This window comes from Sebastes umbrosus, chromosome 13 (genome assembly GCF_015220745.1).
Source record: "Sebastes umbrosus isolate fSebUmb1 chromosome 13, fSebUmb1.pri, whole genome shotgun sequence".
Taxonomy (NCBI): Eukaryota; Metazoa; Chordata; class Actinopteri; order Perciformes; family Sebastidae; genus Sebastes; species Sebastes umbrosus.
Window position 1 is genome coordinate 23,753,164 of NC_051281.1, and position 72,089 is coordinate 23,825,252.

At 40.8% G+C, this 72,089-nt stretch overlaps 2 protein-coding genes across 3 annotated transcripts; both read right to left on the reverse strand.

Moving 5' to 3' along the window:
- Positions 1 to 3,898: 3,898 nt before the first annotated feature.
- ccnyl1 (cyclin Y-like 1) lies at positions 3,899 to 21,267 on the reverse strand. Its single transcript, XM_037789990.1, has 10 exons — positions 20,475 to 21,267; positions 17,582 to 17,656; positions 15,999 to 16,042; positions 15,375 to 15,475; positions 13,361 to 13,396; positions 13,199 to 13,250; positions 10,480 to 10,599; positions 9,203 to 9,369; positions 5,815 to 5,977; positions 3,899 to 5,600 (listed from the first exon to the last, which is right to left on the reverse strand). The coding sequence occupies exons 1-10, from the start codon at positions 20,635 to 20,637 to the stop codon at positions 5,484 to 5,486; spliced, it is 1,038 nt and encodes a 345-aa protein (XP_037645918.1). The 5' UTR covers positions 20,638 to 21,267; the 3' UTR covers positions 3,899 to 5,483.
- Positions 21,268 to 22,823: 1,556 nt separating this feature from the next.
- On the reverse strand, positions 22,824 to 34,482 carry creb1b (cAMP responsive element binding protein 1b). 2 transcript variants are annotated; one of them, XM_037790448.1, is made up of 8 exons: positions 34,308 to 34,482; positions 30,335 to 30,441; positions 29,993 to 30,139; positions 29,784 to 29,884; positions 29,112 to 29,269; positions 28,266 to 28,448; positions 27,407 to 27,560; positions 22,824 to 27,171 (listed from the first exon to the last, which is right to left on the reverse strand). In XM_037790448.1, exons 2-8 carry the CDS (start codon positions 30,431 to 30,433, stop codon positions 27,027 to 27,029), a joined length of 987 nt encoding a protein of 328 aa, XP_037646376.1. In that variant the 5' UTR covers positions 30,434 to 30,441; positions 34,308 to 34,482; the 3' UTR covers positions 22,824 to 27,026. The 2 variants fall into 2 exon arrangements, with proteins under 2 accessions (XP_037646376.1, XP_037646377.1); XM_037790449.1 differs by lacking the exons at positions 30,335 to 30,441; positions 34,308 to 34,482 and adding an exon at positions 29,398 to 29,454 and having other exon boundaries at positions 29,993 to 30,031.
- Positions 34,483 to 72,089: the final 37,607 nt, after the last annotated feature.

Below are 72,089 nucleotides of genomic sequence, written 5' to 3' on the forward strand. Positions count from 1 at the left end.
TCTTTGGGAATAAAAACGATCAAAGACTACTTATTAATAGAACAGATAGGCACGCCTGTTTTTGGCAAATCTTGCTAATTAAATACTTTCCAAATCATGGTACAAATCACATTGATGCAAAAATCATTTAAAAATCAAACACTGTCACACAGCTCTGCAGCAGCACTAGAACTTCAAAGAGTTTCTGAATGCAGTATTGGATTGATTAAAACAACTGTTCATCTCTAACTTATAATATTAATACATTAGCTGTATAATAATGAAGTTACACATAGACAAGCTTTACAAAAAACAGCTGCTTTTGTAGGGTTTTAAACAGTGATTGAAACTTATTTGACATTGAAGAAATCTTAACCTCTTTCTTCTGTAATGTCATTAAAAACTAAGGGAGTACTAAACCATTAATTGGCTCAGGACACAAACATGTCACATACATAGTCGGATGACGGACGCTACAAACTCAAAGTGAATGTGTCTGCTCCATACGGAGTCCCGGCTCAGAGTAGCAGGTGTCATATTTCACACACATGGGACGAGACGATGGTGGAGGATTTGGCATCGAAGCAAAAAGCAAAAGCGCCTATTTGGCAATATTTCAGATTTAAACCCAATGCTAATAAGGAACTATAACGTTAATGAGGTAATCGCCGCGAGGAGGATGGAGGATGGAGCATTCACAGCTGGCGTACACGGCGGAGCAGCGCCGGGTGGAAACCTGTGGCCCCGCAGCAAAAGCTCTAATGGAGAGGCCAGACACATAGCCACCCGACGTTAAAGATCAAAATAAGCGTGCTACACATATTGACCGTCATCTTTTCTTGTAAAATATCCTGTGTAAACGGTAACACCAGTGACAAAGCCAAAAGTCCACGCCAAAGGGAGTTACTCTCCCCCACAGAAACACTGCTCCTGAACTGCCTGAAACACCTCGCTTGAAGTCCCGCCTTTTCTTCCGTAACGTGATGATGTCAGAAAGTAACACATTTGCAAAATACCTGCCTAGCGGCTAGTTTGCCACACCCTCAAACAAAGCTAGTTCGAGCGGAGCTGAAAAGTTAGGTTCAGTTGACCGATCACAGCAGAGTGGGCCAGCTGACCAATCAGAGCAGACCGGGCTTTTCGGGAGGGTAGCTAAAACAGAGTGTTTCAGACGGAGGGTGAGAAGAGGTGCTGCAGCACAGCTGCATGTATGCTATATGTTTTTTGTTTTTTTTAACACTAAAGCATGTAAACATGTTCTAGTAGAAACCCAAAATACAAGTATGCACCAAAAAATAAGCATAATAGGTCATCTTTAACAGAACTGGCACCACAGTGTTTAAATGCTGTTTATATGGTAGTCAGAAGATGTCTGACTAAGTTATCTGAAGGTCTAAATACCAAAAACATTATCAGTTAGTGACCAACAGTGTGTGGGACTTTGGTTTTTTCACATTCTGATTGGTGACAAGTTTGTATCGTAAAAGCAAAATTGTAAAATAATAAAATAGAAGATAGCATAATGATAGCTAAAAAGGGTAATACTTACAACTCATCCAGGACATTGTTGAGCTGAGGTGGTAAGTCACGTTGATCCTGACGCATCACGTATTGTCATCACTTTAGTTGGACAAGATGAAGGCCTTTACGATATATAATAATAATATAATGGCATTATCTGTGTGACATATCATACAAGGCCATTAACCTTTTTCCCGACAGGTAAATGTTATATTTCATAAAAGTACAATCACTTTTTTATGATGTTTCAGTGCACTGATGACTGGTTGTACTGGTTGAATCAGCTTTGTGCTATGACAGCACAGCTAGTCGAACAAACAACACCACCACATATTGATCACCTTGTAAAGGTTACAGAAAAGACATACAAACACAATTTGCAATTACCACAACATATCTTTGTTACATGATTAGTGTTTATTTAAAATACTCCATCTGCAAATGTTTTTTTCAATTAAAAACAAGACAAATTTCACAGCTAAGTAGCCTACATAGTAAGCAAAAAGGAGGGGAGTATCCATCTGTCCCCCTCAATATCTATGTAATTTGTTCGAAAGCTCTGGTCGGGGGCCTGGGACACGCACAGGGTTTGGTAATCTGTTGACGGGCTCTTTGAGGCGGTTTCAGGATGGCAAGATTTGAGGGGCACAATACTGAAGGTGGACAGTGTGGACCCAACCTATGTTTCTTTCTTGCTATATGGAGCCACTCAGCAGCAATACTGATCCATAATCTGTATAATCACCCCTTTTTAACCAGCTGAAGTGTATCTGGAAAGTGAAACTGACCCCAGATTGGCACTCTTGATTCCCAGACACACTACAACAGCTGACTAAAGGTTTTTGCGCACTCCTGTGGACTATTTATAGTTTAATACTTGCTGTGTGCTCCATCCAAATTGAAATGTGTAGATCATTTAATGAAATAAGAGTCCAGCACCACTGGAATTAACAGTAAACACGTTTTCTTTTACACTCTCGAAAGTGGTAATAAAGCTAGGGTTGGTATTCTTGCGAGAGTACGCTAGATTAAAAACAATTACCCAACCGAAAAACCTAGCCGAGTGTTGCCAACTCTTTTCCAATGAAAGAAGCTAGCAGCACTAGCTCCAAAAGTCCCTAAATCTAGAGAGAAAGTCGCCAAGTCGGCAACAATGACAGTCCGTCCCTTCAGGCTTCCCTCCAAAGTCACTCCCCCAAATTTATCATTATGAGCGTAAACATGGCTATTGTTGGTGCTCACAGCTGTTAAGCTAGCAGCTTGTGGAAGACTGCAGGTGACGCGGCATGAGTGCACGAGCAGAGACTGCGTAGACAAGTAGGTAGCCCGTCCAATCATGTCATTCCAGATGACAAGATTGGACTGGCTTATTACAGTCCTGCGACAGCCACAGATACCACATATTTTTCTTTTTTTGTCAGAGCATTTTGATTTATGGATTGCTGTCAGGGTGTAAAGAGAATTTCGACAAATATAACAAAAAATGGGTTTGAAGATTACCAACTCAAGCTTTAACTCTAATTTACAAGGAACAGTTTATGTATTCGATCTGATGCCTATTAAAAGATACGTCTAATTCCATATTTTCTTATTGTCAATAAATCCTATGAAAAGACCAAAACCAACAATGAACTGATCTGACTAACAAGTATTTTGTGTATTCAAAGCCTGATATATCTCATTCCTCTGTGATAGAGTTAGAGCACCGTTATTGTCCAAAAACTATTAAAAAACATTAAAGTGGCAGTAGGCAACAATATTTTGGCATAATTTGGCAAAAATTCCATAATAACCTTTCAGTATATTGTAATTCAAGTGATCTGAGAGAAAACTACACCTCTGCACCTCCTCATGGCTCTGTTTACAGGCTTTAGAAAATCTTGCCTGTGACGGCAGACTTTGACCAATCACAGGGCATTTCAGAGAGAGCGTTCCTATTGGCTGTTCCACAAAAGGAGATGCGCGTTCACGTCTGGTCTCTGCAGATAGTGAAAGCCTCGGTCAATGGCGGAACAACCTACTGGAAAGCTTGCTATTCCAGCATTGGCAGCAACTGCCTACACCTCAAAACAACCCAAAAAAAGAAAGACAGACTTTCAAAAAGACAGTCCAAACTGTTGATGTCGTTAGAAGGTAATGTGTAGCTCGCTGCGGTAGCCTCCTCAGATGTAGCGAGCACGTATGAAGCGCGTGCATATGCCCGTTCTCGTGTGGGAGGAGGGGCTTCGGACAGAGAGGGGAGAGCGGAGAGAGGAGAGAGAGGAGAGAGCAGCTCGAGGGGATGCAGGATTTTGCGTTTTCCGGATTTCTACGCACTGCAGCTTTAATGAGCCATATTGTTGCACTGGGTGACGTGTTCCTTCGTTACTATGAACACACACTGTTGTAGTAGTAGTTGTAGTAGTGTACTGTACACCGCCCTGCTGCTGTAAATACTCAATAGCCGGGATGCAAACGCAGGTATGATGAAAAAGAGGGAGCTACCCGAAGTAAAAAAAACAAAACATTATTGTATATTTTAAGAATTAGGCTTCTAGTGCGTTTTAGCCCACAAAGTGTGTAAATAGCTATCGATATTGAATTTATTCCTGACTGATCAGAATGTTTGTAACTAAGAATCATTAGACCTTATTTATTATTTACTTCTTGACACCTTCACTGTAAGGTTTATCAAGGGATGCCACAATGATGGTTAATATATTGTTTTACTAGAAACATAAATTCACTCTTATTCAACTAAACTAAACACGGTTACTTTAAGGGGGAACATGTTTTATCCAGCCTATATATTGGTTTTAAATTAAATTATTTATAAAATAAACCTATGCCAAAAATAACAAGACTTGATTCAAATCATGTGAAGCTACGGAATCAACTCAACTTCTAAAAGTGTAATGTAAATAAAGATAATTAATTAATTCAGCCCAAAAACATCTGTTTGCCGTGTATGGAAAATGCAGCCCATTCAGTGGACTTTTTAAAGCTTACTGCGGCAAATGTCACGTTGCTGCCACCGGTGTTTTCTGAGGTAGCTCCGCTTTCTACTCTGCAGGGACATCAGCTGAGCGCGCTCACACACACAGTCAGAGAGCATGTGGTGGCAGGACTGATACAGACAAACAGGCATGTGTCTCTATCATCATAATGCTCGCATTGTTTTGAAGCGGAGGCTGGTGGTCGTAAAGTGTCCGGTGATCTCGACACTGGTGTGTTCACAGACAAACTTCCTGGCATCTGCTACTGTCAGCCACGGTGCAGCAACATTAGAGTTAACAACCACGTAACCACTGACGACTGACACTGACAGTTGAGTAGAATGTTTTTGCTCAATGCCGTTCACGAAGCATGACACTAGAATCCCTAGATCCCTGCACTAGAAGCGCCAAATATGTATTAATCCACTGCTAAAAATAGTCCAATAAATGCACTATTTCCTCCTCTGAGTAACATTTGATGAAAATTACAATGGCAGCTGTTTTAGGAAATTACTGAACGCAGACGGGGTAGGGAAGTCAGAAAGTGCAGAGAGACTGACAGAGAAACGCATTGTTGTTTTGGTCTTCTCATAGATTTTGGAGACAACAACTAAAGTATAGAATAACACCAGGCTGCATGGAATAATTCAAATATTTTGGGGAAAAAAATTACATTTTCATGACAATACAAAGACTACCCCTCAAAGATAACTGCAGTAGCGCAATTCCTACTTAACACTTGCCGGGAAATAAGTACGAAATAAATAAGGGATTTGTAAAAACAATAGTTGTGTGGTGACTTTTTAGGTTAACACGTCAATTGCAAGTGTACTTTGACAATCACGCAGCTCTACAGCCGTAATGCAAATTACTGTTTGGGCATACAGTAGCATTTGAAGCCTGAATCCTGCCTGATGTGGCTGTGTTGAACCCGTGAGGTGGCCACCTTTGTCCGGGGCTGGCTGTGGGTTAGCTGGGCTTTGGGATTTCAGAGGGCAGCAGTCTGGCCTATGACAGCACAGCGTTGGAGCGTCGTATACCTATCAGGTTGTCAGCGCTGAAGGATCGTCTCATCGCTGGTCGACTAAGGTCCTTATACCTGTCTTCACATAGTCTTGAAATGGCCTGGACGGAAAAAACACACTTACTGAAAGGTTCTCATAGAAAAAGTAAATAGATCATTGCATTTTAATCAGGTGTTTGAATTTTGCATAGTCAATAAATCCTCCTGTGCAGTGGGCTTTCTGCAGAGCACAGGGGTAAATATTACAGGTGCATCCTAATGAGAGAAACTGGAAGACCAGAAATGACTGATTGACGTCTGAGGAGGGCAGCTCACCTCGAGTTTCTGGGCGCGTTGGTTGTTGAGAGGCTCTAGGGGGAAGCCGAGGTTGTTGTCATCAGCCAGCTGCCGCAGATCAAAGTAGTACTTGGCATAGACACTGGCTGGCACGTTGATATTAAACTGGAGAAGTTCCAGGAAGTGGCGCTCCATCTCATTCCTGAAGGGTGGGAAGAGACCTGAGGGTTATTCCAGACAGCCAAAACTTCCTATAAGAACTAGCTGACAGCTCTCGTCTACAGATGTCACGATTAGTGCTGCACGGTATACCGATATTGAAAAAGCACACTCCAAAGCACACTCCAAATTTCAAATATCAGGAAATCATTTCTAACATCCTACGTCAATTGAACCACATCTAACCTGCATTTCTGAGCTTCTGCTACATAGTGTAATTCAAATGGACAGCAGGTGGATTAAATGTCGTAAATTATATTTTACAGTTTTCTTATTGAAAACCCTTAGTTATGACAAGTTATTCTTGAGTTATTGCCGTTGACTGTGATCCTGTTCCGCTCACAACTTTGATAAAAAAGGCACATGAAGACCTGTGTATGAATTTTGATCAGCCACTTCGGATACTGAGGGTAAACGGTTGACAGCTATTCAACAGAAGGAAAGATATTTCTATCCTTCGTCCGTGATTACAGGTGATGTGATTTTACTCAAGAAATGGTGACACTGTAAAAATCAGCGGCAGGAACTTGTATATCAGTTATTTGTGCATTGACTTATGGATATGGAATCAAATCTCTTCCACAGAGATCTCCCACACACACACACTTGCAGGCAATCAGACATGTAGCTCTGATAACCCACGTTGAGTATCCCAGCTCATCTTTTTCCAGACTACAACTTCCATCATCCTTTCGCCTCCTCATCATCATCACAGCCATGAGAAAAGCTAAGGGAGGTGGTCACCAAGGAGACAGCATCTAGGATGCTTTGTTGGTCAGCAAAGGTGGTGAGAGTGAGCGCGAGTGTGTGTGTGATGTCTGGTCTCCCGGGGCAACTAATGGAGTGGGCGAGAGCCAGGGCCATTATGTAGAAGCAGTGAGAGCACTTGAGACCCTCCCCTGCATTTCTCTCCGTCTGTCTCTGTGTTTCTCTCTCTACCCTTCTTCCCATCCCTCCATCCAGACCAGAACCAGGCTCACAAAGACACTTCAATGACAGCAATGAAAACAGAGCAGAGAGAGTGTGGGTCAGACATATATGAGAGGAAAGAGAGAGAGTCAGAGAGGGATGGGGGCTCACGGACATGCAGGCGGTGCACGCACCTTTTGAAATCACAAAAAACAAGGAGGCACTTTCAACCTCTTTTACACACACATACACACACAGGAAAAGCAAGCAATTGTAGGAAATAAAGCCAGGGTGCTCCAAGTGCAGCCCCTGGCCTCTTCACCGGCTTATAGCCCGAACGACAGCAGAGATGCTCCAGCCTCCATCCACCCCAGCACTTCTCTTCTTCTGTCTGCTTTAAGTGCATCTTTGTTATATTTCTTTTATCAGGTAGGAAAGCAGTATGTATTGCCAGAACAAAAAAACATGTATTTGTTAAAAATCTCCATTTTCTTAAAAATGTGGGGCTCAGAAAACGCAAAGAGCCATCAAATTTAGGGATGAATTTAAAATTTCAGCCTCAACTCAAGATATATTTTTATTCTGTATTAGTTAAATAACTTGACAACTATTAATCGAGCCTGACAAACACAAAGTTACACCATTACTAGGGGTGTCATGACTCTCCAAATCCACATTTCGATTTGATTTAAGCCTATTTTTTTTCCAGCACTGACGGCTATGCCATTGTTCGACTATTGAGTCTTGATTCGTAAAGATCAACAAATCATTGGTTTTATGCCCCGACAACGGTCATTGACATTTTCAAATTCTTGTAATTCATGGAAAAACAATAACTTATTGCACCAGCCAATTAGGAACAAACTGTTAAAGCTGCAGTCGTTAACTTTGAGCAAATATGATAAAGGTTATTTCTGTAAAACAGTCACTATATCCTGACAGTAGTGCATGAGACAGATAATCTGTGGAACTAGAATGACTGCCTTGTGGTTGAATGCCTCCGCCAACCAGTCAAGTTGCAGTTTACATCCATGTCTGTCCAAAATGTCATCACTTCATCATTTTATCCTGTTAGACATTTTTGTTAAATTGTCATATTTAATATGTGAATTCTTGAGTTATGGACAAAAATGTGTTTTGCAAGGTCACAGTGACCCACCAAATTGTAATCAGTTCATCCTTGAGTCCAAGAGGATGTTTTTGCCAGATGTAGTACAATTCCCTCCAGGCGTTCCTGAGATATGGCGTTCACAAGAATGAAACCAGGTGGAGTTTGTACCAAATTTGAAGAAACTCTCTCATGGTGCTCCTGAGATATTGCTTCTTCAGATATCATTTCTGTAACTTTCTGAAAGCGACGATTCAGCATTCACACTAATTTCACCCTGTGATCAGCCAGCTATGCAGAAGTGAGAAAGGAGCCGGGGTTTTCTTCCCCTCTTTCTTGACACAACTATTTCACTTTTCATGTAAACAACTGGGACTGTCCCGAAATACCATTTTTTTTGGTCAAGCTTTGTGGCGCGGCGCTGACATGTTCTTCTGTGTGTCTGTCTCCGTCTCCTTGACAGTGCCGCTGTTACACTACTTTACACACACGCACTTCTACACACTACAAACAGCGATATCCGTCTGAGAATAACTGATATTAATTAATGTTGAGTCTGAATAAAGAATAATGTGGGATTATTCCTTATTTCATGGGCTATTTTGGGTTTTATACTTTATCATTACATACTTATATTTAAAAGAAAAGAAAAGAAAAAAACATTTAAATAGTGATTTGGAGGTCAATTATCACGGCAATGGTCGAAGCTTCGAAGCATTCGGGTCAGCCCTATAAACAACCGAGCACAACACTATGAATGTCTTTTACGAGAGACGGTCTGTGCGCTATTATCCCCATATCCCCCCTCTATCAAAGCTGGCTTTTCACCCCGCCATCGCTGCTCAGAACTACTTAAAACACATTCAATTTCCAGCATTGTTGGACAACACCTCGCAAAAAAATAGTTGTGATAGAGAACGTGGTACACATGTTCCCATAACATAAGTTATCCCCCTTTGTGTTTTTGTAATGAGTATAACATTCAATCCAAAGTGTCGTGCTACAATCCAAACTCGAATCTAAAATAAATAAATAAAAAGATTTAACATCGATTTTCAGAACAGGGCTTCTAACATGACAAATATTTTCTACTGATGCCTCCCCTCAAAGTCATTGACTGAAACCGATTCTGATTCCATCTCCATGTTCCTCATTTTCAGTGTTTTGTTCGTATAAAAAAAACAAACTCACATGTCCTCCACAGTGATGTCTTTAAGGATCTGGCAGTAGTCGACGTTCCACACAGCCTGGTCATCCCACACTTTGGAAGCCAACAAGATGGCTCCCAGGACGATGCGCTTCCAGTTGGCGGGGCAGATATCCAGCTCAGCGTAGGTCAGCAGGCGCTCCAAGTACACCTTGAGTAAAAAGGAGAAACATTTTAATTGGAGAACTGACATGGTTTTTTAAGAGTTGAATCCTTAATAATTTCCATATTAGTTTCCTATATGCTAGCAGGGAGAACAGCCAGTTGAACGCTGGGTTATGGCAAACGTATTATGTGCCAGCAAATTTCCCTATGCCTGTGTTTAGTGGCAATACACATGTACATGTTGTATCTAGTAAAACTGTGTTTTTATTCTTGTAATAGTAACAGCTTTGAGGATGATGGTATAGTTGTATTTTTCTTTCATACATTAATCACTGGAAACAGCAAAAGCCAGAGAAAATCAAACACACTACTTGCTACTAACTGCAAAGAATTTTGGAACATTTTGCTAATATTAATTGGGGCCAACATTTGTTTTACATTAGCTCCTCAGTTTGTAGAATTGCCAATCATGCTAAACTCAAAACAGCAAAGAAACTGTGACGGAAATTAATTTTGTTTTACATTGCTCGTTCATCGTCACATTCAAAAACAAATCTGCTCAGTCTTTCACATCATACATAATATGAGGCTTTATAATCATCTCTGATGTAGAGACTGTGTTGTGTGGTCATAACACAGACACTCATCTGTCATTTGTGTTATTTGGGACAAATCAGTTTGTAGGAGTTTACTGCCCTCTGGCGGCCAGTTTATAGTAATACCATAGTATTTAACTACATGAACCAAAAACTACTTATTTTTCTGTGTTCTACAACTCTAACTTAAACTTTATCAAATGTAGTAGTGTGTAATAATATTTAACAGATTACAGATAGAAGCAGCTTAACAAACAGCCTTGGACTGATACAGGATTCCAAAGGTACCTAATAGCAAAAATATTTCATAGACTGGAGTGTCTCAGTTCATTAAGGCTGTCTAGTTTGTACTAAAACTCTTAAAGATTAAGAAGAATTAAATTTGGATAATTTGTACGCCAAAATGTGCACGTGTTTCAAAACATTTGCACTCAACTAAACCTCTATTAAACTCTAGACTGAGTGCCAGGGCTCCAACAATAATATAATTATTCTTACAATGTATTGGTGTAAGCAAGATTAGGTGTGTAGACCAGAGCATCATAAAGAGACAGACTTACTAGAGTGACAATGGCACATTCTGCAGTGAGCTGTGCAGAGCTGAAGAGCGTTCTGACGAAGCGGTAGATCAGTTTGTGTTCTAGGTCCGCACGGGAGTAGTCATCTGGCACTGGCTCTCTCTGTATGGGACAAACAGTTCACACACACGTCTTAGGGAAGTAAGTCCGATTTAAGGTTATAGGTTCCTCTGGACTGATTTGCCTCTGGATTCTTGAAAAAATAACATAAGGAAATGGACCACAAACAACAAGTCAAAGAAACTAGAATTACCGCCTTGCAGCTGTATGCCTCCGTCAACCAGTCAAGTTGCAGTTTACACCAATGTCCACCCAAAATGTCATAATTTAAGCCTATTAAATATTTGTGTGAAATTGTCATAATTAATTCTTATGTTCTGGCAAAAAAAAACGTGTTTTGTGAGGTCACAGTGACCTTTGACCACCAAAATCTAATCAATTCATCCTTGGTTCCAAGTGGACGTTTTTTGCCAAATTTGAAAAAAATCTCTCCAGGCTTTTCTGAGATATCGCATTCACAAGAATAGTACGGACGTATGTATATACAGACGGACGGACAACCCGGAAACATAATGCCTCCGGCCATGGCTGTCGCCGGCGTAGAGGCATAAATAAGTGATGTGAGAAAGAGACCGTTTGGTTCTGGTTTTAAAATCCATTAACAATGTCTAAAAAGTGGAATAAGTTCACGTGTTAGCCGTAATTGCTATTCTGCGTTTACTTTCAGTCGCAAGAGGTTCGTGCAGCTTGCTCCGAGTTTCACCGAATCTCTACAACGGAGGTGGCGAGTGCAATGTTAACACTACCCATAGAGTCACATTAGCCCACACATAGCAGAATTTTGCTTTAATACAGGCCACAATCACGCTTGCTGAAAAGCAGACATTTAGTAGTAATGTTTGTTTCATCTGCGTGTAACTTTTAAAAAGCCATTTGTGATTGTTGTGACGTCAACATTGATATCGATTTTGACCCAAAGTCCTCCAAGTCCTCCCTCTATTTGATGTGATCTTCAGCTTGGAGTGGCCCTCCAAAAAACTGAGCTGTGAGGGTCAGCGGAAAAACAACTTCATTGTGGAATGAGACATCACTCATGGCTCATTATCACGAGTCTACAATTGAATGAAGACCATTTATAAAGAGCGCAAGAGAGGATTTTTTTTTTAACCAGTGAATCACATTCATTTTAATGATGCATAACCAGTGTTGGGCAAGCTACTTGGAAAGTGTTGTGTGCTAAGCTACCAGATACTCTACAATAAATGAAGCTTCCCCCCAAGAGAAATGTAGCAGGATAAGCTAAAGCAACATGGCAAAAGTAGTTTAACTACATCAAAGCTATTTTTCTTTCATATCTTCCATTTACAGTCAGTGAACCAAATTTATTCCAAGTCAATGCTATTAACATAAAAAGAAATAATATAATACAAATATATAATATAAATTATACAATAATATAATTAGAGATGCTCCAATCATGTTTTTGCCACCAATTGTATACAAGCCTCCAGACTAACTTTTTTCACCACCAGTTGTACCGAAAAATAATTTCAATAATCCCGAAGTCAGTGTAAACCCTCAAAAATTCTAAATGTTGTCCTTTTACTTTTGTTATTGTCATCTTTAGTGGTTATTTGCATAAAACCACACAATTCAAATGATTAGGAAAAAATATATTGTATTTTTACTTAAATATTTTCTTTGAATAAAAAAAAAAGTCTTGGCATTAGTAGTTTTAATTCTATGTAGTCCTATTATAAGCTGCTTAGAGTTAGTGTTAAGAAGTTAAACAGGTCATAATTCTCTCTCTATTGTCTATTTTATATTGCTGTGAAAGCATCTCAACAACTGCATTTATTAAAGTTTCTCGCTAAAAACACATTTTAATTTGAACACATCATGATAACGTTATGAAAGTTATGAAAGCATCACAATGTCCTCCGTTAACAGCTGTTAGCTCCGTTATTTAACAAAGCAGGACTATGCTGCCCACCAGCATGTTTTCTTTAGTTTTACTAGTAACCACATGCGCAGCTCCTGGCCGGTGAACGAGGTGGGGGACAGGACTGTTTGAGAAAATGTAGCTTGTGTGCACGCTACCTCACAACTCGATCGATAAAAGAGCTAAGATACTGAAAAGCTATTTGAATGAGAAAGCAGCGACGCTACCACCACACGACTGAGAAATGTAGTTAAACTAGTAACGCCGCTACTGCCCAACACTGTGCATACCCGACCACTACTGTATGTGTTTGTTTTTGAACTGTTCGCATGGTGTTATGGATAACCCTCAATGCCAGGTCAGTGCAGAAAACTGTCAATTTGAAGGAAGTAAGGGGAATACAGCTGTCACTACACAAAGCAAAGTTTTGTATTCTGACATCGCTATGTTTCACATGGACGTGCAATCAGACGGAAAATACATTTCAGACAATGGTTAACTAGCTTGGCGTATGCTATATGGTCATGGTTTTCCCCAGTTGTTTGGTTCAGATGCAACATGCAAGTAAATGCTAATAAAATGCAGCAAAATCTTAAAATGCTCAGACCGACTGACTGGTTAGATAGATGTACAAAATAATAGACATATGACTGGATGAATCAAAAGTATTGGCTTGAAGCAATGACTTTTTGCTCATCTGTCTTGCTGATTGGAGCCAGGTGATGAGACTCTCTGACTAGCAAACAGAGACATACTCACTGATAAGGGGTGCAACTTCTCATCAAAGATGTCCAGTGACCTGCCTGAGTCCCTGAGGAACATATAATACATCCGTCAACACACTTCACACACTTACCAGTTTTAGCAACATGATGTGCCACAAATTACATGATTGAGATCAAATAAAAAATGTACAGCTACCTGTTTTTGATGTGGTAGTATATTGCTAATGTGACACTGGAGAAAGAGAGAAAAAAACAGAAAAGACAAATAGTGTTGAGTATTTTTTGCCTTTAAAGTCCCCATCATGAAATGAAAAATACATTTTCCCAGTTTTAATCCTGTGTCCCTGTGTTAGGTGTTCATTTATCTCTTGTTATATGCCAAAAATATGTCCAAAAATCGGCATCAGAGTATTTCTACATTAAAATCTGATCAATCTTTTCACTCAAAAGGTGTCAAACATATGGCCCAGGGGCCAGAACCGGCCCACTGGATGACTTTGCAAAGTGTAAAAATTGCAGAGAAGTAATTTTTCACTAAAACACTACTATTCCTATTTTGGGGTCGCACTGTCCTAATAAGAGTAGCAGGCCCTATGCTGAATACGCTAGTGTAGATCCCACATGCTTAAGTACAGACGAGGCTACATGACAACAACACTGTCAAGCTGCTGTTCATGCAGGATCCGCCGGTGGGAAACGTCTTTCTCAAAAAGGAGAAAAGTGGACACAGAGTTTCGGGTTTTACAAGAAAAATGGACTAGTTCCTATTTCTTCACAGAGGTAAATGGGAAGCCAGTGTGCTTGGCGTGTTCACGGCACCTTTCAGTGCTCAAGGAATATAAGATTCGGCGCCAATGTCAGACTCATCGTGGCAGAAAATACAAGAACTTGCCAGGAAAACTGAGAACAGAGAAGATAAATTAATTGTTGGAAGGTTTGAGGAAACAGCAGTCGTCAGTTTTTAGTCGTAGCTCAGAGATCAGCATGACCTCTCAGGTTGTTCATCATCTCTTTTGTAAATGGATTTTTCATTAATTGTGAACGCTTTCAGAATGTACTTGTACTTCCTTACACTAACAGGAAGGGGAAATTTGGAGGTGTTGTTATTTATAGGTTACAATGCAATGGTTTTACTGGTACGGCCCACTGGACAGCAAATTGGACTGTACATGGACCATGAACTAAAATGAGTTTGACACCCCTGCTGTAAACGGTTTCAAATGTTTGATGACTCATCCTGCACTCATATAAACCGCAGTTCACCGTTTGTGGGTTTTAGTAGCTAACAGAGCAATATGTAGAGATAGGAAGAGATGTGTGTTTGGATATTTGTTGGCAAAAATCGCTGTTTTCATTTCGAAGACAATGTGGCTGAGGTCTAATTCCTTCAAGGGAAACTGCATATTTTCAACCAACTCGGTATCAGTGCAGCGCGGCAGTACATGCAGATGAACGTCCGCCGGATGACACAAAACGAACAGCGGACTTTTGCTGGCGGGGTAGCGGGGGGGCTCCGGGCTACTGCCCGTGCTACTGCCCGTGCTACTGCCCGTGCTACTGCCCGTGCTACTGCCCGTGCTACTGCCCGTGCTACTGCCCGTGCTGCAGTATCACCGAGCCGGTTGACACTCTGCACTCTCTTTCATATCTCCCTCGTAGTCTGCCTGATCTAACAACAGGCGAGGGAGGTGTGTATGCGTGGAGCCGACAGTCCTCTGCTCTGTAGCTCCGTATCGAGCTAAACTCTAAGCCCGCCCACTTTTAGTGGTCCACTAAAATGCGAAGGATTTGATTTAAATCCCTCCTGTAACTGTGCATCATTCAAATATTCCGTTTACAGAAGATAAAGACGCTCCAACTTCCGTTTCACAGGGACTTTAATAAAAATAATCTCAATGGGAGAACAACGTGCTGTGTGTGTGTGTCAGACTTTATGGTGTGACAAAACATCTGCACACATTCAGCAAGGAGGCGTCATTTAAACACTGTGGGATAATCCTGTGTTTTTCGAAATTCACTGAAATAATGTCCTTACAAACGACTGTCCTAAATTAGGCGTAAGAGCATCTGTTTTAGTCACGCATCCGTTAAGTATTACTCTAGGATTACCATGCTGTGATGCAACAGGATTTTCTCATGTGAAATCAGCGACTTTTGGATAACACAGCCTCGTCTGTTTGTGTTTCTCTGTGTGTGGGAAATTCTCTCACCATTTGATTGTGCTTTTGAGGTTTGGCTGGCTGACGGTGTTGTCGTCTATGAAGATCGTGGAACAGGAGCTGTATTTCTTTGACAGTGGACCAGGAGATACCTTGAGACATTGAAATCACACAATCAACAACTCTAACTTATCACAGGACAGAAATTAGTCTTAGTGGCTGCATTTCTTTAGACTGGTTCCACACTTCTGAGTAGTTGCCAAAGTCTCTAATAGGTCTGTTGTTGTGCTCATTAACAGCCGTTTCCCCAGTCTGAGCCAATCAGAGTTTTGTAAGTAGGATTAAAAATCATGGAAGTCATCCTTTCTGTGCCAGAGCAAGGAAAAAAGTAGGGATGCACCGATAAAACTGGCTCTAATGTTGTTTTACAGGCTTTTCCACAATAACAACAATTTAATTCTAGATTGACATATTGAATTTGGTACAACAGTTGGTGAATATAAAAGAAATTAATTCAAACACAAAATATCTACTATCAGAAGCATAAACTAATTCATAAACTAACTGCCTTTAAAAACTTCAACTGGCCAATCTACGGCGTAAACTCCAAAACATTATAGCTTTGCACATATTCAGCAATCAGATTTATGATCAGCATTTAGATTGGAAACTTACATGACTGATATGATTTATGTGGTTGCTTTTCCTCTTGTCTCGTACTGTAAAGGAAGAGAACAACAAAGTTGAGCAGGAATCAGCATTCAGATTTCATACTGCATCTTGTAAAGAATCAAATGTAGTATTACACCTGAAATATTTGGTGATTGTTTGCTTGCAGCAAGACACCTACAGCAGTCTGACAGAAAAGACCTGTTTTAATCAGTTATTGACTTAATTGTTAGAGATGCCTGTGGCTCCAGTGGGTGTGTGACGCACTCCCACCTTAATCGAACTATACAGTCAAGTAAGTAATGAACATTTTTACTAGAGTTGGGAAATTCCAGAATCGATATATTTGCTTCATTTGAGTCTATGCGGAGGTAAAAGGAAGTTACCGCTTTTATTGTTGTAGTCTGAGTAACGTGACATCATATCCCTCACCAAAACAAAACACAGCCAGCTGCGCAGTGAGCCAAAACGACAAGGCAGAAAACGGCGGAGGGTCGGCGCGGATACGACCTACACTCTCACATGTTGAATCCAAAGTGGTAAACACTACACATCCAGTAAAGCATGGAAACACTTTGGGTTTCACACATTACCAGGAAAAGCAGAGCTAGACATCACGACTAAAGCTGCATGCTAACTCCGTCATGGACAGGAAATGCTATCGTATTGCAGTAACGTGCGGTCAAGCCGGCCGTCACTGGCATCTCTGTGGTCAAATCAGCTGACGCTACAACTGTAGAGAACTCATATACTGACATTTATGTTAAATGCATTCAAACGGCCCCGATGGAGCCGACCATGGATGTATAAAGAGAACGGAGAGCTACAGAAAGCTGGCGACGGATTTGGCGAAGTTAGCGGAAGCATACATGTATGACTACATCCAGTTTGCAAACAAACAAAATGAACTGCATATACAAAATACATATATGGAAATAAAATTGATGGATTATATTCACCAGTAGTTTAGAACATTACATGTCCCTTATAAATTAAAAGAAAATACCACTAATTTGTGAGGGAAATGTCTTAATAAATAATTCCTGACAATGACTGATATATTTGACTTCAGGACATCTCTGACTACATACATGCTGAATATCAAACATTTTTACTGTATCAATTTAGATCTTTTTTTTAGATAAGTAAAAGTCCCTAGAAAAGTGTATGATTCAACTTTTTCCCATGGTTTAGTGTTAAATTTATTTTGTTAGTGGTCTAACAAAAATTGCAATAAATTGTAATATCAAATCGCAATACTTATAGAATCGCAATACATATCGATTTGGAACCCAAGTATGGTGATAGTGTCAAATCGGGAGATAGGTGTATCATCCTAGCCCAAATTTTTACACCACTGTTAAGACTGCAACAACTATAAAAGCAGGGCCTATGATTAAAATTAGACAATTGCATGGATATTAAAACATGCAGTATAGAATAAAAACCTCAGTCACTGAAAACATATTTCTTAATATTCAACAATAAATCTCATGTTTCAGCTGTGCACGTTTGCTCTTCAAAAGGATATTATGGAAGACAGCTAATGTGAGTCATTGCTGTGTGTGTGCCATGTTAGGATTGCTCACCGTCTGTCTGGGACTTGCTAAGGAAGATGGTGCTCGCTCGGGCGTGGTCAGACGGGTTAGACTCCGAGGCCAGCTCTGAGAAAACAAGAAGTGTACATAAGTGCTTTATAATGGCAATCTGTCAACAAAGGCACCTTGTGTACTGCTTAGCGCTCACTTGTGGGTAATGATAAAGCCAAAGGAGGAAGCCATTAGCTGACACATGGATCAAACACACTGATAATAGCACACATTGTAATTCTGTACATTGTCATTATCCACCATGAAGAAATAATACAATATGAGTCTTTATCTCACAACAAAAAGCCTCCGAGATAAGCAGGAAGGGAAGATTGCTGCAGTACTGATTTGGCAGAGCTTCACCAGGGAAGATATCGCTTGTCTGATTATATCTGTGGGTCGGAGACTGCATGAGACACCAAACAAATAAATATTAACTTGTGGACTGTGTTTAAAAAAATGCTACAATTCCGACACAGTTCACTTTCTGCTGAAAGTCAAGACTTTACTCTCATAATGAGCGTTTCATTTCAAATCCAATTTGCGAGTGTTTGCTCCTATAACTTTCATATTTCACTTTACATCTTCAGTCACTCAGTGTTAGCATAAAAAGCAGATACTGAGCTTCTTCCAGAGACACATATGATTTTCCCATCACCCAGTGGGTGACTGTCTTTAAATTGAGAATAGACAACCAGTCTTTTGACCAAAATATAAATTTAAGTGATCAAGTATCGTATTAAGGCTTTTTATGTCTCACACAAGTAGGACAGAGAGAACTGTAAATTCAGGCAATACAAACGTGAAGACAGCACTGGTTTATACAAAAGCATGACTTTGAGAATTGTGTTCTTTATCTGGATCCGTGCAGACAGCACATTACATAAAAGACTGGGGATTAGGCGATGGCAGCATTTGTTAAGCGAGGACAGCAAGAAGAGACATGAGGAATGTAGGAAGGACTGTTGGACAGATTCTGACCCTCACCCTTGCCAACAGCTGCTCTCACCAAACTGCACTCACGCACTACTGTCCACAACAACATGAATGGGATGAACACTGCGCATGTCTGGGAGTGAATGAGGAGTGGCAACACTAGGACTTATAGTACAACACTGAGCTTGGGCCTACGCATCACATCATAGGGAAATATCTGAGATGCTTTCTGAATCAGGGGCCTGTATCACAGCATATCGTCAGCAAAAACACTGAGGGGGGGAGGGATTATTGTCTGAAGACATGTCCCATTTGCTAACCTTACTTTACAGTTTGTCTCTGTAACAGTGGGCATGGTGATGCTAAGTTCATGTCACTGAGTAGCATATTACAAGATTCAGTTCGTGCACAGATGGTCTGATGCATACTCTTATTTCTCAACACCCACCCACTCAATAATAGGCCATGGAAATAAAACTGAGAATAATGAATGAATGATGAGGGGCTTGTTTGTATTGCTAATGTCCGACTGGGTAATGTGACGTCAGTGTTAAGGATGCACCAATACCGATACCGGATCGGATATCGGGCCGACACTTACACAAATAGCTGGATCGGATATCAGTGACAATGGGGCCGATCTATTAAATTCAATGCTATGTTTATATACCATGTAAATTATATACTGGAATTTTAATTCCTGTTCAAGTTTTGACCAATTTGTTGCTGCATTAAAAAGGTTTACACTTGAATTGTAATTCCTGTAAATTTTGAAGATTTCTTTTTACCAAGTTGCTGGAGTTTGATTTATTATTTTAATGATAAATCAAATTAAATAACTTAATATCTATGTATTTATTGGTCACATTTTGTTTTACAAAGTTAGGAAAACAATGTTTAAGTCAAGTCTGATGTTTCCTTACACATAAAAGAATGATCCAAGTGGTATCTGATCAGTACTCGGTATCAGCCGATACCCAAAAAGCCCAGGTATCGCCATCATTATTGGGATTGAAAAAGTCGGATTGGTGCATCCCTAGTCAGTGTGATCAACATGATGCTGCAGTGCCCAACTAAAGAGTGAGAAGAATTTCATCATTATCATCAAAGCACTGCTGGCAGCAAGATGGCAAATTGGCAATAGCTTAAGAGGGTGTCTGCGTGCACATTTCCCTGCAGTTGTTATGTTATTACAGTAAAGGTTGACCTCGTTGGTTATGATGACAAGTAACTGGGTCTGTGTGCACAAATGGAGCGGATATTTGCAGATTCTGTCATCCAAATCAGTGTGATGGGAGTCATGTGAAGGAGCTTCTTCACTATGGCAGTGATGAATCTCCCTATAAATAAACAAACAACATGGGTGTGACCTGCATGGGTTCAAACACAGGAAAGGAAAGCCACAAAGGTTAAAGCTATTTAATCATCACAGGTTGCGCTGTGTATTTGTTTTGCACAATTTAAGACTATATACAACATAACAAAAAAATAAATGAATAGTATACAGTGCAGGAAGAGGCAAAAAAAACACTGGGCTTATCTGAAGCCCCCACCTAGAGACAAGATTAATATAAAGAAATAATATGACTACATAATAGTAATAACAGATTCAGATACTTTACTGCAGTAAAAGTACTAACGCCACACTGTGAAAATACTCTACTACAAGTAAAAGTGTTTATTTGTTTTGCACAATGTAAGACTATACAACATAACAAAAAAATAAATGAATAATATACAGTGCAGGAAGAGGCAAAAAAAAAACACACTGGGCTTATCTGAAGCCTCCACCTAGAGACAAGATTAATATAAAGACATAATATGACTACATAATAGTGATTAGGATAAGATATATATAATACCAACAATAACAATACAGTAAATATATCAAAAAAGACAAGTGTGTGTGTTGCATGGAAGTGTATGGTTAGTGTTTGTGTATCAGGTGTTCACCTACCATCTGGGACCTCTCTGTCGCTGATGTGCTGCAGGTAGGGCACCGTGTTGTCATCGCTCACCTCGGTGCTGGTCTGCAGCTCCTCCAGCCGCTCTGCAGGCTGTCTGGATGGTAGTTTGGGGCTGGACTCGGGAGATCCGCAGCATGACACCGTGTTACCCATGCTATAAACCTAAACCCCGGCGTAAAGCTTCACACTATCGCAGCCAAGTCAAAGTAGTGCAAACCCTTTCTGTCAGTATTAGCACAACACTGATCTCTGCGTGCTAAACCGACGCTGTCCACCAACAACTCCCTGGCAACGCATTCCTGTCCATGTGAGGGTATATATGATGTAGTGTATACCAGTCAGAGAGTTAGCCACACAGGCTCAACCCTGCTGAGAGAAACCCTCTGGTGTCTCATGTAATACTCGACGTGTTATTGTAATAACAACAAGTTAGTTAAACGCAGTTGTGCATTCATTCATTCAACATGCTAGAGAGTCGCTGCTAACGTTAGCTAACTAGCATTATGGCTAACTAGCATTGTGGCTAACTAGCATGCTAACTAGCATTATGCTAAGCTAGCTGACTAGTTAGCTTAACTTTTTCAGTTCAAAAAGAGATAAAATCAAAAGACTGTAGGCGAGAAGTCCTCAATGAAGTCAGCTTGATTAAGCCTTGTTCCGGTTCCTTATTAAACAACAGACTCTGTTAGCTGGCCCGGACTCCCCCCATCATCAGTGTTTCCAGCCCGTCGGATGTCACTCTCTCCCGGCTACCACCATCTGTTGCCGGAGCTCACTCATACAACACTACTTAACAGAGATGTTGTAGCCCCGCCCACTCACATATTCCATTCACTCCCATTGGCTGAGACTTCAAAACAAGGAGCTTTTGGAGCCCGCTCATTGGTTGAAGGAGCTGTCTGTTGGAGAGGATTTAAACCGATGAACTGTATTTACAACGCTACTATTTCTGTATCGTCACCGACATCCACACCCTTTATAGACAGTGGGAACTCTATCTAGCACTATCTACCTGTCAATCAATGCATCTCTCCTCAACCTATATGACTGGGAGTCATATTGTACTTTTTTATATATATAAATATATATATATATATATATATATATTTTTTTTTTTTTTTTTTTTTGACAGTGGAAACTATACTATAAAGTGGAAACTATACTATACAGTGGAAACTATATTATACTATACAGTGGAAACTATACTATAAAGTGGAAACTATACTATACAGTGGAAACTATATTATACTATACAGTGGAAACTATACTATACAGTGGAAACTATACTATAACTACTATATATATATACATATATATATATATATATATGTATATATATATTTATACAGTGGAAACTGAAGCCCGTCCTCTATCTAGCACTATCTACCTGTCAATCAATGCATCTCTCCTCAAGCAATATGACTGGGAGTCATATTGTACTTTATATATATATATATATATATATATATAAGATAAGAGATAAGATAAGATGAACCTTTATTAATCCCCGGAGGGAAATTCAGGTGTCAAAGCAGCAACATCAGCAAACAGAGTGAAACACATGAGAGGTAAAGGTATACAAAAATGATAAAAACAATAATAGAGATAAAAAAGATACAGAGTGAATGGGTGAACATAGTGTGTACAATCCGTCAATAAATAAATGTAGTATGTACAATAAATAAATGTAATATGTACATGCGTGCAGTCTATAAAGTGGTATATATATATATATATATATATATAAAAACTTTAAACTTACTTTACACTACATCCCATATACCATTTTATAGACTGCACATATTACATCTATTTATTGTACACTACATTTTTTTTTTTTATTGACGGGCGGTACACGCTATCTCCATTCACTATGTTCATTCACTATGTATATTCTGTATTTATATTTATTGTTTTATAATCTTTTTGTACAGCTGTACCTCTGTATCTGCGCTTTGCTGCTTTGACAACTGAATTTCTCCCCGGGGATTAATAAAGGTTCATCTTATCTTATCTTATCTTATATATATATACATATACATATATAGTTACTTTGCAAATACAGATGTTACATACAAAACACATGATCACCTTATAAAATATGATGTATTGCTATAGATTTAAAACTGGAGTAGGCAGACTGGAGCAAATATGATAAATTCCCAATGACCCAATGCAACATCAAAATGCTGCGTATACATGAATGCATCTCTATAAAAATAGAAAAAGGTTCCTGCCATACCTTTCTTTCAAATTTAAAAATGACCCCTTCATGATTCATCAATGTCTCTCATGAATGGATTGTTCACATATGATTGATTCACAATAAAATACATAACAATCTTCAAGAGCAGTTTATTGCAACATAGCAAGTGTTTACAAAAGAGTGATGTAATGTCAGAGTAACAGTACTTTCCAATAACGGGCTGGTATAGTTTGATAATGTGACAATGTTGAAACAACCGGTATATAATGCATCATTTGGTGACCTTGTCTCGACAAGATACTATACAATACATGGCATTTTAAATTGATAACTTGTAAAAGTGGTAATATATAAACTGATTACATTAAAAGTTAGAAAACGTTATTATTACTGTTCTAGAAATTCTCTCTATATACTTTTACACATATATGGATATCAATCTGTTTCATGCACAAGTGAGGCCCGTGGGTATAAATCATTCTGGCACAGAAATGAAAACACTTTTGTTGTTTTTTTTGGAAACATATTGTGAAATCACATGACAAAGTTGAGCTCACTATATTAAATCAACAGAAAAAAAAGATTATTACTAGGTTTTTGTTCAGCACCAGCACTGGATGTGAATTACAATAGGTGGAAATGATTCTTTTTTTTGTCAGAATACACTTACATAAGTTTTCATCTCAGTAACTTATGTATCATAATGGCACCGGAATCAAACCAGTGGTTTGTCAGTGGGGGTTTGATTGCTTCTGCATTAAATTTCTCTAAAAACCACACTGTGACAGGTAGGAGGAGAGCAAAACAGGGACAATACGTACAGTTACAGTACATGCTAATGTGGACCAACACAAGGTGATTCATTCAAGGCCTTCTGAAGGTGCTGCTGTGTTTTCTTTAGCTGATTCAACCCTTTAATCCTCTAAACATTACAAATACATAATGTACAATATCAAAATGCTTTAAACTACAAAAATAAAACTGACAGAGCTACCATGACCTGATGATCTTTTTAAAAGTAATATGAAAGGAAACAAAAACATATTTTAAGGAACGCACTCTAATTGTTAGAGTGAGCATAAGTGCTCCCAAATTCCCTCTCAGCCCACGATTGAGGTTTTGAAACTTTGTAGTAAAGTAAATTTACCTACTTACTAGCTTTTCTGAGCTTTCAACCAAACATACCAAAGAGTATCTTTGGATAGAGGCGGGGGTTATTATCTCACGCCCACAAATTATTATCAGTTCCATACTTGGTCACATAATGACGTAACTGAGTGAACTCCATCTGCTGACGAAGCCTGTGGGATGCATTTGAAAGCTTTGGAAAAAACTATCAAGTGGATCTTGAGTTAAGTTGTTTTAGGTCAAAATGAACTTTGATGCTATTCAGAAATAGAAACTACCAGGATATAACTCCAACTCTACGGGTATGCCAAGTTTCAAACATCAACAGTGAGCTGGAGGGGGGAAAAAAATCAATAACAAAATAAGATCTTTGGGCACCTTATACTCAAAACTGTTAAATATGGATTCAGTTTAGTTTCCAGTTGAAATGAGCAAAAACTTGGGTTGATTAACTAACTGACATGTACAGTATCTTGTATCTAAAATTATATGTAACTATGTAGTAAAATAAGTGCAATAAAATAAACATTAAAAAAGGGCTCCAGTGGAGGGAAAATTGTGCTTTCATTTGATGAATTGGAAGATATAAAAAATGGTTACCGATGGAGCCATTTCTGCTGGGATAAAAATACATTTACAGTTAAGAACATAACCATGTGTGGATGAGACTGAAGCCACCAAAGGTTCTGCTGTGCAATAAACAAAACAGATAATCATGAAATGGATATATGCTGTGGACCCTGACGGCTCTCAACAGACTCACTCTTCTCTACAAACAAGCACTGCCGATCCTAAACGGAGTGCAGCACTCAAAATATAACATCTCCCACAAAGGCCTTTTCTCATATACACTTAGCTGCCATGACGGTGATAGGCCTGGTGGATTACATGAATACACACACAACATTGTCTTCTATTATACATCGATGCATGTTACAAATATGCAAAGTTGCTTTCATACAAGCCATAAGAACATTTTCCATATCAAATAAACATAAATACATGAGGTCTACACATGCTGTAGAGTCTATGTACAGTTATATTAAAAAAATAAACAGACAAATACGTACATGTATCTTCTCAAAAACCACACGGTCCCACAAAAGTGATCTCTTTTCAACGGAACGCATTTTTTCTGGATTATTAGTGTTGAACTCATGTAATTGAAGCCTATATCTTCTGTAGATTTCACAAAGAATCTGCTACACACTTTAAAAAATGGCTCTGCAATCTCACGTTTGTCAAAATCCATATTGTACCGCCATTTAACAGGCGTTGCAAAACAGATATGATAGTGTAAAACACTGAAATATGAAATGTCACGGACAAAATGATAACTTTGATCATCGTGGTCCTTTTTTTTTTTTGACGACAAACTGACAGTTTACTGTGGCACAATGAGATGATCGTTAGTTGGGTTTGGTAAACATTTATGTCTCTGGTGTTTGAATTAATAAATGTGTGTTATTATCTGGATATTATTTATTCATTTAACTTTTTAGCCATCACTCTAATCTTTTAAAAGACAACATTTTACTCACCCAGTTTTATCTGGGGACACAGCAAGCCATAGGAGCTGAGAGTTATATACAAACCCCTAATCTATATTCTAAACCACGAACACACCTGAATGTCCATTAAAATTGTGCTTTGCTTTGAAAAATTACTTATGTGCAGAACTGGAGTAAGTACTGTCAGTCAAAGCAACCAGGTTGTGTAATAACTTTAAAGAGGGACTTGTTATACTTTTTCTTTTTCCTTTAGTGTGTTATATCGTTTTTTGTGCATGTAAAAGGTCTGCAAAGTTACAGAGCCCAAAGTCCACTCAAAAAGGAGTTCCTCTCCCCCACAGAAACACTGCTCCCGAACGGCCTGAAACGCCTTGCTTGAAGTCCCGCCTTTTCTTCCATAATGTGGTGATGTCACCAAGTAAAACATTTGCATAATGCAGCCTAAAACAAAGGTAGTTCGAGCGAAGCGGGAGCAGAGTGTGAAAAGTTTGGTTCGGTTGACCAATCACAGCAGAGTGGCCTTTTCAAGGGGGGGGGGGTTACATTAAAGCATGTAAACATGTTCTAGTAGAAACCCCATAATACAAGTATGCACCTGCTAACATTCAGACTTATTTCACTTTCAAATCATTTAATAAAATGGCCCCTTGTGTTGCTGCCCTTCTGGACTTAAGCTAGTGAGTAAAATGCTTGCATAACTAAGAGAAATGTAACTATAAAAATGTGACCCCAAGTTGTAAAAACAACAATCTTTCTTTAAAACTTTGTCTCAGCTTGTTAATGATCTCATTTTAATAGTGTCTCCTACAACCGTCTGTTGAGGGGGAGCAGAGAAGCATGAGTGAGTTGAAAAGTGGGACAACGCACTACTAGTCCGTCCCCTTTTGTCTGCTGACACACACAGCTCAAATTCCTAAAAGATCGGCAGTTGGTAGCATTTTTAAAAACACTTACAAAAAAATGACTTGTTTGTGCCCAATTAGTTGTAGAGTTCACATCAGGATGTGGATCAAGTAGAGATTCACAATTCATTCAAATCCTTTAACTGCAACTGATTGAGCTCGCCTCATACAGAAATTGTTGTATGTTCTGAACATACAGTACTTTCAATGTATACAATAGTCTTCACATCATTGTTATTTTTTACAAGCTGGGTCTTGTTGTCATAGTTCTGGCCAGTAGACTGTTTAACACTGAACTCACCACCGTGACTGTAAAGTGACTGAATATTTGGCGTAAAATCACACATCATATTAAACATAGTTTAACAATTGCAGTATCTCCTCGGCCTCGTTGGACTCTGTTGTCTAACAATTTCCTTTTAAGTGTCTCTACAATGACCGTGATGAGCAGTGTTAAACTAACTTATAGGAGTACTAGCTGAATCTACGACAATAAGACGCAGGGCGGGCTCACATAGAACACACACAAGGTGTGTGCGCAAAAACGTGTTAACCGTTTTCGTGATGTCACACAGGACTGTAGCTGCTGTTTTAGTGTACTGACACTGGGAAGATTGTGTGTGTTTTAAATTCATTATTATTGACAGCCTACTAAAGAGAAGGTAGGTAGTATAAGCAGGACTGAATTAGCCAGCCGTGTGCAAACTGGAAGGCCGGGCAGGCAGTACCAAACAGTCAAAGTATTTGAAGAGAACTCAAATGCTACTTGGCCCAGCTCTGTGTTCGGGACAGGAACTACTCAGATTTATGGCAGTAAAGGTCTTTAAGTGCTTTCAGTTCTTCAATAAGTGTCTTGTTTTGGTTCTCCAGGACGGCCACTCGGTTCTCCAGACACTTGACATACTCCTTTTTCTTCCTGCGACATTCACGGGCTGCCTCTCTGTAGGAAGGATAACACACAGTTTGTCCCTCTTGTTCATTTTGTGGGCCCTTTTGTGAATGCTATATCATTTTTATTGTCATCATACTGTCTGATTTTTATGAAACGCACCTTCTCCAGACCGACTTCTATGGCTGGCCTGTTATGATATGTTAATTGGAAAATTTCTGATGCAAGAGCAAAGCCACTATTGATACCAAACCTACAAAGACACAGATTCCCCCTCTTTTCATACCTGTTCTTCATGAGGCGGACTTCCCGTTTGCGGGTGACCACCTCGGTAGCGCCCCCGGTGGGGAGGGCGGGGGATGAGGCCATGACCACCCCAGGGGCGATGGTGCTGGCGGGGGCTGCTCGGATCTGATAGGCCTGGACGTCACCGGAGGCAGCTGAAAGTTGTGGTTGGCAGAAAGTGGATGTGAGATTGTATTTCTTGATAAAACCACTTTTTCTTGGAGAATCAAAGTTTGATTAGCTTGTTTGGCTGACTGAGAATAGCAAAATGTTTTTGACATTGCTACCAACAGCAGAAAATGACCAAGATTAGGAAGAAAAGTTGCTTTTCTGCAAGGATGCATGATAAAATAAAATGGGTACATTCATGCTTTTACCCGCCAAGTGTGAACTTGATTGGATGAACGGTTCTCGAGATATGAGAAGGGCAGTCATACATACAGTACATACACAAACAGATAGGCAGAGATTCCTTCCTTTATAGTTAGATGATGCTGCTATGACGCCACCGCCTATTGGCCAAATGGCACCAAATCTGTCATGGTCACTCAGACATCATATTGGTGTGGCTTATAGAGACAGATTTGTCTGGACCCACAAAAATAAATAATGAAAAAAAATACTAATTTTGTTTCTGAGACTTAAGGTTTAAAAGTTACAGGCCATTATATAAAGTTCAATGTTATAGTGCCACCATTTGGCCAAATTGCACCACATTCAACACTGCGCTCCATGGGTTCCACAGCAATACACCCGCCAACTGTGAAGTAGATTGGATGAGATATGCGAATAACACACAGACAGACAGACAGAGATTCCTTGCTTTATAGTTAGATGATGTGAAAACAGCATACTCTCACCTTGGACCACCACCTGGTTACTGGGAACCAGTATCTGCTGGCCGTCACTGGTCTGTGCGTACTGGAGGATGGTGGCACCGGACTGGGCGGCTCCTGCGTTGGTCATGGTCAGAGTCTGGATGCCCTGGACTCCGTCTGTACCGTTATTAGCCAGCTGAATGGCTCCACCCTGTGTGATGGCAACTGTGTGTTTGGTGAGAGGGAAGAAATGAGAGAATTAATCAAATCAAAGAAAAGGAAAAGACAAAATGAGAGAGACATATAATCTGTTATCCAGCTCCGCTCGTCGGTCATTCATAAAGAAACATTTTGAAGAAACTCTTGTCGAGCTGTGTTTAACCTGCTCGAACCCTCCATGTGATCCACTGTCAACAGAAATGCTTACTCAGACAATGTGTGAGCAAACAAGAAGCTACTTTATTGGAGAAAAGAATCAATCTATCAATATATATATCAATATATATATATATATATATATAAAATTGGTAAAATAGTCGATAGATTAATTGATAGAAAATGAGTTGTCAGTGGCAGCCCTAGTTCATAAAATGAGTTTGCTGTTGATCCTCTACCAACAATATTTTGTTATATTTGAATATAAATAAATTCTAATCCTGTTCTGAATTAATTCTTTTTTAAAATTAATTAAAACTAATAATATTTTTTGGAATAAAAAAGAACAGATTAGAAGTAGAATCAATACTACAATATCAATACTAATCAATAAGAGTAGTAGAATCGATAAAATCCTAACGATACCCATCTCTAAGTGTGGCAGAAGCTGTAATGTTTGAACATGGTGCGACAGGTGGAGTCCACAGCTCCACCGAGTCAACCATCACCTACTGTATTGGCCACTGCTCGTCTGGTAGATGGGTGTGGGCATAGTAACCGTGGTGATTGAAGGTGTGGTGGCGACAGCAACACATGAATCCTCCTCAGCCCTCTCCTCCTCGATACGAGGGACAGCCGGTGCGTCGGACGAAAGGTCGTTCAGGATTTTCCTGTTGGGACAAACAACAATGGGAGTTACCCACAAAACCTAGCGGGCAGGGTCAGTGTGAGCTCATCAGTGGTCGTTGCCATGAGAGACAAATTTTACACTTATTCATGTGAAATATTGCACCATCACCTTTTGATGATCATTTCCATGCCCCATTCATGCAATCCTCATTGTTTTGGAGTTTCACTGAAAAAATAGCCAGATTTGGTTTAAACTCATTTTCATCCCCAGATTGATGAGATAGATCCCCAGAAAAGCGTCACACATGAGCACGCACATGTCTGCGTGGCTGAGTTGTACTGATCACACACAGACGCACATGCATACACACATGTACAACTTTTAGTAAATAATCACATGTACGTGAGTGCATCATGTCCTCCGTGTCCCTTTCCACCCCCCATACACACACACACACACACACACACACACACACACACACACACACACACACACACACACACACACACACACACACACACACACACACACACACACACACATACACAGATTACCTGTATGAGGGGCGTCGTGACAGAATCTCTCTGCGCTTCTGAGAGTCGGTGACGCTGTCTACCGACTCCTGTGAATCCTCACTTTCTGCGATAGTGGAGATCTGGAACAATCAAACAAACCTTCTCACTTAATGTTCTTTATATTGTGGCTGAATATAAAACACCTAAAACTAGGATAGTACATGTGTGTGTGTGTGTGTGTGTTTCACCTGTACAGTCTGGATCTGTGGGGACTGGATAACAGACGGCTGTGCAGCCTGGATCACGCCGTGGACCTGAACCGTCTGTCCGTTGGGAAGCTGTACAAACGTTACCGTGGGACCTGTTGCTGTGGCGTGGCCTGCTGTCATGGTTACCTGAAATTCAGAAGTGACATGACCGTGCTGTCTGCCATGTGCACTATAACATGAACTGTAATTTTGGGGTTTTACGTTTGTGGCATTCGAAATTAGTATTTTTCGAAATGTTTGGTAACCAGCTGCACTTCCTGAGCCTCATAGCAAAAAAATGCTACTTTTTCAACACCCAATGGTGTTAACATCATCTGTTACCTGTGCCAAAGTAGCGATCTGTGCCTGAGTGATGTGCTGGGTCTCTGTCTCAGTCACAGCAGTCTCCACCTGCTGAACCTCCACAGACTCCATCTTCATCGGCAGAGCTAAGGATGAAGATTTGAAGAGAAGCTGTTAACTGAACTGCAGCCACAGTATCTGTAGTATCAGGATCACAGATGGTTTGTGTGCCACAACCTCAGCAAACCATACAAACTGAAAAACACATACAAGCAAACACAACTGAAATGTGACATAAAGATGGCACTGCACAACCCAAAAAGCAAACTTACTAACAGAAAACTAATTTAGAGAAAATGTACATTAGAAATACACAATGGGTCGTCAAGGAGCCACTGATGACTAAAGAATATTAACCAACAGCTGTCAACTAAATATCATCATTTCTGAGCAAACTGGGATTACCGCCTCACGGTTTTATGCCTCCGCCATCTATTTGCAGTTTACATCCAGTTTGTGGTGGTGTCACAATGGATTTGTAATTTACTTAAAGGTATTTATATTAATATTGAATGCACTGTGGGAAAATATTAGAAGAACAAGTGGAGAATAAACCTTTGAAGCCCAAAATGAGGTGTGGTGATAACGTGGTTACAAGTTTATGCAAGACAGACAGGCATTACAGCATATACAGCCTAGCTTACAATAATGAGTTTTGTTTATTGATGTGGTCTTGAATCCTATGTGCTGATATTTATTATATATTATACATTATTAATGTGACTGTGCGGGATAAGTTGATTATTATAAAGAGACAAAAAATAGTTTAAGGAAAATAAATAGATTCTAATTAATTTAATTATTTAATTAAAGAAAAGGAAACTGATAAACTGTTGGTTTTTAATGAATTATATTTGAAGGGTAATAATAATAATCAGTGATGGAAGAAGTACTCAGATCTTGTACTTAAAGGGTGACTTCTGTATTTTTCAACCTGGCCCCTGTTTTCCCATGTTTTGTGTCTAACTGACTAATAGGGACATCAATTTCTGAAACTGGTCCAGTATTGCAGTGATTCTCAAAGCCGGGTCCGTGGCACTCTGTCAGAGGGTCCGCGAAATGCTTGGCTAGAGATTATAAAATTGTGCTGTATCATTAAAAAGTGAATAGCACTAGTGTAGCTTAGTGTTATCTTAAAGATTTTCAATGTCATGGCTGAATGTTTAGATGATTTCAATGTGGATGAGGTCTTTTTATCTATTCAAAATATACCTTACAGGGAGATTTGTCAAGTATTTAATGCTCTTATCAACATGAGTGGGTAAATATGCTGCTTTATGCAAATGTATGTATATATTTATTACTAGAAATTAATTGACAACACAAAACAATGACAAATATTGTCCAGAAACCCTCACAGGTACTGCATTTAGCATAACAAATATGCTCAAATCATAACATGGCAAACTACAGCGCAACAGATGGCAACAGCTGTCAGTGTGTCAGTGTGCTGACTTGACTATGACTTGCCCCCAAACTGCATGTGATTATCATAAAGTGGGCATGTCTGTAAAGGGGAGACTCGTGGGTACCCATAGAACCCATTTTCACCCCTTTGAAAATGGCCATGCCAGTTTTTCCTCTCCAAAATTTAGCGCAAGTCAAGAGTGTTATTTAACCTCCTTCATGACAAGCTAGTATGACATGGTACTATCATATTATGGTTGTATCAATGGATTCCTTGGGTTTGCTAGTTACATATGATACCAGTATCTTCACTTTAGCTTTAAAACTGAGCCCGCTACAACCTCCGAAAGCTTGCAATAATGCGTTAAAAGAAATGAGTGGCGCGGAAACTAATTTTGCGTTAACGCGTTATTATCGCGTTAACTTTTGACAGCCCTAATCATAATGTATTTGTTGATTACATTTTGTATTATTAATCATAATCTGCAAAATAATTGAAGTACCACCACTACCCTCATTCCCACTATAAACCAAAGTCTCTATGGTTTTGGATATAAGTAACTGTATATATTGTTTTAATCTATTCTAATTAAAATATCTATTCTAATTACAATATTTATATATATAGACTAAGCTACTGGAATTACCCTGCAGTATATTCATGTTTAACAGTTTTCTTCATCTCCTTGTATTTTTATATCTGGTATATCTTTTTGTACTTTGCACTACTAACTTTTTTACTGCCTTTTTACTAACATGTTTTGCACTATGGAACTGTGATGCTGGAAACTTGAATTTCCCTCGGGATCAATAGAGTTACTATCTATCTATCTATCTATATAAAGAGTCTATGTGTGTGTGTGTGTGTGTGTGTGTGTGTATGTGTGTGTGTGTGTAGTGTGAAGGGGCTTCAACTTATGTTCCACTGAGCAACCCTGTGCTGTAAACTGAAAAATAATGATAAACCTTGTATAAAATAGCAGAAAATGGAAATACTGATGTAAAGTACAAGGACCACAAAATTGTACTTAGGTACAGTACTTGAGTAAATGTAATTTCCACCACTGACAATAACCTCTGGGATTTACTAGACAAGAGAATTAACCTTCTGAAAGACATACTTTAAACTCGTGCTGACACTCTCTGCTCTGAACCACCTGCATTACACGTGATACATTTCTTAATATAGAACTTTGACCGTACCTGCTACAGTTACATATGATACATTGCTGGATTCAGCACAGTCATACCATTCCACCAAACCCTGTTTGGTGTTTCTGGGACAATCCCAGCCAAAGCTACCTAAAAGTAAATGAATACATTCATTATAGACCTTCATATTTGATATTTCCGCTTATTGTACTTATGTGTTTGTAGTACTATATTTCCTCAATGCATTCTTTTTTCACATTCTGTTTCTTTACACATATAGAGGAACCCCCTGGCCACTATCACACCAAAGTTGGGATGAATCAGAGATAGCATTATGAAATTGCTTGAGTTTTGGTGTACCATCTCCCATTCGGCTTGGCCTTATTTTATTTATGGGGTGTGTCACAATATCTGTCAATTTAACCACTTTTGCAGTTAAATATTTTTATACAAGAATACATTTTAAATGTAAGAGACCTAAGAGAATATAAAAAAACATTGCTGTGCTTTGTTCTAGGTGAACTAAAGTACTTTTGGGTGTCTTCCCTCTAGCCTGCATCCATCCTCATTAGAATAAAGGAGCCTCAGAGATGTGACTGCAGGCGGTGTTGATCTGGGGACGTGTTGTTCAGTGATCTCACACTGTGCGTAGCATCTCTCCGCTGCATGATTGGCTTTACACATTTCTCCCTCTGCTTTTCAAAAAATCACTTTGTGTGACAGCAGCAGAGCAGCAGAGCCACATGGCCGGGGAAACGCCCACCTCAACACACACACACACACACACTGGTCACATCCCGGGAGATAAGACTAACTAGTCAAACTTTAAACTACAACATGTGTGTGTTATAAGTCTGCAGGCCTGGCTGGAGTTCATGTTTACAACATGCAACCAAACGGCCTGCATATCATGGCCGATTAATATCATGATAAAATTAAAATAGGAGCAAGATAATTATCGGAAATTAGCAGGTGTAGAAGCCAAAATAGATGCCAAATATCAAAATATAAAATGATCAAGTAGCAGAAATAAATGAACATATCGCGGCTGATGCGTTCAATGCGCAGTTAACGCGTAAAACAGCGCTAATGTGTGCGCATTAATCTGCTGGTTAAAGCATAATTTGACATTTGAGTGTATTAATAACAACGCTAAAATCCTATGACAGTCTCATGATGTGTTAACACGCAGACTGTCCCTTCTGGTTCACTATTAAAGCCGCACATTTGCTGTGTTTTCTGCCGTACAGCCGCAGCCTCCCCTCCCTCCATCCTGCTCCAAACGCACCGCGGCGCCATGATCTCTTTGTTTCCGTCGGGCCGAACCGACCACACCGACTCTCTCTACAGCCGTGTCTCTCTCTCTGAGCCCCGGACACCGCTCCGTCCTTACCGATACAGACTCCCTCCGTCACTCCCCGGGCCTCCGGAGCTCCACTTTTATTCTGGCCGACACGTAAGAGCCCGCGTCAGGCTACACCTCCGCCGCGTCACCGGGAACAACAACAACGGAGATTGGAGAAGGACGAGAAAGCAGATGGGCGACAGAGGCCGGAAACGACCGAAGTGGGAACGGAGAATGGCGGAAAATGCCGAAGAGGAGCGGAACATAACGACACCCTCCTGCCTCCTGAAGTGTTTGGCAAAATGACACTATTACAACAATAAGCAGTTTAATAATTATTATGTAACGACAACAACAATAATAATATGTTAGATAAACGAGATGATCATAAAAGCCTATTATTATTTAGAACTTAAAGATCCCATATTATAAAAAAGTGAGATTTTCATGTTTTTTTTATTATAAAGCAGGCTTAAAGGGACTATTTGTAACTTTCAGAAATGCTTGTTAACAGCGACACCTGTGGCCGTTAAGTCAACGAAAGTCAGCGTCGGACTCGCACTTGCTCGCTCTAAATAGACATGAATGAGCATCGCTCAAGACAGTGAGATGACACACGTCAGCTAAAACCACAATATCACTCTATATTTCACCTGCTTGGCAGTAATGTTAGCTGACCAGACGAAGGTCTCTCCATGAATCAATGCTGATCCTAGTGTTGGCTTTTCCTGCTTCAGCCTCCGAAGCGGGTCGGTGCCAGGGCTGAAGCAGGAAGAGAAACGTTATCGCCTCCCGACTGTGCCCGCAGGAGGACATTTCACTCTGCGGAGCACCGTCACTTCACAAGACACAGAAAACCTCTGTTGGTCTGGAGGAGCTGCAGCAGTTATTACTGCACAAACGTCCACTGTACATCCACTAGATATTCTCAGAGCTAAACTAATTATTCTGCAGTGTGTAGTGAGCGCGCATTCACGTGTAGAGGTGGAGCGAGACAGCGAGAACACGCACAAAGTGTGAGTGAAGGCCGCACGCGAGCGCGCATATGCGAGCGCGAGCGCGCATGGGATCCCGACCCGGTACATTTATACGTGTAAAAAGTTACAAACAGTCCCTTTAAAGATCCCATATTATAAAAAAGTGAGATTTTCATGTTTTTTTTATTATAAAGCAGGCTTAAAGTGGCAGTAGGCAACAATATTTTAGCATAATTTGGCAAAAATTCCATAATAACCTTTCAGCATATTGTAATTCAAGTGATCTGAGAGAAAACTACACCTCTGCACCTCCTCATGGCTCTGTTTACAGGCTTTAGAAAATCTTGCCCGTGACGGCAGACTTTGACCAATCATAGGTCATTTCAGAGAGAGAGAGCGTTCCTATTGGCTGTTCCACAAAAGGAGATGCGCGTTCACGTCTGGTCTCTGCAGATAGTGAAAGCCTCGGTCAATGGCGGAACAACCTACTGGAAAGCTTGCTATTCCAGCATTGGCAGCAACTGCCTACACCTCAAAACAACCTAAAAAAAGAAAGACAGACTTTCAAAAAGACAGTCCAAACTGTTGATGTCGTTAGAAGATGATGTTACCATGGTAACTGTTGATGTCGTTAGAAGGTGTGTAGCTCGCTGCGGTAGCCTCCTCAGATGTAGCGAGCACGTATGAAGCGCGTGCATATGCCCGTTCTCGTGTGGGGGGAGGGGCTTCGGACAGAGAGGGGAGAGCGGAGAGAGGAGAGAGAGGAGAGAGCAGCTCGAGGGGATGCAGGATTTTGCGTTTTCCGGATTTCTACGCACTGCAGCTTTAAGTCCTATATAAATACTGTGAAAGTATCGAAACACTCAATCAACAGGGAAATACACACAGCCCGTATTCAGAAGCTCTGCATTTGAAACAAGCTGTCAGGATTTCTGCCCATTTCGTGATGTCACGAATATACAATATTTAGACCTTTTACACAGTTTTAAACGTAAACCTTCTAAATGTTCCCAGTTTATTCCTGGTTGCAGTGTATGTGAATGTCATCAGCTGACAGGAAGTACACATGGACCCAAGCTGTTGCTAGCAACGCAATTCTGTTGCAATTCTAAAACATTCTGCCTACTGCAGGTTTAAGTAAAAGAGACGAATACTTCTTCCACCACTGGAAGTGGAAGTCTGTTAATTATCCCAGGTAACCATGAACCTTGTTTCTGGTAAGACAGGTTGCTATTTAATTTGTTTATGTAATTTTTTCTGACGTTATCAGCAGCGGAAACATAATTCAATTCATCTCCACTGTATGGAGGCAGAAGTTTCAGAGGCAGATTACTCAAAACCTCTGCACGTGTATGCTATGACGGTTGCATGAGTGGACTGACATTTTAACATTTTATACATTTAATACTTGTATTCAGTATTTGAAAGGCCAATAAAAAACTGCTTTTGAGCTACTACACTATATGAAACAATAGAGGTTTAAAGTACAATACTGTTCTTCAGCTAATCCCCATTTGAGAGTTCAATGAGGAACCTTCTCTTGATTCTCTTATTGCAATGCTGAGCATAGTTTAGGGAGGCTGGAGCCTGTCTTTGCTTACACTGGGCGAGACGCAAGGTCCATCCTTGAGAGGTTGCCAATCCATCATTCACATAGGCCTTTTCCACAGAGGACATTTTGACATGTCACAGTAGGAAAAGGCACACGTGTAAATAATCCAATTAATGATGGCTGAATTCCATTTAGCTTCTTCCGAATCAGGATCCTGGTATGGTGCATGGTGGCTCACCGTCACACTGTCATTACTTACTGGGACACTTGAATAGAACAGAGCCATCATTTATATTCTTCTTAGTAACACCTGTGCTTTTCATGGTATGGCAAGTCAAAATGTCTGCTGTGAAAAAGGCTTATTTTGGTGAAGGCATTCTCAATGTAACCACCAGAGGGAAGCATGAGAGCATTTTAATGCACACAGTAACAGGGATCTGCAGGTACACTGAATACATACCTCACACATAAGAAACTCGTAAAAAGATACTCTTGACGTTTTGAAGAGATAAATGTTGGCTAAAAAATAGGCAATAACAGGATTTACTGTCATGCATCAATGTGACAATGATGAGATTGAGCTTTATTTGACCAATTCATCACTTCCAACCTGGGACTCAAACCATTTTTTTGCTACCTAATTCTGAGTTTTGAGCACCAGTATGCCTCAAGGTGGGATACTTAATCAAACATTGGTACAAGATTCTCCACCACATAACTGACAATGATAAAAAAAAAAAATACATTCATTACACTGTAGGGACAGAATTTCCATGTCTTTAAAGGTGCTACATGCGAGATTGGGAGCATTTCTATTGCCTCCGCACGGCTCTCAACATGCAGCTAACAGTGCTAACAGTGCTAACAGTGTTAACCTGAGAGGGAACCGATGGGTGGGTGCTACGCTTTTACAACGGCGCCGTCGGTTGGGACGGCGTTATCAGCTTTAACCACCGTATGAGAGCGGTTTAGAGCGGCAGCCATGAGCTACCCAGTGGGGCACGCTCACATGCACAAACATGCACTAAAAGGCACACACGACCGGCCCGGCTATGTCAACATAGACATCCAATTCGACTGTTATCCGGACATTAAATAGGCGTTATCAGTTGCTATAAGCACCATAGATGTGGGTCATTATGGGCCTACTAGGCCTACTATGTTGTAAAAGTGAAAGTGAAACTTAAAAGTAACACATTCTGACATGATGTAAAACTGAATGAAACGTCTTGAATAAATATAAAGACAGAAAGGTTTCTTTAGGTTTAAGCAGCAAAACTACAACTTCTTTAGGTTTAGGCAATAAACTACAACTTCTTTAGGTTAAGGCAAAAAAACAACAACATTTAGTTAAGTTTAGGGAAAAACATTGTGTTTTGGGTTCAAATAACTACGAACATAAAGACAACTACACGTTGTTGGTTTCACACAGGATGCAAACTCCGGTCTCCTGGGTGAAAGCCGAGTGTTTTCCTGACCTCCACCCCTTATGGAGTTTCACACTGTCTAAGCTACAGCACCTGACTTCTGCTTTTGCTCCTGTCATAATTACTACAGTCGCTAGAGGTTGCTGTCGTGTTCTTTTATACCTTTTTTCGGTGATCTAGCATGTGAATAGATGATAAAACCTACTAGTGGGTGTAGTAGGCCCCTATTGACCGACATCTATGGGGCTTATAGTGACTGATAACACCTATTTAATGCCCTGATAACAGTCTAATCTGCTGAAAAAGAAAGGAGAAGCTCTGATTACAACACACATAGAGGGAGAGCAACTTCACTCTCTGCTCAGACATTACTCCTCTATATCTTTACATAACAAATAGTTGTTTGATGCTATACTAATGCGCTGGATATCGTATAGGGCACCTTTAGAAAACACAGTTAGAAATATACTTATTCAGATGCGACACATTACTGTGATGTAGAAAAGTTGAAAGCAAAACAAAAAAATAAATGCAACACAAACAAAAATCCAACTGTTATCTATACGAGCTTGCACTGACACTGAGAAATCAATTAATTCAGGAAGTCCTGAAAATGTAGAAGCCATTACAATTGAGGAGCAAAAACTGTCCATTTGAATTAAAGGTTTCTTTTTCATGTCTTCTCCTTTCAAGCCTCAGAAAGGAAAGTATCACATATAATCTGACAGGATACAGGATAGAGAGTTTTTTTCTTCCATCTCCCCAGCTGGTGGCGCTGTAGAGCTGTGTAAACTCTTCGACTATGTGCTCCTCAGTCTGCCTCCCCTCCTCCCTCCCCAGCGACAGTAGAGAGAGAAGAGAGCTGCTGGTGTGTCATCACGCAGATATGTGGAGTTTATCAAGGCAATTCCTTTTATAATCCTCCTGATGCTCGTTGCCGGTGTTTTATCTGTTTAATAGCATTTTACTGCTACACGCCATAAAAAATACCCTTTTTATTGTGACACCAAACACATTGTTTGGGGAATTGACCCTGCCTGGGTAATGAACAGCAGTGAATTTGCAGCTAGTTATAAAAAAAAAAAAAAACAGGAGGAGAGGAGGGTGGAGGGGCTGAAAGGGGGGAGACAATTTTGACCCAAAGAGGAGAGGAGGAATATTTTACAAGAAGGGAGAGGAAGCAGGTCCCATTAGAGGTTTCTACTCGGCTGATTTTTAGTTGTCTTCTGTTTTTTTGCAGGATTGTCATCCATTAGTCAACATTCAACAAGAAAAACAAGAGTGGCACATGTTTCATGCTACTGCATGAGTGCCATTTGGTAATTTTCAGTATATATTTTTGAATTAATATCTAGGAATACTGCAGTGGTACAAAGCTAAAGAAATATTAAAAAGGCAACAAATCAAAGGAAAAACCTGAATACATGAGGGAGGACAAACAGAGGCTTCATGCAGGTCACGAGGGCTCACTGAATGGTTAAATATGATGTGAATCATAGCCTTCACCAACTAAACATGGACATTTTGGAGCAAAATGTTAGACACTAGACCACTAACAGCAAAACACCAAATAAGGGAATATCTTTTGGAAGGTGTTCATCCCCTAGAGACTTGAAGAATCTACCAGAAGGAGAACTGAAGCTGTTCTGGATGCTTGCGGTAGACCAACACCTCACTAACAGCCCCGTTTCCACTGCAACAACAACAGCATAACAGTCTGACGCGTAACCATCGCCACAGGCTCGGCATTTGTTGCCTCTCTTCTGTGGATGAGTTCCTGGAACTGAATTTGGGCACTGCTCAGAAGGTGAAACTACATGTAAGTGCTTGAGTTACTGTCAGGGATCAGGGACAACCGTACATAACAGTGCCGAATGCTTGTTGGACAAATGAGTCAAAGTCCCCCGAATTGAACGACAAAATACTTTGTAACACCCCTCCAGAACCAAGCATTTTCTAATCTGGTGGTCTTCATCAACTGTTACAAATCGCCATTGAAAAACACTGCATATGGTTAAAGATGTAGTGTGTAGTATTTGGCGGCATCTAGTGGTTAGGTTGTTGAGCTAATGCAACCAACTGAAACGGAACTACGGTGGCCAACGTGAAAATGTGATGTGCCCTATCTAGAGCTAGTCCGTATGTAGATATAAACTAGACCTGTCAAAGTTAACGCGATAATAATGCGTTAACGCAAATTAGTTTTAACGCCACTAATTTCTGTAACGCATTAACGCAACTTGCAATTTTTAGATTGTAGCGGAGTGAAGGTACCGGTATCATATGAAACTAAAAAAACTAAGGAATCCATTGGTACCAACCATAATGCTTCAAACTTGCGCAAAATTTTGGCGAGGAAAAACTGTCATGGCCATTTTCAAAGGGGTGAAAATGGGTTTTATGGGTACCCACGAGTCTCCCCTTTACAGACATGCCCACTTTATGATAATCACATGCGGTTTGGACCAAGTCAAGTCAGCTGTTGTTGCCTGTTGGGCTTGAGTTTGCCATGTTATGATTTAAGCATATTTTTTTATGCTAAATGCAGTACCTGGGAGGGTTTCTGGACAATATTTGTCATTGTTTTGTGTTGTTAATTGATTTCCAATAATAAATACATACATACATACAGTCTATGCATAAAGCAAGCATATTTGCCCACTCCCGTGTTGATAAGAGTATTAAATACTTGACAAATATCCCTTTAAGGTACATTTTTGATAAAAAAAAAATTGTGATTAATGTGTGATTAATCCCGATTAATTATGGACAATCATGCAAATAATTGCAATTAAATATTTGAATCGATTGACAGCCCTATATGCTACACACTACCTTTAAGGTTTGGTTAAGTTCAGGCACAAAGACTACTTTGTTATGGTCAGTGTTAGGGAATGATTGTGGTCAAGGTTAAAATCAGGCGGGGTGGTGAGCCAGACCGAAGGAACACAGTTAGGGTAAAAAAAAACAACTAGGCAGGGCATAAAACAAGGAAAGATGAAAAATTTAAACCGGACCGTTAGGGTTAGGCATGAAAACCCAGGAGTTAGGGTTAGGGTTAAGAAACCAGGTAAGGCTTAAGGATGTCAGGGTTTTTTTTTTGTCCAGTGGGAAAGGGGCTATAATGTCGTTTTTGGGCATTTGCTAAAACCAGTGATGCCTCTGTTTTTCTTGGACGGACAGTCTCACAAAATAAGATGTCCAAGCCATTATTAGCATTTGGGGAGAGGAGGCCAATCAGAGTGTGCTGGAAACCAAATGGTGGACCAGAAGATTACAGATGGCATGTTAACACCAGGTATAAATGGATTAATGTTTTTAAATTGCCGTGACCATTGGGAGAGCAGCCATCCATCATTTCTATGGCTGCTGTTGTCCAGCTGCAGATATGTAAAATCGGATCTTGCTTCCAGATAGATTCAGGCTGCTGATGATGATGCAAGGGAAAAAAACAGGTTCATGTTTTTATGAGCAGTCAAGGTTTTTCAATTTTCACTGAATTCAAACCCTCTGTGGCTCATTTTCACCAACGGAGTGTTTTTGACGCTTTCAGGAGAAACTGTGAAAGGTTACCTTTCCGGCAAGATCTTTGTGTTTGTGTGTGTTCGGTGTAGTTCAGGAGCTATACACATTTTATTTTGTCATTTTTTAAAAATAAAGACAGATTGGAAGTCATCATGACAAAGGGCTCGATAACAGACAGTGAATGGCTTATTAAGATGGAGGAGTAGTGGATTTTGGTCCAAAAAGACGAGTGTAGGGGGAACATTTAAAGAGGGAGAGGGAAGTGTGTTCTCCGTGTAGGAATAGAAGCGATTCTACATGCACACACAGACACAGACAGACACAGAAAGAGAAAGAATCAATAGAGGCATTTGGTCTATTATCATAAACACACAGTGTGTGTGTGTGTGTGTGTGTGTGTGTGTGTGTGTGTGTGTGTGTGTGTGTGTGTGTGGGAAGAGTGGTGTTTTCATCTCCAGATGGTTGACTGCGACTTGGCTGGTTGGTACAGAGAGTCAGAGAGAGAAAAGCAGGCAGAAGGCGTCTTTTCTACTTGAGCTCGACTAAATGTGTGTGTGTGTGTGCCATGTCTGCCAACCTGCCTGTGTGTGAATGTGTACATGCGTGTACATGTGTGTGTGATTGACCTTGAGGAAGGAGGCTCAGTTGGAGGAGAGAGGGATGAGGAGCCCCCCCTTTCACCTCCCTCACCCCCCCGCTGTGCCCCCCCCCCCCCCCCCCCGCATGGGTAAAGAACGACTGGCTTCTCATCCTCCTCCTGTCCTCTCTTTTCTTCTTCTTTCTTCTTCTTTTCTCTCCTCTTTTCTGCTTTTATCTACTCTGCCCTCCTTTCATGTGCATGTCCCCTCTTTTTTTCTCTCTTCTCCTTGTGTCCTTTACTCCTTCCTCTCCTCTCCCCTTCCCTTTCATCTCCTCACCTTGTTTCCTCTCCTCTCCTCATTTCTTATCCTCTCCTTCGTTTTTACATTTTGTTTCCTCCTCCTTTATCTCCTGTCCTTTTCTATATTTCCTCCATGTCTTTCCACTCCTCTACCCTTTCATCCTTTCATCTCCTCACCTTGTTTCCTCTCCTCCTTTATGTCCTCTCCTTTCACATTGTCCCCTTGTCCCCCTCTGCTTTCATGTTTTCTTGTCAACTCTTCTCCTCATTTATTCTCCTCTCCACCTTTATCCCCTGTCCTTTTCTATTTTCTCCACGTCTTCTCATCCTTCTCTCCCCTTTCATTTCTTCTCCTTGTTTCCTCTCCTCTCCTCGTTTATGTCCTCTCCTTTCATATTGTCTACTTGTATCCTCTCCTGTCATGTTTTCTTGTTCCTTTGTCTCTTAGTGTCTTGTCTCTCCCTTTCACGTATCCTTTCCTCTTCTCTTTTACCTCCTGTCCTTTTCTATTTTCTCCTCTCCTCTTTCATTTCTCCACCTTGTTTCCTCTCCTCTCCTCGTTTATGTCCTCTCCTTTCACGTTGACTACTTGTCTCCTCTCCTTTCATGTTTTCTCGTTCCCTCGTCTCTTCTCGTTTCTTCTCACTTCCTTTCATGAATTTGTTCCTCTCCTCCTTTATCTCCTGTCTTTTTCTATTTTCTCCATGTCGTTCCTTTCCTCTCTTCTCCTCTTTCACCTCCTCACCTTGTTTCATTTCCTGTCCTCCTGTATGTCCTCTCCTTAGCCATTGTCTCCTCTCCTCTACTTTCATGTCCTTGTCTCCTTTCCTGTCCCCTTCCCTCTTGTGTCCTCTCCTCTCACTTTTTTCTCTACTCTCTGCTCCTTTCCTCTTTCTCATTGTTTCCTTTCTCCCACTCCTCTTCTTGTTTCCTTTCCTCTTTTCATCTCCTCTCCTCTCCTCTCCCCATTGAATAACGATGGACTCCTCCAACAATCCCTTTCAGCTGCCAAGGTGCTCTGCATGAAAGAGAAGGAAAAAAAGAGAAAGAAACACAGACATGTCTAAAGAAAAGGAGAGCAGGGAATCAAATGCCAAACTAAAAGCTCTTTGAAAAGCTTTGGAGACTGCAGGATGTCCGGGGGGTAATTTAAAAAACCTGCCACGGGAAACGGTCAAAGAAGAAGGTGTGACAGTCTGTCTGCGATATGCTTCATATTCACAAAGGGTCCGAAAACAGCGCTTTGATTCCTTCACAACACTTGTATCAGCATGTTTCAGCATGTTACAGACTGTGTTTTCCTTCACGTGATTCGGTTTTGTTCTGTTGTCCTTTCAAATAATGCCATGGATGTGGACTCTTCACAGCGTGTTTGTTTGCTGCTTCACATTTTCTTTTTAGTGACTGTTGAAAGTGCACTTAACTCTCCTTAGTTGGAATTTCTATCTGTCTTTCTCTTCCACTCTGGCACTCTCATCCTCCCACAAAAATCACATGGTTCAGAGTAAGAGGGATGGTGTTTTACAGAAGAAACAACATTAAGCAACAGCATCTTTCATCCAGAACAACACTGAAACCATTCAACTAGTAAAAGCACTGAAAGATGTTGAATTTTACGGTCCTGATGCACCAAGCCAATCTAAAAAAAAACTCATTTGTGGTCAATTTTCTATTCTGTTTTGCCAGGAAATCAAACCAAAAAGACACAACAGATGCAGGCAAGCCTTAAAGCATGGGTAGGCAGAACATGTCACAAGTGACATGAGAGAGTGGAGCTTAGCACAACCGAACACTGATTTTTAGGCAACCAAAATATTATAATTAACTTTCAAGGACTGAAAACACACTGTGAAAGGGTTAAAGTTGTAAGATTGAAATGCAGACAACTCCCAAACCGGACAACGCAGTGGTAGCGAACTGTCAATCACAAGGTAGCCATGACCTAAAGCATCCCCTGCTTTATCGTCTGTTTCACTCTAAATGGGACCATAATTTACTAAATGAACATCATGCTATATTGAAGAAGACTTGAAACTAGCGATTGAGACCATAAACTCATGTTTACAATGTTTACTGAAGTAATGAATCAAGTGAGAAGTAGGGTCATTTTCTCATAGACGTCTGTGCAATCAGACTTCTTTTTGCAGCCAGAGGAGTCGCCCCCTGCTGGCTATTAGAAAGAATGCAAGTTTAAGGCACTTCTGCATTTGATCTGTAACAAGTGCAACAGGCCATATGTCGTACATGACATCATGACATGATAATAATCATTAAAAGTGTGCCCTGATTTCCACATTACATTACGAGTCGGCCCCGCGTTCACTACATCGTTGCGAGGGATCTCTTTTCAACCAAGGACCCGGCAAGGTCCCAGCACGGATTTGATTTTCTGCATTTTTTCTCATCCGTCAAAAGAGGGTTGTTTGACCACTCAGAGCCACCGTCCGTGCAAACGACATCATCCAAAATGGCACGATACAAACATTCACTTTGTCTCCCAGCACAAAGCACTTTACAATAAAGAAATGAAAGAATACAGAGATGCGGAATTTAAAGAAATATTAGACAGTAGGGATTGTGCTCTAGGCAGCTAAACGATAGCTTCTTAATGTCATTCTTTCATTAGTCCCGTTTTGGACTAGTGCTATCCATTGCATCCTTAATTTTGTTTTGTCTTGTATTGCAAATTTTCATGAGGAAGAGAATAATAAAACGCATTGGACTCAGTGTGCAAGGTTTCTGTGTTTTATATCAGATGACGGATAAAAAACCCTGCATACGAAACATAAGGACTCGATGTGCAAAGAATTTTACAATCCCTTTATGACAACAAATTTGAGGTCACCAGTTAAACACCTTGTCAAACTGTGAGGCAGCAGAGGCCCAGTGAATGAACAGACTGTGTAGTTTAGAATTAGACTACAGTGGCATTCGGATTACAGTTGAATAAATCACATGTTTTTATTTGTTAGAACTAGGTTTAAAAAAAAAAAAAAAGCAACAGCCCTGAAGCACGTTTGTAAGCATGTAGAGTCTGCAGACATTCATGGACATGAGCAGCTGATGAAATTTATGTCACACAGACCCTTACGGCCGTGCAGATATGGAAAGTATAATTTGCCCTTATAGTGCTGTGTCTGTGAAAGAAAAAAATCCGTGTGGAAAAATACATGTTGGTGACAATTGTAAGAGCTCAAGGGTCCCTTTTATATGTCCGACAGACTCAAAACTGGGAAAATGAGATCAAATACAATCAAAGCATTAAAGCTGCAGTGGGTAGAATAGGAGCAAATATGACTAAAAAAAGTTATTCTTATAAAACGTTTACTATATCCTGACAGTAGTGCACGAGACAGGTAATCTGAAAAAAATCATGTGCCTCTGTCTCCTCCTGTGCTCCTAATGGCATCTGCAAGATTTCACAGACCGGAGGAAAACAACCAATCAGAGCCAAGCTGGAGCCTTGTCGTCTCTGACCAGCTGTCAATCACTCGCAAACTCCGATCAAACGGTCAAACTATGCAGCGCTGATCAAATATGAATCAATATTCTGTTACTGTAATGCCTATTTCTTGCCTCAGATGTCTTCAGAAACATCTTGTAGTGTACTGTTTAGCTGTAGAGTGAGAAAGTTTGTGATCTGGCCGCCATGTTGAGATAAGTTGAGGAAATACCAAGCACCGCCCACCAGCCGGAGCAAACTTTCTCATTTTACAGCTAAACAGTACACTACAAGATGTTTCTGAAAACATTTGAGGAGAGAAATAGGCATTACAGTAACAGAATGTCAAATCATATTTGATCAGCGCTGCCTAGTTTGACCATTTGATCGGAGTTCGCAAGTGATTGACATTGACAGATGCCTCCGTTGAATGAACAGCCAAAAGGAACGCTCTCTCTCTCTGAAATGACCTGTGATTGGTCAAAGTCTCCCGTCAGATTTTTTAAAGCCTGAAAACAGAGCCATGAGGCGGTGCAGAAGTCTAGTTTTCTCTCAGAACACTTGAATGACAATATGATGAAAGGTTATTATGGAATTTTTGCCCAATGATGCCAAAAACATTCTGCCTACTGCAGGTTTAATAAATATCATAAAAGTGAATAGAGGGCGGTTCACTTCATTCAGTGACAAAACTACTACTCAGCAATACCCAACCCACCACTCATAATCGTATATGATATACTGTACGTCTTTTCAAAATGTTGTCACCTTGAAGGGTACCATACCGTGAAATTTGGGTCTTTGGCCCATAGATCACTCTCTCTCTCTCTCTCTCTCTCTCTCTCAAACAGTGGCAGCCTGTCAGAGGCTTTATTGTTTACACTCCACTATCTGCACATCACACATCTACTCAACTCGTACCAACATACCTGAAGTCACAGTTTCTCTCTTTGTCAGCCACAGATCTGCTGTATGATGTGAGTGTTAAGGGAATCCTGTGTGGGAGGAGCGTCAGTGCAACTCTTCAAACACCTCTTCCATACGAGGCACAGGGCGATGCTCAAATACTCTGATTTTGTCAGCTCCATCTATCTTCTCCTTGTTTCCGCTGTGACCTTTAAAAGAGTGGAAGAGGAGACACGAGAAGAAGCAAGAGGAGACCTTTATCAATGGAGTGTATCTTACAATTTTCTGCTAATTGTCTCCCTTAAAACTTGCTGTGAGTGTTCACTAACTAGACTGGCGTTCCCTGCTGTGTAAAAGCTGTTGTATCCCATTCATAGTATAAACAGCTCATCATTTATGATATCAAATCTGAAGTAGGGCTGTCAATCGATTCAAATATTTAATCGCGTTAATCACATGATTGTCCATAGTTAATTGTGATTATCGCAAATTAATACATTTTTTTATCTCTTCAAAATGTACCTTAAAGGGAGATTTGTCAAGTATTGAATGCTCTTATCAGCATGGGAGTGGGCAAATATGCTGCTTTATGCAAATGTATGTATATTTTTATTATTGGAAATCAATTAACAACACAAAACAATGACAAATATTGTCCAGAAACCCTCACAGGTACTGCATTTAGCATAAAAAATGTGCTCAAATCATAACATAGTAAACTGCAGCCCAACAGGCAGTAACAGCTGTCAGTGTGTCATTGTGTTGACTTGACTATGACTTGACCCAAACTGCATGTGATTATCATAAAGTGGGCATGTCTGTAAAGGGGAGACTTGTGGGTATCTATAGAACCCATTTTCATTCACATATCTTGAGGTCAGAGGTCAAGGGACCCCTTTGGAAATGGCCATGGTAGTTTTTCCTCACCAAAATTTAGCTTAAGTTTGGAGCGTTATTTAGACTCCTTCTCGACAAGCTAGCATGACATTGTTGATACCAATTGATTGATCCAATTGATCTACCAATTGATTCTACTCTTGTTATATAACGTCGTTGTGTTGGCTATACCCTTCCAGTCATCTGGTAAATGCTCGGTATGATATTAACCGGCACTACAAACTAGACATGCCAGAGAGGAGTGCAACTCAGCCCAGGCAGCTCACATTTTTGTTCCCTTAGTCTGAAGGTAGGATGTGCGGCCCGAAGATACTCGAGGGCTGTGCACCAGAGCAGCAGAGAAAGAGACCAACAACAATACGTTTTTACAATTTTCGTTTGCTATTTCATCATTGAATTCACTTCTGCAAATTTTTTAGGTGAGAAATCAACGGAAATTGATGGCGATTCATAGACAAGAGGCTTTTATTTCCCAGTTTAATGTTATTTACCATGAAGCATGGTAACTGAATAATATCTGTATCATGCTAAAAAACTAACAAAAATCCAATTAAAGTGACTTTACATTGGTTTCTCACACCTTACATCACCTATGAGTTTATTCGTGTACCGACAAGGAACTTTATTACTGCTTTGCATCCACAGAGAAGGAGCAGGCATCTCATTTTTCTGTCTGTGCATCCTAGTTTCTACATTTAACGTCTGAGCAGAGCGGCTCCTCATTTCCCCTGAGCAGAGACTGAGTGCATGCGGAGGAGGAGTGGGAGGCGAGAGGAGGCGAGAGGAGGCGAGCGGCGGAGAGGCCTAAGCAGGGCTATTTTTATGAGGCACATAATAAAGATATGGAGATGAAGCATCTATATGCTACCTGAGGACCTTCTCCCTGCTCCCAGTCTGGCCCGACAACCTCTTCTCTTGTTTCTGTTCTCTAGTTCCCGTTGAGGATAGAGAGAACATGCCGAGATGAATGAGAGTAATAACCCTACTGTCAGGAGAGAGAGAGAGAGAGAGAGAGAGAGAGAGAGAGAGAGAGAGAGCGATGGGGAGGGTCATGATGGTGTAAACACAGGAGCGAAAGCTTGCAGGTCTGCGCGTCTATTTTTACTACAGCACAGTGGGGTGGGGGTGGGGGTGGGGGGGCAGAGTATGGAGGGAGGGAAGAGGCAGCGGTATGAAAATGTGAGTTCTGCATTATTCATGGGCCCAGTAGAGGAGCATGGACAGCGACTGGGACACCTTTCACAGCCTGCACACACACAAACCCAGTCGCCAGAAAAAAAGTTGTTATTGTACCACGGGATACATTGAATGTCAACATTTGTTTCATAAACACGTTTCATATCAGCCTCGTATCACGCTTACAGGAACGCACAATGACAAGTCGTTAACTTCATGAAACGATCGGTTAGGTTTAGGCAACAAAACTATTTGGTTATGGTTGGAAAAAAGATGATGGTTTGTGTACAAAAAGCGGAAAAAGGTAACATAACAACTGTAACAACGTAAAGCAACAGCGTAATGTAACAACGTAACGCAACAATGTAACGCAACAATGTAACGTAACGCAACAATGTAACGTAACGCAACAATGTAACGTAACGCAACAACGTAACGTAACGCAACAACGTAACGTAACGCAACAACGTAACGTAACGCAACAACGTAACGCAACAACGTAACGCAACAACGTAACGCAACAGCGATCAGCTGCTCAGAGACGGCAGACTCCAGCTCGGCTCTGATTGGTTGTTTTCCTTCGGTCTGTGAAATCTTGCAAATGCGATTAAGCACCGGAGGACACCGGAGGACACAGAGGCACATGATTTTTTTTTTTTTCTTGATTACCTGTCTCATGTACTACTGTCAGGATACAGTGACCGTATTATAAAAACAACTTTTTTTTTAATCATATTTGCTCCATTTCTACCCACTGCAGCTTTAACTTTTCTGAACACCTCCATTCCTTCTTTCCTTCATCAAATGAGCTAAAACAGCGGTGTACTAATATTTTTACAATCTCAAACAATCTTGCCATTTTACCTCCACATAATGTGGGTCTTATATGCATCTCATATTTCACAGCAAGTTTATGGATTTATTCATATTAACATCTAATACTCCTTATGTGTCTTTGTATCACTGTCCTGCGCCGTGTGTGTTTGTTCGTGGATGCCATATTATTTACATGGATGAATGACCTTCACAGGGTCGTGTCACGCTCAGTAAAACCCTCTGTGCTGTAACTGTGCACAGTTTTTCAGCCCTCTACTCCCTCTTTCAGACAGGCAAGAATATCATGTTTCCTCACGATGGAACTTTTAGAATCACAACAGCTTTACGTTACACACTGAAGTCTTACAAACTCACATGACAGTGAGGTTCAGCAGTGGGTTTGTGGTATAAATAGGCTCTGCCTGCTTATGTGATGTATTAAATATACTCCAGGGTGTCATGAAAATAAACAAAAGGACAGTACTGAACTGGGAGACATTATCCAGACTACAGAGGTAAGAGTACTGATACATCTCCAAAGGAAAATTATTCTTGAAATCTGTCAGTTCCTGGAAAACAGTGAAACTACTACTGATAAAGTCATCACTAAATGTGAACATACAACCCCCGTAATAAGGCATATTGTCGTTTTTACACTTTGCTTTTATTCAGATTAAAGGTGCAATGTGTAAGATCTGGCTATGCTGTAATGATGGATATATTGGCTGTAATTCATCAATTTTATTATCTTATAATACACCTATGAGCTTTATGCTGTAAGCCTGTCTGTAGTGGATGTATTAACGCCTCTCTTGGCAAGTAGTGGCACGACATAAACAGAATTTAACGTAGTTGTAGGCTATTTACTAACACTCAGGGCAAAAGCACAGAAACAAATGATTTAAAAAATGAGAACGTTTGTGACCCGGCCACCATGTTGGGATCAGTTGAGGAAATACCAAGCACCGCCCAACAGCCGGAGCAAACTTTCTAATTTTACAGCTAAACAGTAGACTACGAGATGTTTCTGAAAACATTTGAGGCGAGAAATAGGCATTACAGTAACAGAATATTGATTCATATTTGATCAGCGCTGACTAGTTTGACCGCTTGACCGGAGTTCCTCGAGTGATTGACAGCTGACTCCTTTGAATTAACAGCTAATAGGAACGCTCTCTAGTATTCTCTCAGAACACTTGAATTACAATATGCTGAAAGGTTATTATGGAATTTTTGCCCAATGATGCCAAAAACATTCTGCCTACCCCCCGCTTTCACAACACAAAATACACTTTTGAAAGTTTACCTTTCTACCTTGTGAAGTTCCTCTTCATCTGTATTCCCTGTTCCTCCACTCTCGCACCACCTGGCACAGAGTTATGAATTTATTTCATCCTGTAATGGGACTTTTCATGATTCATTGGTGGCTGTGGTGAAACTGTGGCGTTGCGCCACCTGTCCCCTCACCTCTCCACTTAGCTCAGCTCACCTCCATTCGACCCTGGGACCTGAGCCGACAGCAGCAGTGTCCTGCGGAGACACACAGAAGACAGAGAGACAGAGACCGAGGCAGAGACAGAGGAGAGATAAACAGGGAGTATGTGAAATCTATCTGCAGCCGCTCGGCTGTTGGCCAGGATGCTGCTGCTGTAACATCCTTAATCTGACTGGCAAGGCCTGATGCTGATCTGACAGCTCCTGCTGATGTACTGTGGAGAGAAGAGATGGGAGCTACACACACACACACACTCACACACACACATACACACACTTTGTTGCAGCTCCCCCAATTCCCAAAGACATTTCAGGATTTTGGGATGTTATACTAAAATCCAGGAGTGGCATTAATTGATGCTTTACAATGGTGGAAGGAGTATTCCAAGTGAAGCGACAAAATATGCTGTTCGTAAAACTGCCCTTTGGGAAGTATTTTCTGATCTGACATTTCCATCGACATCATCTGTCTGTGCCGTCCAAAAGCGTTGTAAATTACTACTGGAAAAATAAATCAGTTTTATGATGTGACAACACTATGGCTAAAGGGATAGTTCAGGTGTATTGAAGTGGGGTTGTATGAGGTACTTATCCATAGTAGGTATATTACTTACAGTAGATGGCGTTTGGCACGCCCCCAGCATCGAGAAATAGACAGGAGCAACGGCACCGAAGCAAAGCAGTACAGTACTGTGGATGGGGGCGGCAGAAAAAAATATTTTAGCCACCTAAAAAAAAGGCTCGACTAAAAAAATGTATATCCGTTTAAATGTACGCTATATTTGGAATATTTTCCGATGGCGAACTGAACTGAAAGTGAAACCTAACTATACTGTTTTTGTCATCTGAGCCTGCTGGGTTTGGAGAGAGCATACATAAGTTTCACTTTCAGTTCCCCGCCGGAAAGGAGGAGGAAAGGGCTGTCTGACAGCAAGATAAAGCGGTGAAAATATTCTAAATATAACGTACACTTAAATGGATATATATGTTATTTAGGCGAGCCTTTGGCTAAAATACGTTTTCCTGCCGTCCCCGTCCACAGCACTCTATTGCTTTGCTTCGGTGTTGATACTCCTGTCTGCTTCTCCAAGCTGGGGACGTTCCGACCATCATCTACTGTAGGTAATACACCTACTATACATCAGACTGGAATTTTGACAATTTTTTACGCATTCATCACTTGTTAAACAAAATGTTTATTTTATACACGTCTAATACTTATTTTGTGATCTTTCCTGAACCTGAGCGTTGGCTATACCTTAATAAATTAAGGTTGATCGCCGTCATGTCCCTTCAGTTTTCCCCCGTCCAACAAAAGGAGCGCAGCCTCAGCGATGACGCCATGCTGGTCTGGTGTATAGCTTGGAGCCATAAAGACCCTCTATTATATCCTTGTTAGGACACAGCAGGGGAACAAACCGGAGATCAGCATTTTTGGGATTTATTGTTGGTGCTACCAACTACACAGCAACTCTTGGGCATAGCGTTATTACTATTACCGGTTTATTTAAAGTAGAAGTTTGGAGACATGTTTCAACTTCTTCTCTAAACGCTGTTACCGTCTACGAAGAACTGCGTATTGCCAGTCTGATATATGGATAAGTAGCTCATACAACCCCACTTCAAACACCCAAATATATCCCTTTAAGGTTTGGGCACACAAGTAAAACTGCTATGCTAAAAGTCCTGCAATCAAAATTTCAAAAGTACATATATACGTACAATGCACAATATTTATAAGCCAGTTATATGTTTTGTTTAGTCAAAAAAAACTCAGGCAGAGCCACTGAGAAGGGATTCCTCTCCCTGGACGGAGAGACATGCAAACGATGTTGTGTGTGTAGAATAACCAACAATAATAAAATTACAGTATAGACATTCCAAATGACAAAAAATATGCATAGATAGATGGATGCAAACATAAGTGATGAACAATGATTTCATGGCTTATGCAGTGATTTTTTTTTTTATCTTTGTGTCACTTACCAGCGTAACATTCTGGGTAATGAAGCTAATGAGCTTCGAAAGAACAGGCGCCGTTGTTCTGACAGTCCCAGGTGATCACACACACACACACACACACACGGGAATAGTGTTCCTGGAACAGTATATGATTGGAAGGGGGCTTAGTGACAGGCAATTTATAATAAAAACACTATAAAGAATAATTTACATGACTTTTTAAGTTCAAGCTACCAGGTCTGATCTCTCGTCACCTGAGCTTCTCCACCAGAGCAGTTTGGGAACTAAGTGCATTTCTCAAAGGCACCTTCACCTCTCCGACCTTTAGAGCAAACATGTCGTCTGACATGCGACGACAGTTTTGACGTGAAGGTGACACGTCGTCATGCACCGGCTCTGCACCTGCTCACTGATGAGCGTGCTGCACATCACTGACGCTTGGAAAAATGCATTGGAGCTGATCGTCAGAGCGGAGAGCAGACATGTAGTATCTTCTGTTCATCTGAGTATATCTTCATCAGTTTACCTGATCTTTCTGTCAGGTTGGCCAGCTTTCTCCTGTATTGTCATTGTTGTATGAAGGAGACAAACTCTCTTCATCATCTCCCTTTTTACTCCTCAAAATTAGGGCTGTCAATCAGTTATAATATTTAATCGCAATTAATCGCATGATTGTCCGCGATCAATCGCAAATTAATCCCACATTTTTTATCCATTTGAAATCTACTTAAAGGGATATTTGTCAAGTACTTAATAATCTTATCAACATGGGAGTGGGCAAATATGCTGCTTTATGCAAACGTATTTGACACAAAGTGGTCATGTCTGTAAAGGGGAGACTTGTTGGTACCCAGAGAACCCATTTTCATTCACTTATCTTGAGGTCAGAGGTCAAGGGACCCCTTTGGAAATGGCCATGCCAGTTTTTCCTCGCCAAAATGTAGTGAAACTTCTTAGCGTTATTTAACCTCCTTTGTGGCAAGCTAGTATGGTTGGTACCAAGGGATTCCTTTCTAGTTTACTTTGATTCCAGTATCTTTACTCTAGTTTTAAAACTGAGGCCACTGCAACCCCCGAAAGATTGATTGCGTTAAATTGTGTTGTGTTAAAGAAACTAGTGGTGTTAAAATGACTTTGCGTTATTATCGCGTTGACAGCCCTACAGCAAATATGACAAAATAGGTTTCTAAAATATATTACCCACCCTAGGTTTAAGTACATGAAAACACAGTCATTCACATAGCCTACCTTTATCTGTCTGAATAGGACCCATCAACATTCATGCTCCCACAGTCCATGAAACGGTCTTCAGTCATAATAATATAGTATTATAACTGAACACCGTTATAATAACTAGAATTAATGGCAACTTTGCGAGAGAGCGCAAAACATAGATGGCCAATTAACCGTATAAATAAGGATTAGGAAACTGTGTTTTACTGTGTTTTTCTGTAAGACAAAATCAAATACAAGCTACTGATAATCTTACATAAAGCAGACACAAAACAAAATTATGCATAATCAGTACTGACAGTCTCACAGCCCTTTGATCCTTTTTCTGTCCTGTGTGTGTGTGTGTGTGTGTGACTGGAATAGCAGGTGACTTGTTTTGGTGCTGAGCCCCATATGTGCTACGTAGAGGGGAACACATGTGTGTGTGTGTGTGTGTGTGTGTGTGTTTGTCTAGCTAATCATGTGTGGCTGAGTGCACTCAACAACAACAACACCCCATCACCAGACAGACAGGCTGGCCGGCAGGGACCCCTGTCCACCATCTGTGTGTGTGTGTGTGTGCGTCTGTGTCATTCACACACACACACACACACACACACACACACACACACACACAAAGACTGGTGGTAGTGATGGTCTGGTCTCCACCTGTCCCCCCTGTCATTACCCAGGAGGTGATGGAGGGGAACAGAGAGAGAGAGAGAGACGAGGGAGGATGAAGAGAAGGAGGTGGGAAAGGGGGGAGAAAACAGGAGAGATAAACAGAAAAAGAAAAGAGACAGAAAGAGCAGAGACCTCAGTGTGACATAGTCGCAGGTGAACGAACCAGAATGAGACATTGAGAGACTGCAGAAAAGACCTGACATGACAGACACAGAGAGACAGGATGAGAACGGACAGACGGAGATGGGGATGGTGAGGGAAAGGACAGATCAAAGAGGAACGGTGAAAGTAGAGAGGAGGAAAGAAAAGGTGAGTGGTTCTGAAATAGATGAAGAGGCCCGACAGTCTGTTAAAGTGAAAAATGAAAAAGTAGAGGAACAGAGCAAGGGCTGGTGTTCAGACAGAAAGCTGTGAAATGTGACAAAAGTTAAGCTGAAAGTGAATATAGAGTAATATAAAGAAAATATAAATACCTGCAACCTTTAATTTTATAGTGAGTCTCATTAAACTTAGATATATGCCAAAGAAAATGGTAAAATTAACCAGTAAATGGTAAGTAATTACACCAGAAACTAAGTAGACAAATGCTTAGAAAACAGCTGCATAAAAATATCTTACCCAGTGGCATAATCATGGAGACATTGCATTTATGTTACTCTTGATTCAAATACTGTTCCTGATCGTATTCTCAACGGTTCGTATGATATCTTACAAAAAAAGTTATTCCTCCTTTTTCGCTCGTTTTCCTACAAATGTCCAGCAATACGTCTCAATTTCCGTTTCTTTACATGGATACAGTCTTTTCAAAGTAAACGTTTGTCTTCACAGGAAACTTCCTTAGGTTTAGGCAATAATACTACTTAGTTAGGCTTTGGAAAATAGCATAGTTTGGCTTAAAATAACTCTGGAAGTGATGTTACTTAAGTACATCAGTTACGTGACAAATAAATCAACATTGACTTCTGGTTTCACACGGGACACGAACGCCGGTCTCCTGGGCGGAAGTCCGGTGATTTTTGACCCCACCCATCCACCCCGACCTCCTCCCTACTTGGCATTCGTCGCTCTTAATCCTTACTGGCTCACGATTACGTGAATTTTTCTCTCTGACATGAGAAGCATATTAGTTTCCCTTAATGCCTGTTATAACTGACCACGGTAGGATTAAACAAATACACTATCTCTAATATAAATGAGATGATAATAAAGTGTTTTCTCTCTGGATATCACTGCTGCCGGACTCTGTATCTTTGGTGGAGGGCACACATCACAGAAGTGAATATGGTTCTTACATATTGGTGTGATGAAGCAGTTCATCGTCCATCTGTTTTGTGTTTAACTCCCTCCATCTGGTGCAGCAATGCGCTTACAGAACAGCTAATTCATTGTTTCCTCTTATTCGATGTTGCTCCGCTCCTAGATCCATTTTACAGTGATACAACAACAAAAATATTAATCAATTTTTATTCTGACTTTGACCACAGTAATGACCACTGAGGTTTGGCTGTGGGTACAAATATGATCCTGATTATTTTAGGTTGACATGGCTAAAACAATCATCTGGTACCCTGGAAAACATAATGGGGCCCTATTTAAAGGATCTATAGCATATGGTCTAAAGTACATGGTGCAAGTGGATTTAGGGCGTGTCCGGCTCCACTTTTGCTAGTTAAGCGGCACATAATCTGGGTGCAAAGTAAGGCACAAGGGGCAAAGGGGTTGTATTTAGTCTCTTAACAGGAATAACAGGAATTAAACCAATCAGAGTGTCATCTCCCATTCCCTTTAAAAGCCAGGTGCACCTGCACATTGGCACATTGCTACTTAAAAGGCAGATTCAGCAAATTGGAGAAGCGAGCGATTTTTGTGCACAAAGTGAAAGTGTATGAGCAGATGTATGTGGTGCTTGGCCAGTGGACCCTCTGCCTCCGCCTTCTCCCAATCCTCTGTCCCATCAACAACTCCATTTGACTGCATATGAGCAAATTAACCGATAATCTATTTAACCAGTGCAGGCGGCACGAGTGGGGGGGCAACATTCATTATATGATAATAAGCACTAGCCTAAATATGATAAACATGTATTAATAAATAATGAAAACTCTATTGCTTTCCGATGCGATGGACCAGCTGTGCGGAATGCATTACACACAGGCTTGCATCCATGTAACGCACGGGTCCATTAGCCTCTTTCCCTTTAGGGAAAGAGGGCCCGCAAACTTTGAAGTAGCCTACGTTTACACTGGTACACACAGAGGGATGAGGAGAGAAGACGCCACAGAGGCCACGTGACCACCGTGATCTCACGCAGGTTGAACAAGTACATTTGCTACTTACACAAGGTGGGCGCTGGGTGTGAAAATGACAACTGTGTCGGTCTGAACCTAGCAATGACAGTTGCGCCGCGCTGTGCGCCGCTTTTCGCTGGGTGTAAGATGGGGCACATTATGTTTTCTAGAATAATATAAGAACTAAGAAGAAGGTTTTTCTTTTAAATATTGTAATTTGTAACATTTGTTAATTTGTCATAGGAGAACCTGGCAGTTGAGGAAAGATAAATGGATGCGATGAGTAGTATCATTTGTTTTATAATAATTACAATCAAACATTAAGGGCATCAAAGTGTACACGTGTACCAAATTTAATGTTTGTACAGAAATGAGAGCAGTTTTTCTTTCATTTTACAGTTTTGCTTAAGTTTTAGGTTTAAAACTTGAACTCATGTGAACTCCTGTTGTGTTCTGTGTTGTGGAGCTTGAGGGTTAACACAGGGTTAAATCACGTTTTTAAAGGGCAAGCTTGAAAACAAGCACACACGCACACACGCACACACACACACACACACACACGCACATTTTTACAAATTTCCAGGAACCTCCCATCCCTCAGGCTCACCCCAATTCAGATGTCATAATGTCTATTCTCCCCGGATCAAAGGGAGGTCACGTTAATTAGCCAATTTCACACTCATCTGCTAGCATACACACACATACACACACATACACACACACATACACACACACACATGCTCCGCTGTCACACAGACATGTTAATTAACGACCTCAGACCACAGCACTGAGAACCAATCAGAGCTCGTCATCAAGGGTTACAGGCCTGTTTATGATGAACTGTTGAAGTCTGACTGTTGATCTGTTGTGACTGTCTGACTTTCACATGTACAGTATTCTGAGGTATACATGTACATACGTGAACTAAAATGTTTCACAGGGTATCCAAACATATAATCAAGACGATAACAGATGAATGTTTTTTCCGTCTACGCTGTACGGTGGCCAACAAGGGCAAACACGCTACAACGGCCCCAAAAACATTTCCATTAGGAGAAACGTGCAGCAGCTTCAGAAATGATGCCAATTCAAAAACGCATGTGAAAATCCAAAACAATTACAACAATGGAAACAGGCTGCAAATGAAAAATAAAAAAAATGTGCTGCAGAAAGCCATATCAAATACATTAACAGCAAACGCTGCAAATACAGAAACAACGCAAAGTCAAAAACACACAAACCCTGAAAACAAATGCAGCAGAAGAAGGCAACATATTAAGTCAACACAACGGAAGTTCTCCAGGCCGCTACGTGGAAAAGCTTGATTTTTTTTATTGTTTTTGAAGCGGGAAGAGAAGTAGAGTAAAGAGGCAACATAAAAAGGTATGTATTCTTTTTTACATTTGGCCTGCGTCTTTCGTCTGTCATTTGTATATCCGCAGTCACAAACGTCACGAAAAAACACGTGACAATCGACACGTAACAAATCTCATTAATGTAATTTACAAAGCAAAACGCCAGTCTTGAACACCGGTCTCTTGGTTAAAAGTCTGGTGTTTGTTGGAGTGTTTATTTGTCACAAGTGTTTATTAAACGTGTCTCCATGACTTTTTACATTATATTTCTTTTTTCTTCGGGAATTTTCCAACTAACACCGTTAATTCTTCCTGCCCATTGTCCGCCATATTTGTTTTCACTAAAGTCACGTCTGATCGCCAGATTTCGTGCCAGATTTAGTTGTTTTTTTTGACTCGTTGCTCTCCACACACTATAGGAACAAAACTGTTAAATTTAACATAACATGTCGTTAAGTGTGAGGTCTCTCGCATTTTCAAAATCTTCTAAGATTTGAAAAATATTTTCGTGTGGGCCAGCCTTTAAGACTGAACCAACTATAAAACAGCCTTGAAAAATTATGTAAAATCCTTTCAGCTTATGACAAAGTCTTCTGTATTTTTCCAATATTTTTCAGACAGTAGGTATTCCTGGTGTCTGTTTACACATGTGCATATGAAAGACTCTGGAGATTTTGGCCATCTGTGCGTGTTTGTGCATTTCTTGCGTCTCTGCATGATCCACACCTGGTTACCACCCACCCCCCCCCACACACACACACACACACACACACACACTCACACACACACATACACACACACAAACACACACAATCTCAGTCTATGAGTCAGTGCACCTGCATAGACACACACATATAGAGAAGACAAAAACGTCAAAATCATGCCTGACGTGCAGGCTCAACTGTTGTTTTTAAAAATTAATTTAAAATGAACACTATTATTTTTTATTCAAATATTCTTAGATTGAAGCTGATATTTTCTGCCCGTGCTCAACATGTTTCACCATTTTCATGGCCCAGAATGACAACTAATGTACAGAAAAGGTCCAATTATCCTTTGGTGTGAGTGGGATCAAGTCCACATGAAAAAGGTCAAATTGCTTTTAGGCTACATCAATAAACATCACATTTCTAACAGAATCTGCAGCAGCCGATCTCTACTGACACGCACACACTCCCCCAATTTCAGCACAGGCAACTTGACAGAGAAATTCCCCAAATCCAAAAACCTATGTGGGCTTGACAAAAACATCACTTTAACTTGGCCTCATTTCTATATTGAATCCGGCAGATATGATTTTTATCTCTCCAGGTTTGTCGAAATGCTTAAAAGGTCCTTGATTCTCCTTTGAATTCATTTCTCAAGTAGCTGCCTTAATATTGACATCTCAAGGCGATGCAGAAGGATTCATTTTGAAATAAATCAATATATGATGGCAGTCTGGGCCCTGATACGGTGTTTAATGCAGCCAAATATAAACTACAGCCCGAGGCATATATATACTAAAGGCAGTGGGTCCCAATGCGGGGGTCGGGTCGGGACCCCCTGAGGGTTTGCGAGATAAATCTGATGGGTCGTGAGAAGATAAATAAACAGAAGAAGAAAAACATTTCTTCTATACAAGATTAAGTTTTTCTTTCTCCAATCGGTTTTATTTTCCTTGTTGAATATTGGAGAGTTTTACCTCTTCAGCAACAAACTAACTGATCGCTGCAGCGGTAGACCAGCAACTCCTCTGTTCTGCCAGGTAAAATTACAGTTTTTGTGATTTTTTAATTGTGATTAATCACATGATTGTCCAGTTTGAAGAAACACCATCTGCATGTAGACGGTGCGGCTTGGACACATCATCAGTGATGAACCCAGGATGTCATCGGGTGTTTCGGGTCTTTGATCATCAGACACCCTCACCTGGGTGAGCCAACCGGGGATTATAAGTCCCCGGCTTGTGTCCAAGCGGCACGCTATGCCATGGGTCCCCCCTCTTGATCCACAACCACCTTGAAGCTTTTTCTGCAGCTTCAGTGATGTCCCTGGTGGCTTTCCTCTCTTGCAACCCTCTAATACCAAGGAGCCTGAGTGCCCGGTGTAGAGACTGCCCTGGAAATCCCCTGCAGCACACCTCGATAGGCTCACAGCGGGCTTTCCACCCACTCCCTCTGCAGGCCTCAAGGTATTTGGCCTTCTTTCACTCATGGGCCTCCTCTTTGCGGTGTTCCCAGGGGACTGTAAGTTCCAAGAGCACCACTTGCTTTGAACAGTCAGATGTTAAGACCAAGTCTGGCCTAAGTGTGTCGTTCTTGCTATGTGCCCTGGAAACTTCTGCTGTCTCTCAAGGTCCACTTTCAGCTGCCAGTCACGAGTCGAGGCTAGCAGCCCAGTTGAGGTCTTCCGCTCTGCCTGAGGTTTCTCCCCTGCCCTGACGAAGGCGATGTTGTGCCTTGCTGGGAGTGCTGATGTTTGCTCTGTTGGATTCCAGTGCAGATGGTGTCCGCTACTGCCATCAACACCTGGTCATGGCGCCATGTGTACCGCCCCTCTCCAAGGGCTTTCTGGCAGCAGCTTAGGATGTGCTTCAGGGAACCTGCAGGCACAGCGGGCATGCTGGCGTATCTGCAAGACCCCAACTATGCTACTTGGATGGGCTTGGGAGGACATCGTACACCGACTGAATCAGAAATTTGAGTCTTGCTGGTTCTGTCCAGGTGATCTTCCGGGCGGATGCATGGTCCCAGTTAGTGCAAGCTCCTTGCTGACGCATGGCCACTGTCCTACTGCGGCGCTCCTCCCCCGCCTCTGCCCGGATCTCACCCTATAGTTAATTGCGATTAATTGCAAATTAATCACACAATTTGTATCTGTTGGGAGAATTGTCAAGTATTTAATACGCTTATCAACATGGGAGTGGGAAAATATGATTGCTCTATGCAAATGTATGTATATATTCATTGTAAATCAATTAACAACACAAAACAATGTAAAATATTGTCCAGAAACCCTCACAGGTACTGCATTTAGAATAAAACAATATGATCAAATCATAACATGGCAAACTGCAGCCCAACAGGCAACAACAGCTGTCAGTGTGTCAGTGTGCTGACTTGACTATTATTTGCCTCAAACTGCATGTGATTATCATAAAGTGGGCATGTCTGTAAAGGGGAGACTCGCGGGTACCCATAGCACCCATTTTCATTCACATATCTTGAGGTCAGAGGTCAAGGGAACCCTTTTGAAAATGGCCATGACAGTTTTTCCTCACCAAAATTTAGCTTAAGTCTGGAGGGTTATGTAGCCTCTTTTGTGACAAGCTAGTATGACATGGTTGGTACCAATGTTTCATATGATACCAGCATCTTCACTCTCGCTTTAAAACTGAGCCCGCTACAACCTAAAAATTGCACATTGTGTTAATGCGTTAAAGAAATTAGTGGCGTTAAAACAAATTTGCGTTAACACTTTATTGTGATGTTAACCTTGACAGCCCTTGTAAACATATAATCCCATTTAAAAAAAAAAAAAAAAGCTTTGATTAGCTTACTTTGGTAACCTACGTCACTGCTCTTTGCTAATGGCTGAGTGGGAGTTTCCATTTGAAAAAAAAAAAACGTTAAAGAACGCAGATGGTCCCGCCCTTTAACATTTATGGTTTTGAGTTTAATGTCTCGAGAACGTTTGGTTGGATTGCCACGACATTTTGTACAGAAATTCATGGTCTCCTCAGGTTGATCCATTAACTTCTCATTTGGCACCATCATCTTCAATCAACTTCATCAAACTTAAATTTAATACGCTAAACTAACATGGTGAACATTTCACCTGCTAAACATCAGCATGTTAGCATTGTCATTATGAGCGTGTTAGCATGCTGACTTTTGAGCATTTAGCTTAAAGCACACTGTGCGTAAGTACAGCCAGACTGAGCCGCTAGCATGGTTGTAGACTCTTGTTCTTGTTTTCATTATCAGTTCATCTTTTATTATAAAATGTCAGAAAACAGAGAAAACTGACATCTTCCATTTTTTTTTTGGTCCAACCAACAGTCCCAAATCCAAAGATATTTAATTCACAATTATACAAAACAGAGAAAAACTACAAATCTAAAGCTGTGAGAAGCCTGATGAATTACAAATAGTTAATCAAGTATCAAAATTCTTGCCAATTAAATTTCCTTTCCCTCAAATGATCAATTAATCAACCACTTTACACGACACTACCTGTCCATGTGGAGTCGTATTAGATTATAATGAACATTTTTTAAATAATTCCACATTTCTCCTGAAAACTAGTTATTCCTTCAGTTTTATCGTCTTGTGGTTTGATCCCTGATGCTCTGCCTGTGAGACACATGCCTTTATAAAGACACTGAATAAAACATTGAATAATATCTACTGATATTGAGGGCTTCCATCCCCAAACATGAAATTGTTATGGGACTATAAAAGCTCACATCAACCTAACCCCTCCTCTTTGTGCAAAGATGAAGCCCTGCTGCTGAATTCCAGGCATGCTCTCTCATTGATCCTGCCTGCTCTGCTCTGCTCTGTCTTCACTCATATTGCTGTGTTAAATTGAGTATAAATGGATGGCACGGCGTTGTAGCATAAAAGGTCAGAGGTCAAACCCTCAGGATCCTAAAAAGCCTCAAGCAGCTGCTACTCCCCTTGACCTAGGGACCTTGATGAAAGAGGCTCGGAGGGTGGAGAGAAAAGGAGGAGGACGAAGGAGGGCAAATGGAAGAGTGAAGAGACTGATGGATTTAGTAATGCACAAACACAAAAACACAGTACGCCTCTCTCTCTCCCCGTGAACACATTATGACTGTGTACATAATAACGCAGGCACATTTTAGAATGATTCTTTTTCTCTTTGGCCTTCAATCAACACACTGCCAGCAGATTCCACCCTCGAGCTTTTCAAAAAAGCTCCTCACCGTGAATACACTGATGGCCTCGCTTTTCAATGGGCAGAACAGAACTTTTTAAAAACACGGTTGAAAGGCTGTGAACCTCCAGATCAACACACTCATGGTTATATCAGAGCGAAAAACATTGACTACGAATATAAGAGACAAGATAGAAACCAGGGCCTCCACTATACTGTTTGCTGTGCCACTTAAACATCACAACACTTATACTGAATGCTGACAGTGAACGTAAAGTAGCTACTAATGCAGAATCATCACATATAAACGTACAGAAAATTGACTTAGGAATTCCATTATCAAGAGTACACACACACACACACACACACACACACACAAACACACACACACGCACGCACACACACACACACACACACACACACACACACACACACACACACACGCACGCACGCACGCACGCACGCACACACACACACACAGACACACACACACACACACACACACACACACACACACGCACACACACACACACGCAAACACACACACACACACACACAAACACACACACACACACACACAGACACACACACAAACACATACACACACATATATATTTGGGCTGTCAAAGTTCACGCACTAATAACATGATAACATGAAATCCTTTTAACGCCACTAATTTTTTTATTGCAATAATCTTTCAGAAGTTGTAGTATAGTAGTTTTAAAGCTATAGAGAAAATACTGGTATCATATGAAACTAGATTACCGAAGGGATCCATTGGTACCAACCATACTCGTCATACTAGCTTGAATTAGCGCTACATTTTGGGGAGGAAAAACTGGCATGGTCATTTTCAAAGGGGTCCCTTGACCTCTGACCTCAAGATATGTGAATGAAAATGGGTTCTATGGGTACCCACGAGTCTCCCCTTTACAGACATGCCCACTTTATGATAATCACATGCAGTTTAGGGCAAGTCATAGTCAAATCAGCACACTGACACACTGACAGCTGTTGTTGCCTGTTGGGCTGCAGTTTGCCATGTTATGATTTGAGCATATTTTTTATGCTAAATGCAGTACCTGTGAGGGTTTCTGGACAATATTTGTTATTGTTTTGTGTTGTTAATTGATTTCCAATAATAAATATATACTGTACATACATTTCCATAAAGAAAGCATATTTTCCCACTACCATGTTGATAACAGTATTAAATACTTGACGAATCTCCCTTTAAGGTACATTTTGAACAGATAAAAAAGGTGCGATTAATCATGATTAACCATGGACCATCATGCGATTAATCAAGATTAAATATTTTAATTGATTGGCAGCCCTAATATATATATACATACACACACACACAAACACACACACATATATTAACATAACTGCTAACATCCTGTGGCACACAGTGCATTCGGTCTGTCCGTTATCTGCTGCAAAAGCTCAATTTTTCCAACGTACTCGAGGCAAAAAAAAACGGAAGGAGGAGTTTTGCAAACAGATCGGAGATCACAGAGGTTTCCATAGGAATGAATGCACTTCTGGTTAACTCGCATACGTGCACAGAGCTATGTGGAAATGAGGCGGCATTGTTTTCTGGCCCTCAATCCTCAACTTTTACTGTTCTGGTTCACTCTCACTTCTTATAGCGTCATTTTTGGTCACAGCACTCAGTGGAAAGGCTGCAAAATTAAACCGTACACTACCTATTCTGCATCAAACAGCAAATAGACTAAGTTAGCCAATGGCCAGTAAACAAAGTGGAGTATTTAGCTGCTAAAGAGTCTGATATTTCCCTCAGGAGGAAAACAGAGCTACAGTAAAAGAAAAGTGAAAACTGGACTTTCATCAGGTCGCCAGAAACATGACTCTGAATGCATGCTAATGTTGCACCATATAGGCTTGATGTGTAAATAGGTAACTATGCTAACATGTTTGCCATATAGGCTATGGTCATAGTGGTCAAAAACAAAACAGCTATTGCACGTTTAAAGTGATTACAAGAGGCAATGGTTAAGGAACAGGCTTACAGTTTGTCAACCTGAAGGAAACAGGCAAGCACATCCAGCAGGCAGGTTTACAGTACAGGTAACAGGATACTGACACGCAGGAATGTCTGGAAAGTTACGCAACGGAAACATCCTAGCTTTAATGTACAGGGGCAAAAGAGCAGGTATTTATACTGGAGGAGTTAATGAGGTAATACGGGGCAGGTGTGCAGGTGGGTGTGGAGATGAGGTGACTGGGAAAGGTGGGAACACACTGAGGGCATATGGAGGACAGACATATGTGGAAAGATGCTGAGGGAACATAGTGAGTCAGACCGAGTAGACCCAGTGCATGTCTGGTTCTACCGCACCAACTCTGTCTCCTAGAAATCACATTCATATGCAAGGAGGAAAATGTAATTGTTGTCGGGAATATGTTGTACTTGATTCCTGTTACTTTCTTTAATCGTATCTAAGTGCTTTGAGTGCCCGAACCTAATGATAAAAACAGTAATCATGCCACGAGCAAATATTGTCGGGAATACAAATGGAATATGTTGTCAATCAGCATTTACTGATATATGTTGAGTATGAGCATTTCTACATTTTAAATGTCCTCATTATGTCGATAAAAAAAACATAATTCAGGCTGCATCACATTTCTTCCTGTTTGCTGTTGCAAACTAAGAGTATATAAATGCAGTTTCTAGGAAGGGTTGACTGCACAGTATAGAGTCAGGAATGCCAACATCCCGACTCGTCATATTATGATGCTTTGTCAGACCCCTCGGCGTCACTTTTCGGTCGCAGTAAACACGTGATTAATGTTGTGAATTAAACAAAAACACTTTCTTAGGATTTGGCAATAAAACTACTATAGTTAGGTTTGGGAAAAAAGAGCATGGTTGGGCTTAAAATGACTACGTTTCTAAAGTGCAAATGTGACTTGACATTGTGAACACGGGACACGAACAAACAGCTGATTGCAAAGTGAAAATGAATATTAAGGCACGGGACACAAACGACGGTTTCCTGGATAAAAGCTCTGTGTTGTTGGGCCCATCCATCTCCCCTTCTGCCCGCCCTGTGTGTGTCTTTCGCTCTTTAAACAACGTTACCACAGCACTTTCTCTGTTCCCTGTTACAAATGGATGAGTTTATATTGTAGTCAATGGAAAGCCTGGTGATTCTCCTACAGTATACCGCCGCAAAAGGGTGCCTTGTGTGGTGGTATAGAACGCTGACGGTCATGACAAAGCGTCAGTATTTGACGCCCTGGGAATGAAAACGGGCTGGGAATTCACAAACGAATAAAGAGAACCAGAATACAATAATAATGTAATTAATGAAGATTCAGTCATAATTATAAGAATGAATTAAAACTAAAAATGTGATTAAGGCCTGTACGTGGGGACTGTAGTACCCAGGCCGTCAATCCAACACATTCTCACTCTCAACTCGTGAAATACCGCCGCTTGGTCAGTGCCCCTCAGCGTCGAAGACCGACGCATGGGGTACCCCTCTTGCGTCACTTTTGGACGGACCGGGGATGGCGTGTCAACATAAGCTCGTTACATGCATAATGTCCTTTCAAAATAATGTCCTTTTCAAAAATGTCCTTCCGTTTTCACAGGAAGTTAGGCTTAGGCAACACAACCACTTAGTTAGGGTGAGAAAATAGTCGTGGTTGATGTTAACTTCACTGACTAGCGACTCACGTGACTCACAATAGAAACGACTGACAAAATAACTTAACGTTACTTTTCATACGAGACACGAACAGCGGTCTCTTGGTTGACAATCTTGGGTTTGTTTGACCGATCCACCACCCCTCCTCTCACGGACTCTCACCCTATTAAATACTACGTCAGTTGCTCCGACCGTCAAATAACGCCGCAGGTGAGTTTACATTGGAGTTAGTTGAAAGCCCGGTTCGTCACATACTATCAATGAAGGATGCCTCCGTGCGTCGGTTTCAGATGCCGAAGGGCGCTGCTCAATCGACGGTATGTGTTGGGAGTGAGACCGTGTTGCCAAACCTTTCATTTCCTCATGATATTTTGGGTTAGAACCTCCTCTGATGAAAGTTTTTCATGGAAAAACACAGGAAGGATAGTGAACCATATGGCCTTTATGTAATGCCTATCTGGCCATTGCATGGTCCAGATTTATTGTTCAAATGTTAGTTTCATGCTCTGAATTACAAACATTTAGAGCTACTTTAGGACTTGGACACACCACGAAGACAGGACAGGATCATCTATGCGTATTTCATTTAAGGTGGACGGTCTAAAAATGCATAAACACTGTTCCACGCATAAACTGTGCTTTCAAATGTTACAACATTAGTGTTGACACGGTATATTACTACGACTGCTGCAGCGTGGGTTCATCATGACTTCCATAGCAGTGCAGCTGATTAAAGCTGCAGAAATTGACACAGCTCTATGTACCCTTTAAAGAGCGGTGCACACACCAGCAGTGTGAGGCATGGAGTCAGAACTCAGAGCAAGGTTACTGAGCTGCAGGAGTATCAGACTGGTAATTACTGAGGCAGTTACACAAACACACACACACAGACACACACACACACACACACACACACATACAGGCATCTGACATCTGTAGGCAACTGGTGCCACCGCAGCTAGCAGCTAATTGGATCATTGTCTGGAAAGGAGAGGGGAGGAGCGAGGGATGAGGGAAGGAAAAAAAAGAGAGGAAAGCAGGCAGGGGAGAGAAAACAAGAGATTAATGAGACCAACAGCTCTCAGAAGACCGCTGGGCAAGGTGAAACCCACCAGGGATAAGTGCTGTAGATTCATCTGTTTTCTACCAGTTATGCAAAAACAATCTATACTTTATAACCATGCTTCTTTATAGAATGATATCCTACTAAATATAATATGTGATCTTTCATCATCCAGCCTGGTTTGGTCTCATAAAATAAAATACACTGAGATTTATAGATATGGGACAAGAATATTTTAGTCCATTATTTTTAAACATTTTGAGGTTTTTATATCATTCTGTAGCTTCACAGTGGTGTTCCTTATGCATTCAAATCCGAACATTAAAATTTTGGTCAAAGTATGTTTTAGCGTCAAAATGCTATTTTCCCAAGCCCTTCTAAAAACTATTTCCCATGTGACCTGACGTAGGTTTCTCCATGATGACACTACTACATGTAGTAATTAGAAAGGGCTGCTTGATGGCGAGGTAAAACGGTGAAAATATTCTAAATATAGCGCACTTAAACTGATATTGACTTATTAGGTTTGATTTGGCTAAAATACGTGTTTCTGCTGCTCCCGTCCACAGCCGCTTTATTACCTTGCTGTCAGACAGCTCTTTCCGACGCGGAACTGAAGCCGATATATTGCTCTCTTCAAAGCCACCAGACTACATTCACAAGAACAGTCATTTTACCTCACAGAACTACGGGAGTATACATACAACCCTACTTCAAAAAATCCAAACTAACAAAAACGAACGCAGATGGACCGGCCCTTTAAGTTTCAAAGGAAAATATGCAAATGCACTCTTACTTGAAAACTCCACAAATCAATATCTCTCAGTGAATACATATACATACATATATGGTAAAATGAAAGTGCTTGGTCACAGTGAAGACCCACAGAGAGTTATCAGATAATTCTGCAGCTCTATGGAGCTTTTCAGCCTTTTTTTGCTAATAGTTTTGGTTCGCGGCACATTTACGGTTTGGTTCAGTCTCATCAACCATGTTTCAAGCAGCAGCAAAAAAGCTCTGGTAAGCCCGCCGTACACTACCTGCTCAGCATCAAACAGCAGACAGACAAAGTTAGTGAACATAGTGGAGCATTTAGCAGCTAAAGAGACGGATATTTTTTCTCAGGAGTTGGTGGAGACCAAAAACAGAGCTAAAAGAGAGTGAATATTGGACATTACATTTGCCAGGTGGGCAGAAATATAACAAAAATTAATGATTGCTGGATGTGCAAATATGTAATGGTTTGGTAAGAAGTTTGCCATGTCAACTTAAAAGGTAAATGATATGTCAACTTTTTTCTGCTGCCCCCATGTGCCCAAAAAAAAATCATTTATTGCAGGTTTAATCTGAGTGCAAATAAAGTTTTCAACCAGAACATTGGACTCTTCCTTTTCCCACAAATGGCGAGCAATTTATTCTATAAAGGGACTGAAAAAAGGAACCCTTTTCCTGAATAGCTGACCTTTTTTTTGTCACAATAGGCCACATGTGTTGATCTTTATTGTTGCTGAATTAAGTGTGTGTGTGTTTGTGTGTGTGCATTTTTACTGGAAGCTGTAGTCGGGGGAAGGATGACTCATATGGATAGTCTAGTGAGACAATAAGGGCCGCTGGAGGATATCACTCTGCATGTGTGAGCATGTGTGTGTGTGTGTGTGTGTGTGTGTTACAGTGCTGATTGAGGGAATGTCACAGAGCAATGAGAAGGAACCAGGCCAACTGCCACCAGAGCGCTGGCGGTCAATTTGAACGGACTGTCACAGCGGCTCGCCTCACGTCCACGTCGCCTCCTTCCCCCTGTTGCTCTCCAAGTGCAGCACACTGTGTGGAATGATCAGTGTGTAAGTGTGTGTGAGAGTATGTGTGTGTGTGTTCACTGGCCTATATTTGACATCAGTATAGCCTTATAGCCAGATGGTAATGATGCCCCACTGGCCCCCATGTGGAACAGAAACACTGACACGTTGTGAGCGCTGTGGATGTGAAGCAGCGATGAGCAGTGACAGGACCAAAGCTTCTGCTGTCACCGCTGGACACAGCAAGGACAGGCTGACAGCACGCACACACTAACACACCGACATCACACATACTAACTTAAAAATGTATTTTTTTTATTCTGAATGCTGACGCTCCATTAAGTGATTTCTTTGGACACACTCACTGAATCAAACGACTCACTGTAGTGTGATAGCGCTGCTGCTGAGCTATATTCAGGTCAAGTCTTCAGAAGTTTTCTTTTACGTCTCTGAATCCTGACATTTAAAAAGGAATCTATATTTAATAATTTTCTTTTAAAAGCTGTGTTAATGTGCAGTGGTGGAAAGTAACTAAGTACATTCACTTAGGTACTGTACTTAAACCTGCAGTAGGCAGAATGTTTTTGGCATCATTGGGCAAAAATTCCATAATAACCTTTCAGCATATTGTTATTCAAGTGTTCTGAGAGACTTCTGCACCTCCTCATGGCTCTGTTTTCAGGCTTTAAACAATCTAGCCTGTGACGGGAGACTTTGGCCAATCACAGGTAATTTCAGAGAGAGAGCGTTCCTATTGGCTGTGCTCTGGTTGGTGGGCGGTGCTTGGTATTTCCTCAACTGATCTCAACATGACTGCTGGGTCACAAATGTTCTCATTTTACAGCTATAGAGTACACTACAAGATGATTCTGAAAACATTTGAGAGAAATAGGCATTACAGTAACAGAATATTGATTCATATTTGATCAGCGCTGCCTAGTTTGACCGTTTGATCAGAGTTTGCGAGTGATTGACAGCTGCTCAGAGACGGCAAGGCTCCAGCTCGGCTCTGATTGGTTATTTTCTTCCAGTCTGTGAAATCCTGCAGATGCCATTAGGAGCACCGGAGGACACATAGGCACATGATTTCTTTCAGATTACCTGTCTCATGCACTACTGTCAGGATATAGTGACCGTTTTATAATTTTTTTAATCATATTTGCTCCATTTCTACCCACTGCTGCTTTAAAGGGAATATTCTTCACTATTACTGCTTTAATGTTTTATATTTGAGTACATTTTATGCGCAGTATTCCTCTGGTTTATATCCATGCTGTGGAAATACAGTCATCCCACACACTGCGCTGAATGTGGCAGTGTGTTGTGTTGGTGAGTTGTTGTTGTTGTGCTCTTTGTTCCAGTTCTATCAGAGCAGATCCTCCAACGATGACCTGAGACCTTGACTCAGAAGAAACTGATTGTGTTCGAGCGTGAATAGGCTGCATGTGTGTGTATGTGTGTGTGTTTCAGGCTTCCTCTTCCTTTTCCTCTTCCTCAATGGGCTGCTGCAGGATGCACCAGGTGCAAAAAACACACAAAATGGACTCCAAACACACACAGAGAGCTAACGGATATACACAAGAGAATGAATGAATTACCAATAGGACTGTTTCCCTGTTTCCCTACATCTCTGTCACTCTTCTTCCATGTTCAACTTTCTGGTTTTTATCTAAAACACATTGCTACATATTGACTAAGTAGAAGAAGTGCGACGATATATCACAACACATTACATGACATGAAATGTGAAACGATCGGCATCATTAATCACTGAGCTGAAAAATTACTCACAATATCAACTAAATCTTAT

Excerpts from the sequence above, each read along its gene's own strand:
- creb1b (XM_037790448.1), bottom strand. The coding sequence starts at position 30,433 with ATGAAGATGGAGTCTGTGGAGGTTCAGCAGGTGGAGACTGCTGTGACT. Across the intron at positions 30,140-30,334 it reads AGATCGCTACTTTGGCACAG|GTAACCATGACAGCAGGCCA; the intron begins GTAACAGATGAT and ends TCTGAATTTCAG. Across the intron at positions 29,885-29,992 it reads CACAGATCCAGACTGTACAG|ATCTCCACTATCGCAGAAAG; the intron begins GTGAAACACACA and ends TGATTGTTCCAG.
- ccnyl1 (XM_037789990.1), bottom strand. The coding sequence starts at position 20,637 with ATGGGTAACACGGTGTCATGCTGCGGATCTCCCGAGTCCAGCCCCAAA. Across the intron at positions 13,397-15,374 it reads CTCAAAAGCACAATCAAATG|TGTCACATTAGCAATATACT; the intron begins GTGAGAGAATTT and ends CTCTTTCTCCAG. Across the intron at positions 13,251-13,360 it reads TACTACCACATCAAAAACAG|GGACTCAGGCAGGTCACTGG; the intron begins GTAGCTGTACAT and ends TATGTTCCTCAG.